This window comes from Schistocerca nitens, chromosome 12 (assembly GCF_023898315.1).
Source record: "Schistocerca nitens isolate TAMUIC-IGC-003100 chromosome 12, iqSchNite1.1, whole genome shotgun sequence".
NCBI classification, from domain to species: Eukaryota; Metazoa; Arthropoda; class Insecta; order Orthoptera; family Acrididae; genus Schistocerca; species Schistocerca nitens.
Window position 1 is genome coordinate 149,731,277 of NC_064625.1, and position 72,089 is coordinate 149,803,365.

The 72,089-nt window shown below is 43.3% G+C and overlaps 1 protein-coding gene and 1 non-coding gene across 2 annotated transcripts; both read left to right on the plus strand.

Moving 5' to 3' along the window:
- The first annotated feature begins 4,883 nt into the window (after nucleotides 1–4,883).
- Nucleotides 4,884–48,988, plus strand: LOC126214975 (protein phosphatase inhibitor 2-like). Its single transcript, XM_049941608.1, has 3 exons — nucleotides 4,884–5,037; nucleotides 18,431–18,615; nucleotides 48,686–48,988. The coding sequence occupies exons 1-3, from the start codon at nucleotides 4,884–4,886 to the stop codon at nucleotides 48,986–48,988; spliced, it is 642 nt and encodes a 213-aa protein (XP_049797565.1).
- Nucleotides 44,937–45,011, plus strand: Trnas-cga (transfer RNA serine (anticodon CGA)). Its single transcript has one exon. It is a non-coding gene; the product is annotated as a tRNA-Ser (tRNA).
- Nucleotides 48,989–72,089: the final 23,101 nt, after the last annotated feature.

A 72,089-nucleotide genomic window follows, 5' to 3' on the forward strand; every position in this document is an offset into this window, starting at 1 on the left:
CCACCTTCCTCCTGATGGATGATAACGCACGGCCCCACCGAGCTGCCATCGTGGAGGAGTACCTTGAAACAGAAGATATCAGGCGAATGGAGTGGTCTGCGTGTTCTCCGGACCTAAAACCCATCCAGCACGTCTTGGATGCTCTCGGTCGACGTATCGCTGCACGTCTTCAAACCCCTACGACACTTCAGGAGCTCCGACAGGCACTGGTGCAAGATTGGGATGCTATACCGCAGCAGCTGCTCGACCACCTGATCCAGAGTATGCCAACCCTTGGTGCGGCCTGTTAACATGTGCATGGTGATCATATCCCATACTGATGTCGGGGTACATGCGCAGGAAACAGTGGCGTTTTGTAGCACATGTGTTTCGGGACGGTTGTCTCAACTTATCACCATTACCGTGGACTCACAGATCTGCGTCGTGTGTGTTCCCTATGTGCCTATGCTATTAGGGCCAGTTTTGTGTAGTGCATCGTTGTGTGGCACGACATTCTGCAATTATACCTAATTTATGAGCAGGAGTGTATATTAATGGTCCTGCAGTAATCTCACGCTTTTTGCAAATGTTGCAGTTACGTATAATAAAATACTATGTGAAACAAATATCCAATCACATCAAGATAATATTTGAAAGTGCTTGACAGATAGTTCGAAATGTTTGGAAACGTAAAACTGTGCAGCTAACAAACCGCACAGAAGTGGTAGCCTATGGGAACAGCATCCGTGACTTACATCTTGAATCAGATGACTAATTGTTACAAATACCTGAGCATAACAGTCTGAAGGGATCTGAACTGGAATGATCTCAGGTAATCTCAGTCGTCTATAAGGCAAGTGGCAGACTTCGGTTCATTGGCACGTTACTCGCAAATTACATTAAGTCTACAAAAGGGATTGCTTACAAAACACTCGTGCATCTCATCTGAGAATACTGCTTAAGTTAGTTAGTTGCACGTACCATAAAGCATTTTAACGATTATTTTATGGAAATGAAGCGGAACTGGTGGTCACTTCACAAGACTGTAAGTACATTTGTTGGAAAAAACAGCAACCAGTTGCCTCAAACAAATTTTATTTCTTTTCTGGTTTCAGGCACCTAGTGCCCCTTTTCAGGGGATTAGAATTATCCCTTTTTAGTAAACATAAAAAATAAGCAGGTGTATGATCCACCTGACTACATACACCTGCTAATTTTTAGCGCTCGCTAATGATGTTAAGGTTCGAACCCTCTGAAGAAGCAACTGGTTGCTGATATTTTCAACACATATTTAGTATTAACAATGAGAGGGACATTTTTTTTTATTCCTGCTAACGCATCTACACTTAAAAACAGTTTCTTTTCAGGCTACAGGTTTGTAAATAGGAATTCATACCTGGAATGAGAAAACCCTTCCAGACATTTTATTTTAACCGACAAATGACGAAATATTTTTGTCGTTGCGTATTGAATTCCTTTCTGAGCCACTGACAGCTTTAATAATGAATAATAAAGGTCATTTTTTCTATAGTGTTGTAGATGTGGGCATTATTGTTAATCTCAAATTGCGATGGATTACTTACGAATTTCATTAAAGAATATATATATATATATATATATATATATATATATATATATAATATATATATATATATATTTTATGACGGTGCAGTTAAAAGGTTTGAACGCTTGCTGACGTACCTACATTACGACTGCGAGCGAAGACCACATATTATTCTTACTGCTCACTTCTCTGCAATCAGTTGTCAGAGAATTATTCCGCAGGACTTTACTGAGTGCAAATGTATTTAATACGTCAGGAGGTTGATTTCGTTTGTTTCCGAGAGTAGTTGTTATACGAAGAGAAAAAGTAGATGGGCCAAATATTTTGAGAAGCTCAGTTGTAAGTTTCTTTCAGTTCAAGTTTTCATCAATATAAACACTCGAAAATTACGGAGCATTCCATTCTATTTCATGACTCCTGTTGGTACGACTCTGTTTGTCGTACAGAACAAAATATAGTGTGCTTCCCCAAAACATAGGGCGAGTCCATTTTCAGAGATCCACTTAATAATTCTTCTGAAAACATTGATTATCTCTTCTGGGACTTTCTCTGTAATTGTTATTTATTATAACACTAGTATCGTCTACGAAAAATGTCAGTTCTACTTGTTAATTGTTACGCCGAACGTAATTCACATATGAGGCATAGGAGTGTAAATAAATTGAACCCTGCGGGACTCCCTCTGTGATTTCTTCCAAGTCACTAAGTTTTTCTAGTCTTCTAACACTGTTTCTATTATTCAGCACAACTTTTTGAATTCTACTTCATAAGTATGACTCCAGTGAACTTAAGTTTTATTAAGAGTCTAACATGATCTACACAGTCAAACGTCTTGCAATGATCGCCAAAAAATACCAAATGGCAACATTTTTTTTCTATTTAAGAAAGACGTTTAAGCAATCATACGTCCTGCATGCCATACGATGCTTGCACAGGGGGTGTTGGTGCGTCCTTGGCTTTTCTTACTTAAAACTGATGTAGATAATTCTGTTGTTTTGGCATTAAACCATCTTCTTGACGTTACATGTTACTGCGTAACAGTAACATTGGCCTTTATTTTTCTGTGGAGGTTCGAGTGAACACGCCGCTAAAAATACACAGTTTACAGTAAAAGGGATTCGTGCTTTGACTAAGTATCTTTTTATTAAAGGGAACACGGCCAAACAAATTTGTGTTGACATGTCTTGCACACTGGGTGGTAACTGCCCTTTCTACTACATGATCAGTAATTGGCTTACTGAAGATGAAGACAGTTCTGGAAGGCCAACTCAGGTCGCAACTCATGAAGCCGTGGATGCTGTTCATTCCAGGATCCTGGATGATTGGAGGATAACTTCTAAAAACACTGCAGAAACTCTGCGCATATCCCAAGGACATGTTGGTCATAATATTCATGAGATTTTGGACTTGAGAAAGCCCTCAGCTAAATGGGTTCCCAAATGTCTCATTGCAGATCAGAGCCGTGAATGAGTGGTTGCTTCACAGTCCATACAGTTTTTTTCCCTGTATTTAGATGGGTTCAGAAAGCTGGAATATGTTGAGCTCAATCGGGAATACGTTTAGTAAAGAACCTTTTTCATACCTATAACAGCATCTTTTCCTTATAAAGCCAAGGACTTATCAGCAAGCCCATATATGTGGCAGAAATCGCAAGTACCATCAGCTGTGTACTTCACAGTGGTTTGCGAAATATGTGTGTATCTGTATATGTTGGTGTGAAGATCATCCATTTAGCTGAAGATGAGATGAGTAACGACAGAAAATGGTTTTCCGATGACCGGCCTAAGTCTCAGTCTTCTCTACACTACTGGCCATTAAAATTGCTACACCACGAAGATGACGTGCTACAGACGCGAAATTTAACAGACAGGAAGAAGATGCTGAGATATGCAAATGATTAGCTTTTCAGAGCATTTACACAAGGTTGGCGCCGGTGGCGACACCTACAACCTGCTGACATGAGGAAAGCTTCCAACCGATTTCTCATACACAAACAGCAGTTGACCGGCGTTGCCTGGTGAAACGTTGTTGTGATGCCTCGTGTAAGGAGGAGAAATACGTACCATCGCGTTTCCGACTTTGATAAAGGTCGGATTGTAGCCTACGGCGATTGCGGTTTATGGTATCGCGACATTGCTGCCCGCGTTGGTCGAGATCCATGATTGTTACCAGAATATGGAATCGGCGGGTTCAGGAGGGTAATACGGAACGCCGTGCTGGATCCCAACGGCCTCGTATCACTAGCAGTCGAGATGACAGGCATCTTATCCGCATGGCTGTAACGGAACGTGCAGCCATGTCTCGATCCGTGAGTCAACAGATGGGGACGTTTGCAAGACAACAACCATCTGCACGAACAGTTCGACGACGTTTGCAGCAGCATGGAATATCAGCTCGGAGACGGTGGCTGCGGTTACCCTTGACGCTGCATCACAGACAGGAGCGCCCGCGATGGTGTACTCTACGACGAACCTGGGTGCACGAATGGCAAAACGTAATTTTTTCGGATGAATCCAGGTTCTGTTGACAACATCGTGATGGTCGCATCCGTGTTTGGCGACATCGCGGTGAACGCACATTGGAAGCGTGTATTCGTCAACGCCATACTGGCGTATCACCCGGCGTGATGGTATGGGGTGCCATTGATTACACGTCTCGGTCGCCTCTTGTTCGCATTGACGGCACTTTGAGCAGTGGACGTTACATTTCATGAGTGTCACGACCCGTGGCTCTAACCTTCATTCGATCCCTGTGAAACCCTAAATTTCAGCAGGATAATGCACGACCGCATGTTTCAGGTCCTGTGCGGGCTTTTCTGGATACAGAAAAAGTTCGATTGCTGCCTTGGCCAGCACATTCTCCGTATCTCTCACCAACTGAAAACGTCTGGTCAATGGTGGCCGAGCAACTGGCAGGTCACAGTACTCCAGTCACTACTCTTCATGAACTGTGGTATCGTGTTGAAGCTGCATCGGCAGCTGTACCTGTACACTCCATCCAAGCTCTGTTTGACTCAATGCCCAGGCGTATTAAGGCCAGAAGTGATTGTTCTGGGTACTGATTTCTCAGGATCTATGCACCCAAATTGCGTGAAAATATAATTACATTTCAGTTCTAGTATAATATATTTGTCCAATGAATACCCGTTTATAATCTGCATTTCTTCTTGGTGTAGCAATTTTAATGGCCAGTAGTGTATATTGCGGAATTAATTCCAGTGTTAACAAAACGCTTAACGCTTATATGTGCATTTCTCCTCAAATATTCTCGTAGTGGCTGCCGTTTTTCCAGTTGCCTGCCTCACTGTTGCCGTTCCCACAGGAGAGCGAGCGCGCCCGCCATGCAGGAGTCGACGTCCTCTGAGGAGGAGGAGGAGGGGGAGCACCACAGGCCGCAGGTCCAGCTGCCGCCGCCCCCCGCCAAGGGCATCCTCAAGAAGACCAGCTCCACCGAGGCCGGCGCGCCGTCGCAGCCCACGGCGCCGCCGGAGGCAGGTGCGACACGGTGGTCAGATCAGCCTGCACCGTCTGAAAACGCAGCCCCCGTCACCGGACTTGCGAATCTGTAACTCCCGTCCATGTATACTATCTGATCAAAAGTATCTGGACTCCTGTAAGTGGACATTAAAATGGAGTTTGTCTGCTCTTCGTCTTTATAGAGGCTTGGACTTTGCTGGAGACACTGTCAGTGAGGTGTCCGAATGTCTGTGCAGGAATGGTAGGAAGATAGCGGTGTTGGGCGTTGCGGTCTGGAGCAAAGCCGAGGTTCTAACTCATTCCAGAGGTCTTCCATTGGGTTCAGGTCGAGACTCTAGGCAGGCCAATCCATTTCGGAATTGTCCACAAACCACTGCCCCACAGATCTTCTTTATGACTTCTCCTCTACTACGATAATGATGTAGGATCATGGAACATACTTTGTGTTCAGCCATAATGACCTTTCTAGAGTCTGAGAAGCTCATCTGCAGAATCCAGCACGGCTTTGGGAAACAGCGGTCATGCGAGACCCACCTGGCCCTTGTAAGGTGACTCTTACGCGAGGAAGACATTTTTACCAGTTTTAATAAATTATTGTCTCTTATTGATGTATTCACGATAGTTAGGAAGTGCTGTAGTCCGTAGCCGGTTGTGAGTCGGAGAGCATTTCCCACGCTGGCTGGCTGGCTGGCTAGGTGACGAAGCGACCACATGTCGTGCGTAGTGGGGTGGGGCTCGGCGCTGGACCGTAGCAACAAGCGTCAGCCTCGGAAATATACATGACGGGAAGTACCGCCATCTTGGCGCCGAAGTCACCGAGTTTGTTTATTTATATTTGATAATCAAAGCCATTCATGACATCATCAATACTAGAAGGGGCCTCTGGATGTTTAAAACTGTTGTTGTTGTTGTGGTCCTCAGTCCCGAGACTGGCCTGATGCAGCTCTCCATGCCACTCTATCCTGTGCAAGCTTTTTCATCTCCCAGTACCTACTGCAACTTAAATCTTTCTGAATCTGCTTAGTATATTCATCTCTTGGTCTCCCTCTACGATTTTTACCCTCCACGCTGCCCTCCAATACTAAATTGGTGATCCCTTGATGCCTCAGAACATGTCCTACCAACCGATCCCTTCTTCTGGTCAAGTTGTGCCACAAACTTCTCTTCTCCCCAATCCTATTAAATACTTCCTCATTAGTTATGTGATCTACCCATCTAATCTTCAGCATTCTTCTGTAGCACCACATTTCGAAAGCTTCTATTCTCTTCTTGTCCAAACTAGTTATCGTCCATGTTTCACTTCCATACATGGCTACACTCCATATGAATACTTTCAGAAATGACTTCCTGACACTTAAATCAATACTGGATGTTAACAAATGTCTCTTCTTCAGAAACGATTTCCTTGCCATTGCCAGTCTACCTTTTATATCCTCTCTACTTCGACCATCATCAGTTATTTTGCTCCCCAAATAGCAAAACTCCTTTACTACTTTAAGTGCCTCATTTCCTAATCTAATTCCCTCAGCATCACCCGACTTAATTAGACTACATTCCATTATCCTTGTTTTGCTTTTGTTGATGTTCATCTTATATCCTCCTTTCAAGACACTGTCCATTCCATTCAACTGCTCTTCCAAGTCCTTTGCTCTCTCTGACAGAATTACAATGTCATCGGCGAACCTCAAAGTTTTTATTTCTTCTCCATGAATTTTAATACCCACTCCGAATTTTTCTTTTGTTTCCTTTACTGCTTGCTCAATATACAGATTGAACAACATCGGGGAGAGGCTACAACCCTGTCTCACTCCCATCCCAACCACTGCTTCCCTTTCATGCCCCTCGACTCTTATAACTGCCATCTGGTTTCTGTACAAATTGTAAATAGCCTTTCGCTCCCTGTATTTTACCCCTGCCAAATTTAGAATTTGAAAGAGAGTATTCCAGTTAACATTGTCAAAAGCTTTCTCTAAGTCTACAAATGCTAGAAACGTAGGTTTGCCTTTCCTTAATCTTTCTTCTAAGATAAGTCGTAAGGTCAGTATTGCCTCACGTGTTCCAGTATTTCTACGGAATCCAAACTGATCTTCCCCGAGGTTGGCTTCTACTAGTTTTTCCATTCGTCTGTAAAGAATTCGTGTTAGTATTTTGCAGCTTGACTTATTAAACTGATAGTTCGGTACTTTTCACATCTGTCAACACCTGCTTTCTTTGGGATTGGAATTATTATATTCTTCTTGAAGTCTGAGGGTATTTCGCCTGTTTCATACATCTTGCTCATCAGATGGTAGAGTTTTGTCAGGACTGGCTCTCCCAAGGCCGTCAGTAGTTCCAATGGAATGTTGTCTACTCCCGGGGCCTTGTTTTGACTCAGGTCTTTCAGTGCTCTGTCAAACTCATCACGCAGTATCATATCTCCCATTTCATCTTCATCTACATCCTCTTCCATTTCCATAATATTGTCCTCAAGTACATCGCCCTTGTATAGACCCTCTATATACTCCTTCCACCTTTCTGCTTTCCCTTCTTTGCTTAGAACTGGGTTTCCATCTGAGCTCTTGATATTCATACAAGTCGTTCTCTTATCTCCAAAGGTCTCTTTAATTTTCCTGTAGGCAGTATCTATCTTACCCCTAGTGAGATAGGCCTCTACATCCTTACATTTGTCCTCTAGCCATCCCTGCTTAGCCATTTTGCACTTCCTGTCGATCTCATTTTTGAGACGTTTGTATTCCTTTTTGCCTGCTTCATTTACTGCATTTTTGTATTTTCTCCTTTCATCAATTAAATTCAATATTTCTTCTGTTACCCAAGGATTTCTACTAGCCCTCGTCTTTTTACCTACTTGATCCTCTGCTGCCTTCGCTACTTTGTATTTCTTTCCCCTATTCCTGTCAATTGTTCCATTATGCTCTCCCTGAAACTCAGTACAACCTCTGGTTCTTTCAGTTTATCCAGGTGCCATCTCCTTAAATTCCCACCTTTTTGCAGTTTCTTCAGTTTTAATCTACAGGTCATAACCAATAGATTGTGGTCAGAGTCCACATCTGCCCCTGGAAATGTCTTACAATTTAAAACCTGGTTCCTAAATCTCTGTCTTACCATTATATAATCTATCTGATACCTTTTAGTATCTCCAGGGTTCTTCCATGTATACAACCTTCTTTCATGATTCTTAAACCAAGTGTTAGTTATGATTATGTTGTGCTCTGTGCAAAATTCTACCAGGCGGCTTCCTCTTTCATTTCTTAGCCCCAATCTATATTCACCTACTACGTTTCCTTCTCTCCCTTTTCCTACTACCGAATTCCAGTCACCCATGACTATTAAATTTTCGTCTCCCTTCACAATCTGAATAATTTCTTTTATTTCATCATACATTTCTTCAATTTCTTCGTCATCTGCAGAGCTAGTTGGCATATAACCTTGTACTACTGTAGTAGGTGTGGGCTTCGTATCTATCTTGGCCACAATAATGCGTTCACTATGCTGTTTGTAGTAGCTTACCCGCATTCCTATTTTCCTATTCATTATTAAACCTACTCCTGCATTACCACTATTTGATTTTGTGTTTATAACCCTGTAGTCACCTGACCAGAAGTCTTGTTCCTCCTGCCACCGAACTTCACTAATTCCCACTATATCTAACTTCAACCTATCCATTTCCCTTTTTAAATTTTCTAACCTACTTGCCCGATTAAGGGATCTGAAATTCCACGCTCCGATCCGTAGAACGCCAGTTTTCTTTCTCCTGATAACGACATCCTCTTGAGTAGTCCCCGCCCAGAGATCCGAATGGGGGACGATTTTACCTCTGGAATATTTTACCCAAGAGGACGCCATCATCATTTAATCATACAGTAAAGCTGTATGCCCTCGGGAAAAATTACGGTTGTAGTTTCCCCTTGCTTTCAGCCGTTCGCAGTATCAGCACAGCAAGGCCGTTTTGGTTATTGTTACAAGGCCAGATCAGTCAATCATCCAGACTGTTGCCCTTGCAACTACTGAAAAGGCTGCTGCCCCTCTTCAGGAACCACACGTTTGTCTGGCCTCTCAACAGATACCCCTCCGTTGTGGTTGTACCTACGGTACGGCTATCTGTATCGCTGAGGCACGCAAGTCTCCCCACCAACGGCAAGGTCCATCATAATTTTGCCTCGTTAAAATTCACATCCGTTCATTAACAAATGCATATCTTAGTAAATACGAACTTGATCGGAAATCCACGAACTATGACGAAACTAGTAAGAGATACGGACTGCGCGCAAAACTCCGTTACGAGTAGTTTGTGACATGAGTGTTTCATTATTGATATAATAGGGATAAAAGTGATATTACGGCATTCTGAACGTTAATTTCGAATAAATAGATACCACAAAGTTGACCGACAGCAATTTCAGATAATTAGGTTGCACCGACAGAGACATCCAATGCCCCAATGAAGAATCTGCACGGGACGACATTTACGAGAGCTGCACCGCGCACCGGTAGGAGGAAATCCGACGACACGACCCACCGAGGCGGATCAAGGAAGGTCCGACTTACACTCGCAAATTTCGGGTGGAAATGCTGACCAGTTATACTGTACGTCACATGTACCACCCTCTACCGACTCGCGGCTAAGCTGAGTAATAACAGTATCAGTTTAGAAGCGAGGGGATCTTGCATCCTCTTTGTGCATGATATACAACAGGTTCTAGATACCGGCTCCCAGGTTCATGCCATATTCCTCGCCTTTCGAAAGGCGTTCGATTAAGTTACGCACTGTCGCTTTCTCCAAAAAGTGCGCGATTACGGTCTATCCGGTGACATATGCAGTTAGATAGAAAGTTTTCTAACAGACAGAGAGCAGTATGTCGTCCTGAATGGGAACACTTCAACAGAAACGAGAGTAACTTCAAGTGTGCCCCAGGGCAGCGTACTAGGTCCGCTGCTTTTTACGATTTACATAAACGATCTGGTTGATGGTACTGACAGCGGCCTTCGACTGTTTGCCGATGATGCTGTAGTCTACAGGAAAGTAGTATCACACGAAAGTTGCGAACAAATCAATGAGGATGTCTCCGCAATATCATTTCTTTCAGGAGTGCTAGTTCTGCAAGTTCGCAGGAGAGCTTCTGTAAAGTTTGGAAGGTAGGAGACGAGGTGCTGGCGGATGTAAAGCTGTGAGGACGGGGCGTCAGTCGTGCTTGGGTAGTTCAGATGGTAGAGCACTTGACCGCGAAAGGCAAAGGTCCCGAGTTTGAGTCTCGGTCGGAACCACAGTTTTAAACTGCCAGGAAGTTTCATATCAGCGCACACTCCGCTGCAGAGTGAAAATCTCATTCTGGAAGTTTCATAAAGGTTTGAAATTACGTTTATTCTCAAATATTGGATGAACACACTCTGGGGTAATTTTCGCGCCATGAGTTTCTCTGCCTCGAGATATATACACAGTTTATGACATTCATACTTGACTTCTGCTGTTAAATATATAACGTGAGATTATACCTCTTAATGACTAGATTAAGGACAGCGTTCTAAATTTTTAAATTCTCAATAATTATATGAAATACTGAATTTTTTTTTTTTTTTTTTTTTTTTTTTTTTGCCCTTGAAATCTGTTAGATAGGCAACCTGAAACTGCGACTGGGTAACAAGACCGTTTTCGCCGTTTAGTAATGCAGATGTCTGCATTTGAGTTCCTAAATTATTTTGATAGGAGACGACAAAGGCTCAACATTACATCTACATCTACATCTACATCCAGACTCCGTAAGCCACCTGACGGTGTGTGGCGGAGGGTACCTTGAGTACCTCTATTGGTTCTCCCTTCCCTTCCATTCCAGTCTCTTATTGTTCGTGCAAAGAAAGATTGTCGGTATGCCCCTGTGTGGGCTCTAATCTCTCTGATTTTATCCTCATGGTCTCTTAGCGAGATATACGTAGGAGGGAGCAATATACTGCTTGACACATCGGTGAAGGTATGTTCTCGAAACTTCTACAAAATCCCGTACCGAGCTACTGAGTGTCCCTCCTGCAGAGTCTTCCACTGGAGTTCATCTATCATCTCCGTAAAGCTTTCTCGGTTACTAAATGATCCTGTAATGAAGCGCGCTGCTCTCCGTTGGCTCTTCTCTATCTCTTCTATCAACCCTATCTGGTACGGATCCCACACTGGTGAGCAATATTCAAGCAGTGGGCGAACAAGCGTACTGTAACCTACTTCCCTTGTTTTCGGATTGCATTTCCTTAGGATTCTTCCAATGAATCTGTCTGGCATCTGCTTTACCGACGATCAACTTTATATGATCATTCCATTTTAAATCACTCCTAATGCGTACTCCCAGATAATTTATGGAATTAACTGCTTCCAGTTTTTGACCTGCTATTTTGTAGTTAAATGATAAGGGAACTATCTTTCTACGTATTCGCAGCACATTACACTTGTCTACATTGAGATTCAATTGCCACTCCCTGCACCATGCGTCTATTCGCTGCAGATCCTACTGCATTTCAGTACAATTTTCCATTGTTACAACCTCTCGATACACCACAGGATCATCTGCAAAAAGCCTCAGTGAACTTCCGATGTCATCCACAAGATCGTTTATGTATATTGTGAATAGCAACGGTCCTGTGAGACTCCCCTGCGGCACACTTGAAATCACTCTTACTTCGGAAGACTTCTCTCCATTGAGAATGACATGCTGCGTTCTTTTATCTAGGAACTCCTCAATCCAATCACACAATTGGTCTGATAGTCCATATGCTCTTACTTTGTTCATTAAACGACTGTGGGGAACTCCGAAAGAAAAAAAAAAAAACTTTTGCGTGAAAAAGGCCGATTTCAGGCCGGTGCATTTTTTGGTTCAATCGCGAATAACAAACATTTCCGTTCCGTATTAATAAAAACCGTTACAGGGGTGGATTCTAAACACTTTTATGGATCAAAAAATGGAATTTTCTTAATAAATCGATTTTTTGAACCAAATGTTAGAACGTTGCACCTGAGTACTAGGCAGCTCGGCACTCTTCTAAGTGAGGTTGAGTTCCGTAAGAGTGGTGGTTAGCTACGTCAAGGGCAGTGCGAGATGTGGTGGGGAGTAAAGGACGTCCATCTTGAGTGTGACTCACAAGGACACCACGCGGCAATCCAATTTTTGTATTTTTTACTATCAAAAATTCTCTGGCAATTCGACTTGGAAGTTTCCTGAACGCCCTTAATTCCCTAACTCAAGGTCGACTGTTCGGTGGACTGTGTGGACCTGTAGCATAATGCTTGGATACACTGTCGACCGCATGCTTTCGATTTCTTTCCACTGAATATTTTTAAATAAGTCAATCTACAGCCATTTCTAGTAGTTGTAAAACACAAACAGGCGCAAAAAATTTAATTTGTAATGTTTTTTTTATTCGAACGGTATTTATTAAAAATCCAAGGTAAAATATCAGCAACTAAGAATTTATATTCCCAATTATTATTATTATTCTCGTGTCAGAAACATACAGGTACATGTAGATACATTTTACACAGTTATGATTAAATTACTTTTGACCAATACCTGGCCACTTCCAGTGCATTTTCTGTTGCTTGTTGAAGGTAGTCTTCTGTATAGGAGACTGGACACAATCGACACCAAAACATGTGCCGGACTGTCTGTTCTTCTCCACAGTCACGCCGAATATCATTTGTATCAGTGTAAGCCCATTATGCCAGGTTAACTTTTGATCTTTCAACTCCGGATCTCAATGTATTCAGGGACTTCAAAGTTGTCAATTGCCGGTCATAGCCTGGAGGTAAACCTCCAACAACTCTTTTCCAACCAGGGGGATGATATGTCTCAGCCCTCCATAGTTGTAAATTAGCTTTTCCAGCAGTGGTTCTAAGTTCCTTTGATGACCTAAGGAAACTCTTCCTTCAGTCGTTGCGGATGCACCTAGAACCGCTAGGCCACAGCGTGTTCGCAGCTCTCTCTCTTCGAACAGGTGGTGACGGTATTCCTGCGAGATGGTAAAGCCATTCGACTGCAATGGATTTCAAGCAACCTGTTACAATTCTGCAGGTTTCGTTGAGACCTACATCCACCTGTTCGGCGTGAGTTTAATTATACCAAACAGGACGGGCATACTCTGCCGCAGAATAGCATAGTGCCAGTGCAAATGTTCGGATTGTTTCAGGTTGACTACCCCACTGTCATCCGGCCAGTTTCCGTAGGAGTTCGTTCCTGGTGGAAACTTTCGACATGCATTTCATGCATTGGTTTTTGAAGTCTCTTAGTATTCCAGTTCGACCCCAGATCATACTATTTTCAGCTTACGAGTGGCTTCCTTGTTTCTCAAATAAAAAGCACACACTTGGGTCTTTTGAAGGGTTTGGTTTAATCTGGTTTCTGTTGTAGTATCTGGATAGATCTTCAAGGTCATTCGTGGGTTGTTCTCCACTGACTCAAAATCTGTGCTCTGGGTGCAGAGCGAGGTCGTCAGCATATAAGAAGCTCCTGATGTTCGGGGCTGTAGGTTGGTCGTTCATGTATATACAGGGTGTTTCAAAAATGACCGGTATATTTGAAACGGCAATAAAAACTAAACGAGCAGCGATAGAAATACACCGTTTTGTTGCAATATGCTTGGGACAACAGTACATTTTCAGGCGGACAAACTTTCGAAATTACAGTAGTTACAATTTTCAACAACAGATGGCGCTGCAAGTGATGTGAAAGATATAGAAGACAACGCAGTCTGTGGGTGCGCCATTCTGTACGTCGTCTTTCTGCTGTACGCGTGTGCTGTTCACAACGTGCAAGTGTGCTGTAGACAACATGGTTTATTCCTTAGAACAGAGGATTTTTCTGGTGTTGGAATTCCACCGCCTAGAACACAGTGTTGTTGCAACAAGACGAAGTTTTCAACGGAGGTTTAATGTAACCAAAGGACCAAAAAGCGATACAATAAAGGATCTGTTTGAAAAATTTCAACGGACTGGGAACGTGACGGATGAACGTGCTGGAAAGGTAGGGCGACCGCGTACGGCAACCACAGAGGGCAACGCGCAGCTAGTGCAGCAGGTGATCCAACAGCGGCCTCGGGTTTCCGTTCGCCGTGTTGCAGCTGCGGTCCAAATGACGCCAACGTCCACGTATCGTCTCATGCGCCAGAGTTTACACCTCTATCCATACAAAATTCAAACGCGGCAACCCCTCAGCGCCGCTACCATTGCTGCACGAGAGACATTCGCTAACGATATAGTGCACAGGATTGATGACGGCGATATGCATGTGGGCAGCATTTGGTTTACTGACGAAGCTTATTTTTACCTGGACGGCTTCGTCAATAAACAGAACTGGCGCATATGGGGAACCGAAAAGCCCCATGTTGCAGTCCCATCGTCCCTGCATCCTCAAAAAGTACTGGTCTGGGCCGCCATTTCTTCCAAAGGAATCATTGGCCCATTTTTCAGATCCGAAACGATTACTGCATCACGCTATCTGGACATTCTTCGTGAATTTGTGGCGGTACAAACTGCCTTAGACGACACTGTGAACACCTCGTGGTTTATGCAAGATGGTGCCCGGCCACATCGCACGGCCGACGTCTTTAATTTCCTGGATGAATATTTCGATGATCGTGTGATTGCTTTGGGCTATCCGAAACATACAGGAGGCGGCGTGGATTGGCCTCCCTATTCGCCAGACATGAACCCCTGTGACTTCTTTCTGTGGGGACACTTGAAAGACCAGGTGTACCGCCAGAATCCAGAAACAATTGAACAGCTGAAGCAGTACATCTCATCTGCATGTGAAGCCATTCCGCCAGACACGTTGTCAAAGGTTTCGGGTAATTTCATTCAGAGACTACGCCATATTATTGCTACGCATGGTGGATATGTGGAAAATATCGTACTATAGAGTTTCCCAGACCGCAGCGCCATCTGTTGTTGAAAATTGTAGCTACTGTATTTCGAAAGTTTGTCTGCCTGAAAATGTACTGTTGTCCCAAGCATATTGCAACAAACGGTGTATTTCTATCGCTGCTCGTTTAGTTTTTATTGCCGTTTCAAATATACCGGTCATTTTTGAAACACCCTGTATTAAACAGAATTGGAGCAAAAACACTTCCTTGCGGGGGGGGGGGGGGCATCCTTCTATAGCCTCCATCGACTGCGCTGTCCTTGAAAGTCGACGAAGAACCTGCGATTCTGCAGAAGAGGCGATGAGTCTGGTTAGGGCTGAATCTTTGGTCAGATTGTAGACCTTGACTGGTAGTAGCTGGTGACTGACTGTATCATACGCCGCTGACAAGTCGACAAATGCCACTCCTGTCGCCTACCGAGCTTTAAAGCCATCTTCTATATACTGTGCGAGCTTTAGCAGTTGTCCAGTACAGCTTTTACCTGGACGAAATCCAGATTGCTGAGGTATCAGTTTCCCAATGAAAACTGCATTTTTGTGTATGATACGTAATTACAAATAAGAAGACGTGCATACATTTGATGAATTTAACGTTTAAGCCGGCCGCGGTGGTCTCACGGTTCTAGGCGCTCAGTCCGTAACCGCGCGACTGCTACGGTCGCAGGTTCGAATCCTGCCTCGGGCATGGATGCGTGTGATGTCCTTAGGTTAGTTAGGTTTAAGTAGTTCTCAGTCCTAGGGGACTGATGACATAAGATGTTAAGTCCCATAGTGCTCAGAGCCATTTGACCCATTTTTTAACGTTTAAATGATTGGAAAAAGAATAAAAAAAGATATGGAACGAAAGGGGGCTCGAACCAGCGATTACTGATGTCGAGAGCTATCGATATCTGTATTTTTTCATCGATAAGTATTTTTCACTTGAAACATACTCGTAGAACATGTAACTTTGTTTAAAATGGTGCATCATCTGAGGATCGAACGTGGTCCACATACTAATAGGCGACATTCTGTCAAAAACCTAGGGGGCCCTTCCTAACAGTGACCTTGGGTTATGGAATTCAAGGAGCTCGAAAAACTTCGAGGTCGACTTTGTGACGTATTTCCAGGTGTTATATCGAACAGCTATGGAGTATTGATGGGATCTGAACTTCATGATCCAGAGTCCTCACGCTTACAAAACTAACGACTTATTCACTCAACTGCAGACTTCTTGGATGCTAGCGACGATACAAAGCATGCAAGGACGCCTCAAATTTTCAAACTCGGACTTTTCGGAAACGGTTGAGAGTTGAGTCATCCGATTTACGTATGTTGAAGTCCTAGTCGTGCCCTTCACATGCTGTCAGTATGAATCAGATTGGTAAGGGGCAGTTCGTACGGTACCATTGTGAGTGAGTGCTGCATGACTATACACTGGTTGTATCATTAGGCGAGGTAACATCTGTTATCATTGGACACCTATATGAAATTGAAACTTCGTGGCAGATTAAAACTGTGTGCCGGACCGAGACTCGAACTCGGGACCTTTGCCTTTCGCGGGCAAGTGCTCTACCATTTGAGCTACCCAAGCACGAGTCACGCCCCGTCCTCACAGCTTTACTTCCGCCAGTACCTCGTCTCCTACCATCGAAACTTTACAGAACTTTACAGTATCGGCCCGGCACACAGTTTTAATCTGCCAGGAAGTTTCATATCAGCGCACACTCCGCTGCAAAGTGAAAATCTCATTCTGTACAATAAATTGGTTTGCCCTATCGGTTTCGTACCAGGCCAATAAAGAGCAGGCGGCTGTGTCAGCACCTGCGGTCTTCTAGTACGCGTGTGGAATACACTACACTCTGTTGTCCGCATCATTAAGATACAGTGTCTAAACCAGCTTAGATATCGTACCGGGTGATCAAAAAGTCAGTATAAATTTGAAAACTGAATAAATCACGGAATAATGTAGATAGAGAGGTACAAATTGACACACATGCTTGCAATGACATGGGGTTTTATTAGAACCAAAAAAATACAAAAGTTCAAAAAATGTCAGACAGATGGCGCTTTATCTGATCAGAACAGCAACAATTAGCATAACAAAATAAGACAAAGCAAAGAAGATGTTCTTTACAGGAAATGCTCAATATGTCCACCATCATTCCTCAACAATAGCTGTAGTCGAGGACTAATGTTGTGAACAGCACTGTAAAGAATGTCCGGAGTTATGGTGAGGCATTGGCGTCGGATTTTGTCTTTCAGCATCCCTAGAGATGTCGGTCGATCACGATACACTTGCGACTTCAGGTAACCCCAAAGCCAATAATCGCACGGACTGAGGTCTGGGGACCTGGGAGGCCAAGCATGACGAAAGTGGCGGCTGAGCACACGATCATCAACAAACGACGCGCGCAAGAGATCTTTCACGCGTGTAGCAATATGGGGTCGAGCGCCATCCCGCATAAACATCGTGCGTTCCAGCAGGTGTTTATCAGCCAGGCTGGGGACGATGCGATTCTGTAACATATCGACATACCTCTCATAGCAGTTCCAAAACCAGAATCACGTATTTCCTCGAAGAAAAAAGGCCCGATAACGGTAGACGTGGCAAATCCAACCCATACCGTGACTTTCTCGTCGTGCAATGGAGTTTCCACGACAGTTCTAGGATTTTCGGTAGCCCAAATTCTGCAGTTGTGGGCCTTGACAGACCCCCGGAGCGTGAAATGAGCTTCGTCGGTCCACAACACGTTACTCAACCAATCGTCATCTTCCGCCATGTTTTGAAACGCCCACACCGCAAATGCCCTCCGCTTCACTAAATCGCCAGGTAACAGTTTGTGATGCCGATGGATTTTGTACGGATAGCATCGGAGGTTTACGCCTACCAACCAAGTGTATGGAATGCCGGTGCGACGTGCGACTGCACGAGCGCTGACTTCCCCGTACATAGACGAACCCGCTACAGTCTCCATTTCTTCCTGAACTGTCTCAGCAGCATTACGCCTTGTGCTCGGTAGGCCACTACGTGGTCTATCGTCTAAACAACCCGTGGCTTCGAACTCCGAAATCATTCTCGCCACAGCTGCATTTGTCAACGGACCTTTACCCGTTCGAATCCCCTTCCTATGGCGATAGGATCGTAACGTTGAACTAGCACATTCCCCATTCGGATAATACAGCTTCACTAAAAGCGCCTTTTCAGGTAACGTCAACATGCTGCGACTGCTGGCGCATCTGATTCTCTCTCTCATTACAGCTTCTTTTATACACGATTGTCATGCGCAGTCACTGACGTTATGCTGTCCAGCGCCATCTGTCGGACGTTTTGTGAACTTTTTTTTTGTTCTAATAAAACCACATGTCATTCCAAACATATGTGTCAATTCTGACCTCTCTATCTACATTATTCCGTGGTTTATTAAGTTTTCAAATATATACTGACTTTTTGATCACCTGGTATACTCATCGCCTTTCACCTGATTTGACTGCTTCCTCAGTTTCCTCGTGTAACTCTCCACTACTTCTTCATTTACCAGAAAAGGAAAAGAAAAAGAAGAAGAAAAAGAAGGAAAGGGAGCGCAAGAAAAGCGCCCGGTTCGACGAGATGAACATCATCGCGACGCTGCACCCGGCCGACAAGGAGTACGGCCACGACGCCATAGACGAGCCGAAGACGCCCTTCAACTGGGAGCTCGGCGAGGGGACCTCCGCCACCACCGAGGTTAGTCTCGAGATATCTTGTAAAGCCGCTTGAACAACATGTGGGGAGGTCCTCATAAAGTGACTCCGTCTAGTCTACACTCACAACTACATCCATACTCCACTTAACGATGTGTGGAGGAATAGGGTATTTCATGTAACACTGTCACTTACCCTCTGTGCTGCTCCTGTCAGCAGTTGTGTTAGATGGAAGACTGTTACTAGGCCTTCGTATGAGTTCAAATCCCTCTAATTTTATCTTAATTTCTTTGCGCGAGATATATAGAGGAGGAAGCAATGTGCTCTTTGACTCTTGTAGGCCTGTAGGAATGCACCTTCTCCAGACTGAAATAGTTAACTACACTGGCGGCAGTTATGTAATTTACATCTACATGTGCACTACTGACCTTTAATTTAGACTTTAATGCCTGGCAAACGGTTCATGGAACCACCTTCAAACTACTTATCTACCACTGAACTGTCGAAAAGCACGTGGGGAAAATGAACACTTAAAACTTTCTGTGCGAGCTCCCGACATCTCTTGTTTTATTGCGATGATCGTATCTCACTATGTAGATCGGCATCAATAAAATATTTTCACATTAAGAAGAGAAAGCTGGTGATTGAAATTTCGTGAAGACATCGCGCCACAATGAAAAACGCTAATGTTTTAATTATTGCCACCCGCAATTAGCATATCATATCTGTGAAACTCTCGCCCATATTTCACGAAAATACAAAACAAGCATTTGAACTTTTTAGACGTCCTCCGTCAATCCTATCTGGTATGGACTGCATACTGCGCAACAATACAGGGCTATTCAAAAAGAAGGAAGGGTCATTCCATCTGAAATCAAGTAACAGTCTGAAGCTTGATATCTCAGATTTGGATGAATTTTCTTTTCAGGTAATGTACCCACTAACACTAGTTTAGATTTGAAATTTCAAATTTTTCTGACATTTGGTTTTTGAGTTTTAAGGGTTTAAAAATCAAAAAAGCCTCTGTTTTTGATCAATCGATGATTGTTTTAAAATGCTGTAGCTCAAAAACTATACAACCTAGAGAGCTCACACTTGCACCATTGTTTTCCTCTAAAAATTCTCTTCAGTTTGATGTGTAACATGACTATGCTACCTAAATCTGAAAATTTTGAACTAATCAAAAAATAACATTTTTTGAAATTTCCAAAATACGTACCCTGAGATTTTTTATAAAAAATGCATGTGCTGTCCAGTCTAATTGACTACATGCATGCAAAATTTCAAGATGGGATCTCAATGGGTTCTTGTATAAAATAATGTTTTACTACCGCAATACACACTAGTGAGGTGAAAAGCAGACTGTTTCTAGGCTATGAATACTAAGGTAAGCCTATGTTATTCTAACAAATTATTATGTTAGCCTTTTTACGCAACATTACCGTCTTATTGTTTGTTAATTCATTAAATGATATTTTAATGCGAGAATAAAATATATAAAATATAATAACTTAAGAATCTTACGATTTTATATGACATTCACTTTTTATTATAAGAAAACTTGAGATTTTCATATAGGGTCAAGGCTCTAGTTTTGGCCACTACCGCACTTATGGCCACCTTGATGTAACAGGTGGAATTTTAAGCTCCTTTGGAATACCAGCCAGTTCTACCATAGATTATAATAAGCAATGTGAAGTGTGCTATTCAATGCTATTCAATTGTGTATAGAAACACTTCTTTGTTTTTTCTTGTTTGAAGTCACCATTAATGAAAAGATCTGTGTTGCAGAAGTTCTGTAGTGTTTTTCTTTAAGCAACACACTTTTTTTGTAGTCTACGTGTTGTACAAAGCATCAGAAGAAACTTAATTTATTGAGAGGTAAGATTAAGTATTATATTTTCTTTCCCTACAAGTTACATGATAAAACCTAATAACTTGTCATTAATGTGGCCATATGTGGGGCTTCAACCTTACATTAAAATGTGTATGAAATAATCATAGCAAAAAAACTTATGAGTGCTCTGTATTGTACTGTGTTTTAGTGTTAAGTTGTCCAAGTGATCTAGTATAGAGCGGTGTAGTCTTATTAGTGTATGCTGTGCCATGTATGTGTTAATATATCAAACATCATAAAATACGATTATTTACTATATTTATTTTTTCTAGAATGTACCAAATAATAGAAATGTTGATATTTAAGTTGTGTATATATATTTACTTTTTGATAGTAGAATTTGTTACCTTACAGAAATGGCATCTCAGAAGAATTGGGCGATTATTGCTGCTAAATGTTGTATCCCTTTTAAAGTAGAACAACATAAGAAAGTGCGTGTACAATCACCAAGAAATGTAACTGACAGGATGTGGTCTCTAGACTTAGGAATCATTAGTGGCATGAAAGTATGTGATGTATGTAGGAAAAAGGTTAGTGACAAACACAAAAAACCAAGTAGTTTTACCTTGCAGTAGCAAAAATGTAAACAATTCTTTTATTGATCCTCAGTCTTCCATAGACTATTTGAACAAGTAACTGGAATTCATTGGTGGTTCACCACTAAAGAAGAAAAAGTTTGCTGTGCCTACCTATACAAAGAAAAAACTTGATAAAATAAAAGTCTAGCTTAGAAAACAACTTACGACCAGAATCGAGCCCTGAAGAAGTTATTACTGAACATTCCGAAGATGAATCGGAGATTATTCAACAGTTAAAAGAAACCTGTGCTCAAACAACAAAAAGAAGTGAAAACATGATGACTTTGTCTGTCTAACCTATGAGTTGGAGCTGTCATAAAATAGAAGACGAATTTAGAGTGACAAACTACATGGCTCACGCAGTAAAACTGCCAGTAAAAGAAAAAGGAATTTTGTCAAATCCTAATCCTAAACCTGGAAGAACTCTAAATGAGAATATTGTTGACTGTGTAAAAGACTTCTACAATTCTGACGACGTTAGTAGAATGATGCCAGGGAAAAAGATTGTGTGACCATAAGAAATAAAGATGGAAAGATCCAGGTTCAGAAGAGGCTAGTGTTGGCAAATTTGCAAGAAATATACCAATTGTCTAAGGAAAAGATACCTGTAAACAAAATTGGGTTTTACAAGTTTTGCGAATTAAGACCAAGGAACTGTATCCTGGCTGGAAGAAGTGGCACACATGCTGTTTGTGTGTGTGTACCTTACACCAAAACATTAAGCTAATGATGAATGGTGCTAAGATGCAAAATTTTGTTTTGGATGGAGATAAAACTGCTTTGAAATATTATTATTCCTGCCTAGTGAAGATGATGTGCAATCCACCATCGCAACAATGTTTTATGGATATTTGTAAAGAATGTCCTGGCACCTCTAGACTTAAAGATCTATTGAATGCAAGTTAACTTCAAAAAGTGGGTAACTGTAGATAGGTGTTTGATGGAAACTGTAGTAAAAAGTACTGATGACTTTATGGATCAGTTTTTGGAGACTCTAATGAAGATAAAAACTCATTCATTTATAGCTAGTCAGCAGAAAGAATACTACAGCGAAATCAAGGACAATTTAACTGAAGACCATGTAGTAGTCGACTGTGATTTTGCAGAAAACTGCTCTTTCGTAGTATAAGATGAAATACAATCATTTCACTCGACTACCACCCAAGCTACACTTCATCTTTTCATCATATATTATAAATCGGAGGGAAAACTAAAACATCTGCAGTATGTCTTCATATCAGATTGCCTGAAACATACAGTCGTTTCTATGTATTACAGAAAAAACTGCTAGAAAACATAAAGCAAACCTTGCCTTTTGCACTTAAAAAGATTACTTACTTTTCTGATGGCAGCGTTGCACAATATAAAATAAGAAAAACTTCTTTAATTTGTGCATAAAAAGTTATCGGTTTACTTGCCGCATCAAATTTGGATAAAATTCCAAGCTTTCGATGACTACCTCCGTCATCTTCATCAGGGGTTTGACTTTTAATATTGCACAACAGAGGACTATGAACTGACCAAAGAATACTTACTTCCTCGGTTTAGCGAATCAAAAGCGATTGTGGGAACACAAAAGTTTCACTTATATGAACCCTGCACAGAGAGTCAAATTACTGTCAAGCCTTATCATTTTAGTCTGGATGGGTCTCTTGAATATGTGACAACACTGAACCAAATAACACCGTCACATATGGAAAATATTGCTGCTGGTTTTGTGAAAATAGCATATGATGACTCTTAGTGGCTAGGATGTATTGAAGAAAAATACAGTGACATGTACCGAATAAATTTTTTACACCCAAAGGGTCCAGCCCAGTCTTTTTACTATCCACAACCAAGAGATATAGTAGATGTCCCAGAAAATACTCTTTTACAAACATCGAATCCAGTGCTAAAGAAATGAAGTTGTCTTCTCTTGCTTTGGAAAAATATCTTAAAAGATCATAAAAGAAGCACGTTAAAATTATGTTACACCTACCATCACTAAAAACTAAGTTGTATAAATACCATGTGTATTAACTTTGTAAATAACAATTAGAATTAGAAATACAGTTCCATCCATGCAAATATCAACAAGTTAATGTTTTTCCCAAGTGAAATTACTTATATGCCAATTTCTAATATAAGGAACTTGTTGTAAATGATTAAAAATAACACTGGAAAACCAACTAAGGATGAAGGTGAATGGCTTTATTCAAAATTATAACTTGTAGCACGTATATTACCAATTAAAATGTGTTCACTTCCTTCTGATGCATAGTTAAAAGAATCATGAACATTAAATAAAACAACACTATATCATTTAATGGTTTAACAAACAATAAGAGGGTAATGTTGCATAAAAAGGCTAACATAATAATTTAAGTTTGTTAGAATAACATAGGCCTACCTTAGTATTCATAGCCTAGAAATAGTCTGCTTTTCACCTCACGAGTGTGTATTGCGGTAGTAAAATATTATTTTATACAAGAACCCATTGAGATCCCATCTTGAAATTTTGCATGCATGTAGTCAATCAGACTGGACAACACATACAATTTTTATAAAAAAATCCGAGGGTACGTAGTTAAAGAAATTTCAAAAAATGTTTTTTGGAATTGGTTAACATTTTCGGATTTAGGTAGCATAGTCATGTTACATATCAAATTGAAGGGAATTATTAGAGGAAAACAATGGCGCAAGTTTCAGCTCTCTAGGTTGTATAGTTTTTGAGCTACAACATTTCAAAACAATCATCAACTGATTTAAAAGAGACGTTATTTTTATTTTTAAACCCTTAAAACTCAAAAACCAAAGGTCAGAAATATTTGAAACTTCAAATCTTAACTAGTGTCAGAAGTACATTTCCTGAAAAAAACAAATTCATCCAAATCTGAGAGGTCATGGTTCAAATCGTGTAGTGCAATTGGTTGATTTGACATGGAATGACCCAGAACAGATTTCAAACACTTATTGATACCAAGCTATAAAACATAGAAAGATAATTCCAACGAAAGAGAAAGTTTGAAATTTTTATGAATTCAATGAGAGCACCATGTGTTACACGACAAATATTAAAACGATGGCTCATTTCCCGTCACACACGAAACAATTGGTCTCTCGTTATCAAATTCACAGCATCAGCAATGCAATGTCGCGGACTTCCAAGAGTGTCAGGGCGTAGAGGGGGATGGAAACACGCTCTTTTACGTAACCCCACAGACACAAGTTACAAGGTGTTAGGTCTGGAGACTTGAGAGGCCACTGGCGATGAAGTTCTTCTGCCCCTCCTCTTCCAATCCAACGTCTTGGAACAGTGTCATTCAGGTAACGTCGGACGTGCTTAGAGAATTACCTGAAAGACACCATTCCAGGACATTGGACTGCGTAGAGAATTTCTCTAAGCACGTTCGACATTACCTGATTGACACCATTCCATTGGTAGAGCAGGAGCAGAACATGAATTTCATCGCTGGTGGACTCCCAGGTCTCCAGACGTTGTTGTTGTTGTGGTCTTCAGTCCAGAGACTGGTTTGATGCAGCTCTCCATGCTACTGTATCCTGTTCAAGCTTCTTCATCTCCCAGTACCTACTTCAAGCTACATCCTTCTTAATCTGTTAAGTGTATTCATCTCTTGGTCTCCCTCTACGATTTTTACTCTCCACGTTGCCCTCCAGTACTAAATTGCTGATCCCTTGATGCCTCAGAATATGTCCCACCAAGCTATCCCTCCTTCTAGTCAAGTTGTGCCACAAATTTCTCTTCTCACCAAGTCTATTCAATACCTCCTCATTAGTTATGTGATCTACCCATCTAATCTTCAGCGTTATTCTGTAGCACCACATTCCGAAAGCATCTATACTCTTCTTTTCCAAACTATTTATCGTCCATGTTTTACTTCCATACATGGCTACACTCCATACAACTACTTTCAGAAACGACTTCCTGACACTTAAATCTATACTCGGTGTTAAGAAGTTTTTCTTCTTCAGAAACAGTTTCCTTGCCATTGCCAGTCTACATTTTATATCCTCTCTACTTCGACCATCATCAGTTATTTTGCTCCTCAAATAGCAAAACTCCTTTACTACTACAAGTGTCTCATTTCCTAATCTAATTCCCTCAGCATCACCCTATTCAACTCGACTACATTCCATTATCCTTGTTTTGCTTTTGTTGATGTTCATCTTATATCCTCCTTTCAAGACACTGTCCATTCCGTTCAGTTGCTCTTCCAGGTCCTTTGCTGTCTCTGACAAAATTACAATGTTATCGGCGAACCTCAAAGTTTTTATTTATTCTCATGGATTCTAATTCCTGCTCCGAATTTTTCTTTTGTTTTTCTTTACTCTTCCCCGGACCTAACATTTTGTAACTGGTATCTGTGGGGTTACTTAAAAGACCGTGTTTTTATCCCCCCTACGCCCTGACGCTCTTGAAAGTCCGCGATATCGCATTGTTGAAGATGGGAAGTCGATAACGAGAGACCAGCTGCTTTGTGTGTGGCAGGAAATGAGCCATCGTTTCAATATTTGTCGTGTAACACATGGTGCTCTCATTGAATGCATAAAAATTTGGACTTGGTTCTATCTTTTGTAGTTTCGAAGCAATAAATGTTAGAAACCGGTTCCTCCTTTTTGAATACCATGCACTGTAGCAGAGGACGAATAAGAATAGTGTAGGCAGGCCCTTTACTAGACCTGTTGCGTCTTCTGAGTGATCTGCCAATAAAACAGTATTTGCTTCGTCTTCCCCACAACATTTTTACCTGATCAATCAAATTTCAATTGGACGTAATTGTAATTCCTAGACATTTAGTTGAATTGACAGCATTTAGGTTTATGTGATTTATCGTGTAAGCGAAATTTAATGCATTTGTTTTAGTACTGATGCAGCTGACCTGATGGTTTCCCTAATAGTCAGTTGCCACATTTTGCAGTGTACTAATATGTTTTCTAAATCATTTTACCATTTATTTCGCTCTACTGTTGACTGTTGTAGTCTTCTGTCCGGAGACTGGTTTGATGCAGCTCTCCATGCTACTCTGTCCTGTGTAAGCCTCTTCACATTCGAGTAACTACAGCAACGTACACCCATATCAACATGCTTACTGCATTAGTTTCCCTCTACGATTTTTACCACCCACACTTCCCTCTAGTACTAAATTGGTGATCCCTTACTGTTTCAGAATGTGTCCTATCAAGCGGTATCTTCTTTTAGTTAAGCAGTGCCATGATTTTGTTGTCTTCCCAGTTCTACTCAGTACCTACTAGACAGTAAATGATAGCATCAGCTATAAGCAAAGATGGCTGCTCATATTGTCTCCTACATCGTTTATATAAGAACATCAGAGGGCCTGTAACATTTCCTTTGGAAACGCCAGATATCACTTCAGTTTTACTCGACGATTTTCCATCGACTGTAATGTGACTTGTCTGACAGGAAATCACGAATTCTTTCGCATAACTGAGGCAGTGTTTACAGAGCTCTACCCTTATTCGTTGATGCGCAGACTTAAACAGCGAGGAGGCGAGGGTAGGAGACAGTTTCGTACGGCCGAGTACTCCGATTTATGTCACTGGCGAAGCATCTGAAATGAATGTACGGGAGGGTGACAGTTACCTTTTAAGATAACTTCTCACTATTTGTCACTGGCACTATTTGTCGTTAAGCCAATTATAATCACATGAGAACAGAAAAAGGCAGAGGACTGAGTCTTCTATGTCGGAAGGAGACTGCAGGAAGTTGCTGTCCAGCCAGGCACCACCTCAGGCAGCCTGCAGTTTGACAACGACAGCATCTCATTCGGTGGAGCTTCCATGAAAACCCTGACATGATAGCAAAGCCGGCAACATGTCACATAGCTCCGAATAAATTCTGACATTAAATTAACCAAAGTAATATGATCAAGGAGTGAGCAATTGGAATACCACAGACTAACACAAGAACGACTAAATGCATGTCATACCTTCCAACCGTGAAACAGACGCAGTTCCGAGGGGAGAAACGAGAACAGAAGCCGAGAGCAGAGCCATGTAGGCTAGGAGGCCCTATGATAAGGGACACCCACACATCACCGGCCAACCGCCAGGAGGTCCACCCCCAGCACATGTTTAAAGATAGAGAGCCCTCCAGAAGAACAGCATAGATCTTACGATAACACTAAAAGGGCCACACCAGCTGCAAGTTTTAGCATGAGACTATACACGTCTCTGTTACGTAGCAAACATTAAAAACATTGCCTCACCATGAAAAGTATAACGTTTCTCATTGGATAGACAGAATTTTTGTAGGCGGAGGTTAAGATTAACATTGAGACCCTGATTGGTCAGTTGAAAACACAGCCAGATATCTTTTTCTTAAACCAACTTCCATAAACAGTAGTAAGGATAAGTTCGAGGGAGTTGCTACCGAGACAACGAGGTGTGTGGAGCTGCGCCGCCCACCATCCCTGACGCTGCCTAACCACCGACAAGGTAATGAACGCATGCGATGCCGCAAAAGAGCACCTAAGGCTTCACTCAGAACTGCAGAAGTCTCATCTGTTACATCCCCTTTTTACGTAATACTAGTGTCGATCGTCAATTAAAGCTCATGGTATTCACATTTGCTACTGGAAGTTAAAATCTGAAATGCGATGATTTTTCTGTTATATAATTATTGAGAAGCCACATCAGCCACTGTAATTTACGACAAGATAAATAAGTAATTAAAGACAATTGAGGGCCACTGTATACCATTTTTGATAGTTTTCTCTGTTATGAAACTTAATTTAAACCTAGATTATAGATGTCATATGGCATAGGTCATCCTTCGATCTACACTCCTGGAAATTGAAATAAGAACACCGTGAATTCATTGTCCCAGGAAGGGGAAACTTTATTGACACATTCCTGGGGTCAGATAAATCACATGATGACACTGACAGAACCACAGGCACATAGACACAGGCAACAGAGCATGCACAATGTCGGCACTAGTACAGTGTATATCCACCTTTCGCAGCAATGCAGGCTGCTATTCTCCCATGGAGACGATCGTAGAGATGCTGGATGTAGTCCTGTGGAACGGCTTGCTATGCCATTTCCACCTGGCGCCTCAGTTGGACCAGCGTTCGTGCTGGACGTGCAGACCGCGTGAGACGACGCTTCATCCAGTCCCAAACATGCTCAATGGAGGACAGATCCGGAGATCTTGCTGGCCAGGGTAGTTGACTTACACCTTCTAGAGCACGTTGGCTGGCACGGGATACATGCGGACGTGCGTTGTCCTGTTGGAACAGCAAGTTCCCTTGCCGGTCTAGGAATGGTAGAACGATGGGTTCGATGACGGTTTGGATGTACCGTGCACTATTCAGTGTCCCCTCGACGATCACCAGTGGTGTACGGCCAGTGTAGGAGATCGCTCCCCACACCATGATGCCGGGTGTTGGCCCTGTGTGCCTCGGTCGTATGCAGTCCTGATTGTGGCGCTCACCTGCACGGCGCCAAACACGCATACGACCATCATTGGCACCAAGGCAGAAGCGACTCTCATCGCTGAAGACGACACGTCTCCATTCGTCCCTCCATTCACGCCTGTCGCGACACCACTGGAGGCGGGCTGCACGATGTTGGGGCGTGAGCGGAAGACGGCCTAACGGTGTGCGGGACCGTAGCCCAGCTTCATGGAGACGGTTGCGAATGGTCCTCGCCGATACCCCAGGAGCAACAGTGTCCCTAATTTGCTGGGAAGTGGCGGTGCGGTCCCCTACGGCACTGCCTAGGATCCTACGGTCTTGGCGTGCATCCGTGAGTCGCTGCGGTCCGGTCCCAGGTCGACGGGCACGTGCACCTTCCGCCGACCACTGGCGACAACATCGATGTACTGTGGAGACCTCACGCCCCACGTGTTGAGCAATTCGGCGGTACGTCCACCCGGCCTCCCGCATGCCCACTATACGCCCTCGCTCAAAGTCCGTCAACTGCACATACGGTTCACGTCCACGCTGTCGCGGCATGCTACCAGTGTTAAAGACTGCGATGGAGCTCCGTATGCCACGGCAAACTGGCTGACACTGACGGCGGCGGTGCACAAATGCTGCGCAGCTAGCGCCATTCGACGGCCAACACCGCGGTTCCTGGTGTGTCCGCTGTGCCGTGCGTGTGATCATTGCTTGTACAGCCCTCTCGCAGTGTCCGGAGCAAGTATGGTGGGTCTGACACACCGGTGTCAATGTGTTCTTTTTTCCATTTCCAGGAGTGTATTATACAACTTCGAAACCCATTCAGGGAATATTCGTTCACATTTTTGTTGAACGCAGTTGGTTTTTACCATCCTGTTGTAAAACATTTCCTTTTATCAATAGTGCAATTTATAAACAATGTTTTGTGAGTAGAATAAAAATTCCAATGGTAAACTTAACTGCTTTTTCGACGTTATTTTACTAGCTAACTAAATAGCAAAGCCTTGAACGCCTTTCACTGAATTTAGTTAGTATTAAGATTCTTTTACAGGGAGTGCAGTGGAGCTGACGCTGAAATCATTAAGTATTTGATTATATCATCGCTAGTCTCACTGAACTCTTCTGAACTCTACATGTCATGTGTGGTCTGGCGTCTCCTTACCAGCAACAGGTCCCAAGTTCAAACTAGTCAATTCCCTAAAAAACACGCTCAGAGTGTCGTGGCGCGAAAGTGGTAGGGGGACATGACTTAGAACAAACAGACACCATGCAGAATGTTAGAGCTGAACGTAGATGGAAGCTGTTGCTACAGAGCCAAGGACTGGTTCTGGAGGTACTTCAGCTCCCCTCTGCAGACAACACATACGGTGAGGTCCAGCGGCCACTATGAAGCGAGCTGTAGGGAAGTGCGAGCGATTTTCAACGATTTTCAGTAATTTTAGTCTTAATGTGGATGACTTGCTTGCACTTAGTTTCAACAGCTCTCAACTCTGGTCATGGATGCAAACGCATAGGCCAGAGTACTACCATTTTTTAATTTTTTTAAAAAATTTGCAGACTATCCTTTGGCAGTCGTGATAAGACTTCCACGAATATACGAGGTGCGACAATAAAGTAATGAGACTGATTTTCCTAGCAAGATGTGGCAACCCTGCAGGTTTGCGTAGCCACAATATCTTTGACATTGGTCTATAAGCTGCTTCTAGTCCAAGCGGCACATCGATGCAACTGCTCAGCCGTGAGTTGTGCTGTAATAAGTTAACAAATGTTTGTGTCTCTCGTCACGGAAATGGAACCGCATAACACTGCGCAACGGTATGCCATTAATTTGCGTTAAATTGTGTGAAAACGCGACGGCAACTTACGATAAGCTTCAGAAGGCTTTTGGAGAGGAGGTTATGCCAAGAGCTCAATAAGTTTTTCGTTGGCATAAAATGTTTAGTGAAGGCAGAACGTATGTTGTAGATGAAGACCGCAGTAGACGACCATCAGCCTCATGGACGGATGTCAACATGGCCAGGGTGCGTGAACTCGTACGATCTGATCGAAGTTTATCCGTGAAATTGATTGCAGAAGAACTGAACATCAATCGAGAAACGGTTCGTCTAATAATAACTAAAGATCTTGGTGTGAGAAAGATTTGTGCAAAAATGGTCCCCAAAAATCTCACACCACAACAGTGAGAAACACGGGAAAATGTGGCAGCCGATCTGTTAGAGCAAACTGAAATCAATCCAGAATTGTTGAGCCGTGTTATCAATGGTGATGAAAGTTTTTTTTTTCTTTTTCAGTACGATCCAGAGACAAAACGCCAAAGTTCCCAATGGTGCTCAAAGGGATGACCCAGGCCAAAAAAAGCTCACATACCAAAGTCAAAAATTAAATGCATGGTTGTGTGCTTCTTTGGTTCCAAGGGAATTGTTCATAAATTGTAGTTGCCTCCTTGACAAACAGTTCACCAATATTACTACAAAGAAATTTTAGAAAGACTACGTTAAGGGGTTCTTCGTGTCTGTGCCAACATTGCTGATAATTGGATTCTGCATCACGATAATGCGCGATCCCATACTGCTCTCAGTACAGCATTTTTAACCTCAAAACAAATTTCACTACTGCCACAGCCACCTAATTCACCAGATACCGCGCCGTGCGACTTTTTTCTATTTCTAAGAGTCAAAACGGCGGTCAATGGACACTATTTTCAAACCACACAAGATGTCCAAAAAGCTGTACGAGGGTCTTGTAGGATATTACAGAAGATGAGTTCCAGAAATGTTACCGTCAATGGCAGAAGCGATGGAGAAAGTGTGTCTAATCAGAAGGGAACTACTTTGAAGGAGACAACACTAAACTTGACTAAAACGGTAAGCAACATTTATTCACATCAGTCTCATTACCTTATTGTCGCACCTCGTAGATGTCTTACCCAGTACCCACTCATCTGAATCACATTCCAAATTCCACGACCATGTTTGTCAAGGCAGTATCTATTATTGTCAGTATTGTTAACAATACCCTTTGCATTTTCATGTAATAAATTGAACAAACTGAGATCGTTGTTAATTTCTTAGTTAACACCTTTATCATTGTTTTGGTGGACAACAATTTTACTGTGTCAGAAATATAGGCACATTTGAATGTATCCAATTAAAGATTGACATTTTTAAACCACCATCACCTACAAATCTTAAAAGTGACAACTTACACTGCTCCTCTCTGGAAGTGTCTTTCTGAGCAGCTTCTCACAGTATATTCTTCAATCTGATTTTTTGCTTTTATCTCCTTTGTTTTTCGTTATTTAATGTTAATTCTGGAACTTAAATTTCTTCATGTTGAACATGCTATTCTGATATTTGTTCTGGCCGTGTAAACACCATTGGCATTCCAAGAGCGTCCGCTGTTATCATTGAATTCCATCTTGTGTTCTTCGTGAATGCAAATGTGGAGGGATGATTAAGGACTTTTGGAACCGCCCGACGTATTTTCTGCCGCACCTTTGTATAGTGATTCAATATTGTAGAAAGTATTGGTCATCTAATATGTTCACTGTCGCTGCGATGGTGTTTTTTCCTTGTAAGGCTGGCCGCAGTGGCCGAGCGGTTCTAGGCGCTTCAGTCTGGAAACGCTGCTGCTACGGTCGCAGGTTCGAATGCTGCCTCGGACATGGATGTGTGTGATGTCCTTAAGTTAGTTAGGTTTAAGTAGTTCTAAGTCTAGGGGACTGATGACCTCAGATATTAAGTCCCATAGTGCTTAGAGCCATTTGAACCATTTTTGTCCCTGTAAGCTATTGCAGGTGAGTAGAATTACAGTAGTATTCGAATGCAGTATTGGTGCTGTGCTGCTTGAGACAGTAATATCTATTAAATATCCAGGTCTAACGCAGCAAAACAATATGAAATGGAAGCAGCGCGTAAGGTCGGACATAGGGATGGCGTGTGACCGACAGCGGGTTATTCGTAGAATTCTTAGAAAGTGTAGTTCATCTATAAAGGTGCATAACAGTAGTGAACCCATTCTCGAGGACTGCTCGAGTGTTCGCGAGACCAGTCGAGTCGAATTAAAGCAAGACCCTGAAGCAAGTCAGAGGCATGCTGCTAGATTTTTTGCTGGTAGGTTTGATCAACACGAGATTGTTACAGAAACACTCCGTGAACTCAAATGGGCAGCTCTGAAGAGAAGACCACGGTCGTTTCGCAAAATTTTGTTGAGAAAGTTTAGAGAACCGAAATTTCCAACCGACTGCAAAATATTTCTACTTCCACCAACGTGCATCTCACGTATGAACCACAAAGACAAGTGAAATCTGGTCTCGTACAGAAGAGACAGTCGAGAATGATTTAGAAGTAGGTATTACATAGGTTTTTTACAAGGTCGGAACTGGAACTTTTGGCTACTTACAAGTCGTCATTCGTGTTCCTAAATATGAAAAATACACCACAACCCAGGTCTACACCCCCTACCAACTATCGTATGGGCGCCTTCGATACAAGGTACCCTCAGCCATGCACTATATAGTGGCTTACGGAGTACTTATGTAGATGCAGATACAATGGTCGTAAGTGTACAGGAGATGAGTTTCCCAAGAAAATCTTCGGTAAGACTAGAGTCTCAAAGATACCAGCCGTTTTGCTCGTCCACTGTAGAGGACGCTAGTAACATTCCTGGAGGATTTCGTATTCCTCATGAGTCACAGCCAACTTCTTATGCATATGTGTGAGTGGCTTCCGTTTCCCATCACTCCCTTTTCTCATGTCTCGGCTTCACTCAACAGGCAGTTCCCTCACTTACTAGTGACCCAAGAGGTAGCGAGCTTTACCGTGCATATAAGGAAACATTGCGGCTAGCTGTGTTACAAGACTACGTGAGGTGCCCTGGTGAGTAATTGGAATGCATTGTCTCTCTGCATTCTATTACTTTGCAGTCTATGCGTAAGTGGCCACAGCCACGCGGAATCCATCTGGCTATACATGCTGTGCATGCAGACTTGTCATCAGAAAACGTAGTATCAGTCGTCATTAGCAACGTCGGCCAAGCCATCTGAGATTCGTTCACTGTCTCTCTCCTGTACAACACTCAAGTGATAGGCCTTAAATCGGCCACGAGTCTGTGGTGCTCCCAATGAAACCCTATTACAACTTGTATAATACGAGAGTGAGTCAAATGAAACCCTTAAATTTGCAATAAGAAATCGAAATTTCGCGCCGTTATTCTGTAAGTTGGTAAGTGTGTTACAAACAGCGTGCAGAATGGCCTGTAGGTGGCAGCGTAGTGCAGATGCACACATACGTCGAAGTATCAGTATAAAGATGGCCGCCCCACTTGTGACATGCACCACGCAAGAACAGCGTTCTGTTATTCGGTTTTTGCGTAGTGAAGGTGTGAAACCTATTGAAATACACTCCTGGAAATTGAAATAAGAACACAGTGAATTCATTGTCCCAGGAAGGGGAAACTTTATTGACACATTCCTGGGGTCAGATACATCACATGATCACACTGACAGAACCACAGGCACATAGACACAGGCAACAGAGCTTGCACAATGTCGGCACTAGTACAGTGTATATCCACCTTCCGCAGCAATGCAGGCTGCTATTCTCCCATGGAGACGATCGTAGAGATGCTGGATGTAGTCCTGTGGGACGGCTTGCCATGCCATTTCCACCTGGCGCCTCAGTTGGACCAGCATTCGTGCTGGACGTGCAGACCGCGTGAGACGACGCTTCATCCAGTCCCAAACATGCTCAATGGGGGACAGATCCGGAGATCTTGCTGGCCAGGGTAGTTGACTTACACCTTCTAGAGCACGTTGGGTGGCACGGGATACATGCGGACGTGCATTGTCCTGTTGGAACAGCAAGTTCCCTTGCCGGTCTAGGAATGGTAGAACGATGGGTTCGATGACGGTTTGGATGTACCGTGCACTATTCAGTGTCCCCTCGACGATCACCAGTGGTGTACGGCCAGTGTAGGAGATCGCTCCCCACACCATGATGCCGGGTGTTGGCCCTGTGTGCCTCGGTCGTATGCAGTCCTGATTGTGGCGCTCACCTGCACGGCGCCAAACACGCATACGACCATCATTGGCACCAAGGCAGAAGCGACTCTCATCGCTGAAGACGACACGTCTCCATTCGTCCCTCCATTCACGCCTGTCGCGACACCACTGGAGGCGGGCTGCACGATGTTGGGGCGTGAGCGGAAGACGGCCTAACGGTGTGCGGGACCGTAGCCCAGCTTCATGGAGACGGTTGCGAATGGTCCTCGCCGATACCCCAGGAGCAACAGTGTCCCTAATTTGCTGGGAAGTGGCGGTGCGGTCCCCTACGGCACTGCGTAGGATCCTACGGTCTTGGCGTGCATCCGTGCGTCGCTGCGGTCCGGTCCCAGGTCGACGGGCACGTGCACCTTCCGCCGACCACTGGCGACAACATCGATGTACTGTGGAGACCTCACGCCCCACGTGTTGAGCAATTCGGCGGTACGTCCACCCGGCCTCCCGCATGCTCACTATACGCCCTCGCTCAAAGTCCGTCAACTGCACATACGGTTCACGTCCACGCTGTCGCGGCATGCTACCAGTGTTAAAGACTGCGATGGAGCTCCGTATGCCACGGCAAACTGGCTGACACTGACGGCGGCGGTGCACAAATGCTGCGCAGCTAGCGCCATTCGACGGCCAACACCGCGGTTCCTGGTGTGTCCGCTGTGCCGTGCGTGTGATCATTGCTTGTACAGCCCTCTCGCCGTGTCCGGCGCAAGTATGGTGGGTCTGACACACCGGTGTCAATGTGTTCTTTTTTCCATTTCCAGGAGTGTACATCGACGAATGAAGGTTCAGTACGGTGACGCATGTTTGTCACGGTAGAAAGTCTACGAATGGAGTACGAAGTTCGACAATGGTGTGACTCCAGTGGAAGATGCTCCTCGTCCAGGTCAGGCACAACGAGTTGTGACTCCACAGAACATTGCAGCAGTTGAAGCCATAGTGAAGGAAAACCGCCGAGTGACACTGTATGACATTGCAGCATGTTAACAGATTAGTCATGGGTCAGCACACCACATTGTGCATGGTGTGCTCCAGTTTCTCAAGTGTCTGCAAGATGGGTCCCACGGCAGCTGGCTCCTGAAATGAGACACGTGTTGATGCTTGTGAAGAACTTCTTCCCCGCTCTGAACGAGAAGGTGATGGCTTCCTTGCAAGAATCGTTACTGGGGACGAAACCTGGGTTCACTTCCACCAACCGGAAACGAAGAGAGCGAGCAAGGAATGGCGCCATTCCTCATCACCAAAACCAAAGAAGTTTGGAACACAACCATCAGCAGGGAATGTTATGCTGACTCACTTTTGGGCCGAAAAAGGCGTCATTTTGGAGCATTACATGCCTAGAGGGACCACTGTCACCAGTGCATCATACACAGATATGCTAAAAAATCATCTGCGGCCTGCAATCAAATCAAAGCGACGTGGATTGCTGTCAGCAGGTGTCCTTTTGCAACATGACAATGCAAGGCCCACACTGCCCGTACAACAGTTGCAACAATCACAGACCTGCATTTTGAGGGTCTTCCTCATCCACCATACTCACCAGACCTTGCCCCAAGTGACTGTTTGGAGCACTGAAAGACGCAATGGGAGGAGAGAAGTTCCGTTCTGATGAAGAGGTAGGCCACGCGGAGCGTGAGTGTTTGCGCGGACTACCAAAAGAATTTTTTTCTAAAGGAATTTATGCACTTTGTAAGCGCTGGAGGACTTGCATTGAGCGTGGGGGAGATTATGTTGAATAGTGATACAGCTTTGTACCACTTCTGCACAATAATATTTAAAAAGAATATTTAAGGTTTTCATTTGACTCACCCTCGTGTAACTTGGCACCAACAGAGAAAAGCTTTCTCGTCCTTAGCGCGTAGCGAATCCATTCTTCTGTTTTGAAGAGGTGGCCACCTTAGCTTGCTGAGCTGTGCAGTTCTTTAGAGATGACCATCTCGCACGGAGATGTTTGCAGGCGTGGGATCGATTTTTTGAAGCAGTGGTGTAAGCTACTTGTATAGCCTCACGTAGCACACAGAGCAGCCATTCGGTATGGTGGGCTTTCGTTTGTGGATAACTGACAAAAAGTTTTCAGATTTCTTGTGAACCACTAGAGTAGGCAGTTCCAGTGCTGCCCATGAGGCGCAGGTGTTGGGAGTGCCCGTCAGCTCGCTCGTGGGTAGGCTATCTGCCGGGTAGCCTACAGCTATGGACGAACCAGCTGCCCACCCCAGCCAGTGGGAGGGAACCAGTGAAAGTAGGGTGAAGTACGCTGCGTGACTTACCGCGCGCCAGATGTCTGCCCACGCCTGCCCACTGCTACCTGCGGCGTCCCAGCTGCCTCCAGGTGGAACAGTCAGTACTAGACCCTTAAAATAGTGTCAAGTTACACAATGAACCCATAGTATAGCGTCGAGTTATTTGGGTAGTATTCTGAAGGTTGAGGGCTCACATCTGCTTGTTTTTTACATCTTTATCGAAATGACTGAGCCCATTATTTTTATTCAGTTAATAGTGTAAAAATAATTTTTATTTTTCATTTGTTTCCACATCATTTACATCACCGTATGAACTTTTTCATTTACTCTCATTTTTGTATTTTTTATTCTGCTTTCATTTGGCCTCCATCTCTATGTGATTTTAATTATTTTCGTTCACCTATTGTAATATTTAAACGTTTAAAACTGTTGATCTACTTTGTAAAAAACAAAAGACGAAATAATCTATATGTATTGCCTGTGCAATGCGATCAAATACACTACTGCCCATTAAAATTGCTACACCGAGAAGAAATGCATATGATAAACGGGTATTCATTGGACAAATATATTATACTAGAACTGATATGTGATTACATTTTCACGCAATTTGGGTGCATAGATCCTGAGAAATCAGTACCCAGAACGACCACCTCTGGCCGCAATAACGGCCTTGATGCGCCTGGGCATTGAGTCAAACAGAGCTTGGATGGCGTGTACAGGTACAGCTGCCCATGCAGCTTCAACACGACACCACAGTTCATCAAGAATAGTGACTGGTATATTGTGACGAGCCAGTTGTTCGGACACCATTGACCATCTTCAGAATGTGCAGGATCTTGTTCAGAAACTAAATGCTGCTTTATTTACCATTAGAACAGTATCTGAAATAAGTGACAGTTCAGAAGTAGTCTACTTCGCATATTTTCATACGCTTATGTCATATGGTATTATTTTTTGGGGTAATTCGTCTGATTCAAAAAGGGTAATTTTGGCTCAAAAACGGGCTGCTCGAGCTATATGTGGTGTAAGCTCGAGAACCTCTTGTAGACCCCTATTCAATAGTCTGAGAATTCTGACATTGCCCTCACAGTATATTTTTTCTTTAATGTCGTTTGTTGTTAGCAATATTAGCTTATTCCCAAGAGTTAGCAGCTTTCACTCAGATAATGTTAGGCAGAAATCAAATCTGCATGTAAAAATGCACTTTCCTGACTCTTGTGCAGGAGCACACTATTCTGCTGCATCCATTTTCAATAATCTACCACAGGAACTCAAAAATCTTAGCAGTAGCCCAAACGCTTTTAAGTCCAAACTGAAGAGTTTCCTCATGGCTCACTCCTTCTATTCTGTCGAGGAGCTCCTGGAAGAGCTGAAAAATTAAGCCAATTCCAGAGTTACGTTGTTGATTTTCTTTATTTAAACTTACGAATTGTCGCCTGAATACGTTTCTTGTATTTCATTTTATCTGTTTCTAATATCGTGTTATAATTTCATGTATTAACTCGTTCCATGGCCATGAAGACTTCTCCTTCAAATGGTTCAAATGGCTCTGAGCACTATGGGACTCAACATCTTAGGTCATAAGTCCCCTAGAACTTAGAACTACTTAAACCTAACTAACCTAAGGACATCACACACACCCATCCCCGAGGCAGGATTCGAACCTGCGACCGTAGCAGTCCCGCGGTAGACTTCTCCTTAATTTGGTCCCACGGAACAATAAATAAATAAATAAAAAGATAGAGCCACGGGTCGTGACACATCTGAAATGTAACGTCCACTGTTCAAAGTGCCGTCAATGGGAACAAGAGGTGGCCGAGACGTGTAACCAATGGCACCCCATACCATCACGCCGGGTGATACGGCAGTGTCGCCAAACACGGATGCGACCATCACGATGCTGTTATCAGAACCTGGATTCATCCGAGAAAAATGACGTTTTGCCATTCCTGCATCCAGTTTCGTCGTTGAGTACACCATGCAGGCGTTCCTGTCTGTGATGCAGCGTCAAGGGTAACCGCAGCCACGGTCTCCGAGCTGATAGTCCATGCTGCTGCAAACGTCGTCGAACTGTTCGTGCAGATGGTTGTTGTGTTGCAAACGTCCCCGTCTGTTGACTCAGGGTTCGAGACGTGGCTGCACGATCCGTTACAGCCATGCGGATAAGATGCTTGTCATCTCGACTGCTGGTGATACGAGGCCTTTGGGATCCAGCACGGCGTTCCGTATTACACTCCTGAACCCACCGATTCCATATTTTGCTAACAGTCATTGGATCTCGACCAACGCGAGCAGCAATGTCGCGATACGATAAACCGCAATCGCGATAGGCTACAATCCGACCTTTATCAAAGTCGGAAACGTGATGGTACGCATCTCTCCTCCTTACACGAGGCATCACAACAACGTTTCACCAGGCAACGCCGGTCAACTACTGTTTGTGTATGAGAAATCGATTGGAAACTTTCCTCATGTCAGTACGTTGTAGGTGTCGCCACCGGCGTCAACCTTGTGTGAATGCTCTGAAAAGCTAATCATTTGCATATCACAGCATCTTCTTCCTGTCGGTTAAATTTCGCGTCTGTAGCACGTCTTCTTCGTTTGCGGATAGGTGGCGACAACGGTAAGTAGCGGTCGAAAGAAACAGATCGCAGACGTCAGGCAGTTAGCACTGACCTAGGTCAACATAACCTCATTCAAACATTAGTCGACTTGTGTCTGCACTATAAAGTTGTCCTTGATTGAAAATGTCTGTTTACGAGCCTAATTATCGTCATTTGCGGGAAGTGTTACTGTTTTGTTTTAATATGAAGAAAGCAGCGGCTGAGTCTCACCGAATGCTCTCAAGTACATACGGTAAGGACGGTATTAATGAAAGAACGTGTCGTGAGTGGTTTCAACGCTTCAAGAACTGCTATTTTGACGTCGTAGACCGGCATAGTGGTGGAACAGAGAATGTTTTCCAAGATGCAGAATTGGAGACATTGCTGAGAGGAGACTCGCTTCAAACTCCAGAAAAATTGGCACGATTAGTGTGAGTGACACAGCAAGCCATTTCGAAACGTCTCAAGGCTATGGGCATGATTCAGAAACAAGAAACTTGTGTCCCGTGTGAGCTGAAACCAAGAGACGTTGAATGGCGTTTGTGTGTTTGTTGACAGTTGCTTCAGAGGCAAAAACGGAAGGGATTTCTGCATGGAATTGTGACCAGGGACGAAAAATGAGTTCATTACGATAACCCTAAACGCAAAAAATCATGGAGATATCCCGGCCATGCTTCCATGTCGACGGCCAAACCGAATATTCACAGCTCCAAGATCATGTACTGCATTTGGTGGGACCAGCTCGGCGTGGTGGACTACGAGGTGTTAAAACCAAGTGAAACAATCATAGGTGCTCGTTATCGAACGGAATTAATGCGTTTGAGCAGAGCATTAAAAGACAAACGGCCGCAATACAGCGAGAGGCACGATAAAGTGATTTTGCAGCACGACAGCGCTCGACCCCACGTTGCAAAACACGACTAAACGCACTTGGAAACGTTAAAATGGAAGTCTATCCTACGCACCGTACTCTCCAGACATTGCTCCCTCCGACTATCACCTGTTTAGATTAATGGCGCATGGCCTGGCTGACCAAAACTTCCGATCTCATGAAGGAGTTACAAATTGGATCGATTCGTGGATCGCTTCAATAGATGAACAGTTTTTTCGACGCGGGATTCATACACTGCCTGAAAGATGGGAGAAAGTAGTGGGCAGCGATGGAACATACTTTGAATGGTACATGTGTAACCAATTTGTTTAATTAAAGCCTGTTGGGGGGGAAAAAACCGCGAAAGCAAAGTTGTACACCTTGTAATTAAAGGAAATTAGAGCAAAATATGTAACAGAGGTAACAAGTGTTAAATTATGGTAACGAAGAAACTCATTTAAAGTAAATACATAAAAACATTTAAAATCAGATGACCAAAGATACTAAATGAAAAAAGAATAAAAGAAAGAGAAAATGAGAGCAAATGAAAAGTAAATCCCTTAATTAAAATGCTGCGGTAAAGTAAAAAAATGAAAAAAATGTATTTAAACAATTAAGTTAAATAAAAATCTTTATCACAGGCGTTTCGGTAAAGTGTAAAAGATAGACAGCACCTGACAGGACATCAACCCCCAACCTTGCGTATATAAGCTAAATAATGTAACTGGTATATTACGTACAAGTCTAAAATTTAATGATAGTTTAAAAGCTTTAGAAGCTCGCAAGATGGTAAAGTCGTTTTTTGTCTATCACAGAAACAAGTGTCTACAAGGGTGAATAGTTGAATAGTTTAAGTGTGTGATAGCTCAACCCCAACCACATAGTCCTACAGGTGGAGTCAAAAAGTCGATGCCACGCAGGGGACGTCTCTTTGCGAGTTGTTTATACACTGATTACCCTAATTGGTACATCTGTCAGAGGCTGTTGCTTTGTGGAATTATTGGTCATATCGGCATATGTGGACATACTTTCGTTTGTAGGCTCCCTACCTGTAGCTTAGAGATTGGAAGAAACACGTCGATGATCTGCTGAAACAGTTGGATTCAGCTACTTATGCTATTAGGGTGATAAACATATCAGTGAATAAGCCTACTATACATGTTTTTATTCACTGCTCTCATATGGCATATTTTGAGGTAATTCGTCATTAAGAGAAAAAGTATTCATTGTACAAAAGGGCGTAATCAGAATAATAGCTGGGGTCCACCCAATATCACATTGCAGACATTTATTTAAGGAACTCGGGATATTCACGGAACCTTCGCAATACATATATTCACTTATGAAATTTGTTATTGATAACCCACCACAATTCGAAAAAACGGCGAAGTGCATAGCTACAACACATGAAAGGATGATATTCACTATTCTGGGTTAAATCGGACTTTGGCATACAAAGGGGTGAATTACGCTGCCACAAAAATCTTTGGTCATTTGCCAAAGAGCATTAAAAGTCTGACAGTTAGCCAGCCAACATTTAAATAAAAATTAAAAGAATTTACGAATGACCACTCCTCCTACTCAGTAGATGAATTTTTAGATATTCTGGAAAAATTGACAGGCAGTAAAAAAAAATTGAGTAATTATTTTGTGTAAGGAAAACTTATGTAAAGTCACACGTTTCACATCATTACGAAATGCCTTATTGTAGCGTCACAGGTTTTTCTAGTTGGTAGTTGATAGATTAGTACTGATTGGCCCTGGCTAAAACTCGGCGATAGTCGGTAGAGCGATGATACTGTTATTAGGTAAAGACGACGTTACAAAACTGAACGGAATTCTCGACGTGTGCGATGTTTACTTCACCAATTGTGACCAATATTACGCTACTCGTCGTAATTAGCTCGTCTATATTCGATGGTTTAACAGTCACTATTAAAATATTAACCATAAATTCAATTCAGTTCCACCGACACCAACCTCCCCATAGTTTGGTTGTAATTTCAAATCGCTAATACGTCGTAACATTGAGATTGCTTCCTAACGTCAAAGAGTTTCTATATATGCTCCGAGCGCTTCAGTCAAACATTATCGCAGCACCCAAAAGGTCACAGTTATGTCTCTAAACAATTTTGTAAATTGGAATCACAAATGCGTAAATTGGCACGAAAGGGTGGTTTATTTCAGAATAACAATCACTTCCTAACAAGGCTGTGAGGAAGCAGCTTTCCCAGGTGGTGGTGGTGGTGGTGGTGGTGGTGGTGGTGGTGGTGGTGGGGGGGGGGGATTTATAAATTATCTGCTTTAAAACTATTGCCAAGTTCCACAGTCCATTTGCAATTGTGAATGAAGTTAATTGTCTATCACTGTTCAATGCGTAACTAGAGTTGAGTACGAGTCACCTAATTTAAAAGTTCACTTCGTTCTAATAAAGGTAGCCCTCTATCTGAATTCTAAACTATGTTACAGTTGAAGTCAATGTTTCGTTTCACTGCGTCATAGTAGATCGCAATTATCAATCCTCGAAAAACAATCTAACCGCGCCTACAAATACGAGTATTCAAACAAGTCTCACCAGCTTCGACTAACTCTCGTAGTGACATTAGATCAAATTTTCCTTAGCCAGTACTCACGATTCAAATGGCTCTGAGCACTATGAGACTCAACTGCTGAGGTCATTAGTCCCCTAGAACTTAGAACTAGTTAAACCTAACTAACCTAAGGACACCACACACATCCATGCCCGAGGCAGGATTCGAACCTGCGACCGTAGCGGTCTCGCGGTTCCAGACTGCAGCGCCAGAACCGCGCGGCCTACTCACGATTCTCAAAGAGTACTCACACGACGTATTCTTTGAGATCGTTGGTTCTTCTTAGCTAATTTTAATTATGATGATTTTGCGATTTACTATGGTTTTGAGTTTGAGTTCACTGAGATTCTATCTTTCTTTTGTAAGTTGATAAATTACCAAGTATATGCCAGAATGAGATTTTCACTCTGCAGCGGAGTGTGCGCTGATATGAAACTTCCTGGCAGATTAAAACTGTGTGCCCGACCGAGACTCGAACTCGGGACCTTTGCCTTTCGCGGGCAAGTGCTCTACCAACTGAGCTACCGAAGCACGACTCACGCCCGGTACTCACAGCTTTACTTCTGCCAGTACCTCGTCTCCTACCTTCCAAACTTTACAGAAGCTCTCCTGCGAACCTTGCAGAACTAGCACTCCTGAAAGAAAGGATATAGCGGAGACATGGCTTAGCCACAGCCTGGGGGATGTTTCCAGAATGAGATTTTCACTCTGCAGCGGAGTGTGCGCTGATATGAAACTTCCTGGCAGATTAAAACTGTGTGCCCGACCGAGACTCCGCTATATCCTTTCTTTCAGGAGTGCTAGTTCTGCAAGGTTCGCAGGAGAGCTTCTGTAAAGTTTGGAAGGTAGGAGACGAGGTACTGGCAGAAGTAAAGCTGTGAGTACCGGGCGTGAGTCGTGCTTCGGTAGCTCAGTTGGTAGAGCACTTGCCCGCGAAAGGCAAAGGTCCCGAGTTCGAGTCTCGGTCGGGCACACAGTTTTAATCTGCCAGGAAGTTTCATATCAGCGCACACTCCGCTGCAGAGTGAAAATCTCATTCTGGAAACATCCCCCAGGCTGTGGCTAAGCCATGTCTCCGCTATATCCTTTCTTTCAGGAGTGCTAGTTCTGCAAGGTTCGCAGGAGAGCTTCTGTAAAGTTTGGAAGGTAGGAGACGAGGTACTGGCAGAAGTAAAGCTGTGAGTACCGGGCGTGAGTCGTGCTTCGGTAGCTCAGTTGGTAGAGCACTTGCCCGCGAAAGGCAAAGGTCCCGAGTTCGAGTCTCGGTCGGGCACACAGTTTTAATCTGCCAGGAAGTTTCATATCAGCGCACACTCCGCTGCAGAGTGAAAATCTCATTCTGGAAACATCCCCCAGGCTGTGGCTAAGCCATGTCTCCGCTATATCCTTTCTTTCAGGAGTGCTAGTTCTGCAAGGTTCGCAGGAGAGCTTCTGTAAAGTTTGGAAGGTAGGAGACGAGGTACTGGCAGAAGTAAAGCTGTGAGTACCGGGCGTGAGTCGTGCTTCGGTAGCTCAGTTGGTAGAGCACTTGCCCGCGAAAGGCAAAGGTCCCGAGTTCGAGTCTCGGTCGGGCACACAGTTTTAATCTGCCAGGAAGTTTCATATCAGCGCACACTCCGCTGCAGAGTGAAAATCTCATTCTGGAAACATCCCCCAGGCTGTGGCTAAGCCATGTCTCCGCTATATCCTTTCTTTCAGGAGTGCTAGTTCTGCAAGGTTCGCAGGAGAGCTTCTGTAAAGTTTGGAAGGTAGGAGACGAGGTACTGGCAGAAGTAAAGCTGTGAGTACCGGGCGTGAGTCGTGCTTCGGTAGCTCAGTTGGTAGAGCACTTGCCCGCGAAAGGCAAAGGTCCCGAGTTCGAGTCTCGGTCGGGCACACAGTTTTAATCTGCCAGGAAGTTTCATATCAGCGCACACTCCGCTGCAGAGTGAAAATCTCATTCTGGAAACATCCCCCAGGCTGTGGCTAAGCCATGTCTCCGCTATATCCTTTCTTTCAGGAGTGCTAGTTCTGCAAGGTTCGCAGGAGAGCTTCTGTAAAGTTTGGAAGGTAGGAGACGAGGTACTGGCAGAAGTAAAGCTGTGAGTACCGGGCGTGAGTCGTGCTTCGGTAGCTCAGTTGGTAGAGCACTTGCCCGCGAAAGGCAAAGGTCCCGAGTTCGAGTCTCGGTCGGGCAAACAGTTTTAATCTGCCAGGAAGTTTCATACCAAGTATATGGTTCTTGTTTCAATTACTAGTTATCCAAATAATAGTGATAAATGTAGGGTGACCAGATGCAACTGTTTGAAAAGGAAGGCAAAGGAAGAAAAAAGAGGACACACCAAACGGGTCAACTGCAGATGAGCATATTACCCGTCAGCTTTGGACAAGTCTCGTGACTGCCGGGAATTACCGGTAAAACTGGTAGTTAATTGTTACTGGTGGTCAGGTGGTGATTCCCAGAGCAATATTTTTTTTATTGTAAATTAAAAACATTGATTGTGGTGACAGTGTGGGATCAATTGTTTTTATATTTACAAGTAGTTTTAAGTTTTCACAGAGACAGCTGCCTAAACGCCACTCCTGAATGGCGACTTGTCCAAACTGACAGGTGGTAACCAGATCTGCAGTGTTCCCCATCAAACATACGTTCAATTTTAATACATGAGTTTATTATTTATAGACATAACATACATACGTTCCTTAACAATTATTGATACTTCTTGGAGGAACCAATTTTTTTGCAGAAGTTTAGGCTTACTTAACAGATAATTGTAAAATGACACACATGAAAATTCTTTTGAATTATATTGGACCATCAACAGACCTTTCACTGATTCAAGGTTTAATCTATTCCTCTCATCAGTCCACTGTGTGGTAATTAGAGAAAATATTCTTTCCGCATTAGCATTATGCCGTGAAATACTGAAAAAGTATTCAGCAAGCTTCAGTAACTCTGAGTGACAGCCAACTGACTCAGTCACAAAAAAACTTTGCCCATTTCTTACTACAAGAGCAAGTCCTAAATTCTGGATCATCATTATTCCTTTTTAGAAATTGCCTGAAATTGCAGTACTGATCAAAACATTTTGCATCTTCAATTTAAATGCTTTACATTTCTACTGCTTTTGTCCTGTTATGTCAACAACTTGGAATTGTTTACGAAGCGAAAAACGTAAGAGCATTCACGTCCCTTCATTCGACGAGCCGCTACCAACATCTACAATTCAAGCAGCAGCTGACGACATGTAAACTGCACTTCAACCTTCCGAATACAAATAAATTGAATGACTATGAAACAATGCAATACAACCATGACAATTTGTCGAGTTATTTCTTACCTTTATTGGCCACTGAAACGTACGTTCAGCTCTACATATCTCATATTCCGCTTCAAATTCATCCCTCCCTTTCTTGAAAGCCGGATATTTGCAGGAAAGGACATCAGGAAACGTACACTTTCGTTTAGGCGTAGCCAAATATTTTACGTAACTCACTCGGTTAAAAATTACACTCACAAATCACACGTGCACTACAGGAAGCCTAGCCAATGCAAAACGAAGATACGAAACCAAAATTTTAAATAATCGATATTTGCATTCGCTTATAGTCGATCAACGGTAACATCGACGATCCTGGTGCCACCTACTAATACCGCCTTCGTCTGTGTTCATCACGAAGGCTGAGCCAATAGTTAAAGTATTTAAGAAAAGAGCAATAGGACGGGACGAACTATAAATTTAACTGTATTACGCTCAACTTTGCGAAAAAGCCGGACACTATAAAAATCCGCCCAGACCCCGGACAAAGAGCTAAAAAGGAGGACATATCCGGATTAATCCGGACGTCTGGTCTCCCTAGATAAATGGAACTTCGGTTACTTGTTCATTTGAGCCCCCTCTCATATTTCTATCTTACTCTGAGTAATTCGATTTTCCTCTCTAATTGCATGCGGTGAAAAGTGGCTATTCCTTCATACGCGGACTTCCCACGCAGTCTCTCTCGTCACCTGGATGGTCCGGTGACAGGCAGGCTCTGCTGAGCTTGAAAGAGTTAAGCCAACGGGTGTGAGGGAGTCGAGTGGATGCTTTCCAGACGCCAACATTGTCAGAAGAGCGGTGGCGACACGCCCGCAGGGGCCTGGAAGAGCGGCTGGGCTAGAGATTCGTTACTTCGCAGAAACTTAGTGAAAACACTTTCTGGCGGGCTACCAGCGAGGCATAGGAATGACTTGTGTTCCCAGGCAGTCTTGGCGGGCAAATTCCCGCGTTTTCTGCAAAATCATAACTGTGATTGACTTGCTCAGGGAATAGCTCCGTGACGTTGCAAAATCAGCGCAGAAATTGGCGCCAAGTATCTCCATTGTTGGAATAGTAGTGAGTTGGCAATAGAGTGGAATTTTCCGCCGGTTTTCGGTTTGTACGGGTGCTCTCGAGAGGGTCGGCTCTCGCCTTTCGGTCGGACTAGGTTACAAGACTGAGCTCTCGCTGCTCTGGACAGCCTGCCTTCCGTTAGCTGTCTAAGGTACTTTCATTAAATTGTAACTGTTTGACGAAGTTGATGAAGTTTCGACTTCAACGTAACTTTATGAGTACAGTTGGCAATTGAGCGTTCTGCGTACAAGCGGCCTATGTTGTCCTTCTTGAGCAGTTTTGGCTAAAGTTGACTGTATCGGAGTTACTGTGTGACTTCGCTTGTTAAAATCAATCACTGTACCATCAGTGATTGTGTGGCGAGCCTTCTTCGTCTCCCTCAGAGGCGCATTTGTATTGATAGGAAGTCTTTCGTCTGGAACAACCAGACCAGGATAATTTGTTTCGGGATATACTCGCGACATTACCATCACCACGACGGGACGTCGAAGCTACCAGCCATCGCTTCCGGTACGCCAGATCGTGTCCTTGCAGTTAAGAAGACAGCTTTGTAACGTATGTCCGCAGCACCGGCAGGTTAGAGAATTTGCTCTGTGATAATCAGAGCTCAGCAGAGCACACCTGTTCCCGTCTTTTCTTACGTGGTTCTGTGTTAGATGTTCAGTGCCTGAGTTCTCACTACTGTAGCAGCAATTAATGTTGGGTTGGCTGGGTGTTTGTCTTAAAATTTGAGTTGCAAGGAATTTGCTCCACATACCACTTGGTCATAAACGTCACAAGCTAGTTTATGGACAACTTCACCTTCACAGCATTTATTTGAGTATCCAGTTTGACGTACTGTAAATGATTCATGTGTTTTGTTTATTATTTTAGGTTAGTCATAATAAATCATATTGTTATTTTGGACAGAACTTTGATTCTGTGGATCAGGAAAGCAACCCTTTCATTTCTCACTACGTTAATGAAACTTTCCTTTATCAAATTAAATTATTGCAGGTGCCAAACTCTTTTCTACTCCACTTGCAGGGTCGATTACAGTCAGTTCGCGTTTCTTCTTAATCCATGTGCAACAGCAAAAGTAGGAGTTAGAAAAGGGGGAGCTCAGAGCATCACTTACATATGAAGATTCGAGAAGAATTCAGTGTTAAATACACTGCTAGCCCCGGTACCTCGCACACTTTTCATGGAATTTGGAACTTTTTTTGGGGAAATTTTGGGGTATTGGTTGCTATTGTTTCTTTTTTTATTTTATGTCCAAGGAAGTGGCATTACATTTTTTATTATCTATGGAACAAGTATTAACGTATGTACGTATGTATGTATGTATGTATGTGCTTGCGAGGTGGTTTCAGCTGTTCAGATCGATTTGTCCCCCCATGTGGCAGTTGGCAGCCCCATGCAGTGAACCTCTACATTGTCCCTCTCTTTCTCTGCTATCTGCACAGGTAAGGGTAAAGCTATTTGTGTGAAGTCTAGCTCCAGCTTGCCCTCTGTTGCAGTCGGTGAGTGCCTGCGACCTAACGTCGAAGCTGCTGTCGCTGAGCTCGACGATGCCGACGGTGGTGGAGAACCCGGCAGTGACGAACCACAACACCTCCAACACGTCGCTGTCCGAGGACCTCTCGGACGTGGACGAAGAGCGGCTGACGGAAGATGAAAAGAAGAAGAAGCTGGAGTTCGAGCTGCGCAGGAAGGCGCACTACGACGAGTTCAAGGTCGTCAAGAAGATGCCACCTTCCGAAGAGAGCGATGTGGAGGGCGACAACGACGATTCCAAGAAGAAGCGGAAGAAGGGCAAGTAGGGGGACAGCGGGGAGACTGTTCACTTGTGTGCGACTCGGCCCGAGGGGCAGTGTGAGCCAGACCCTGGATGTGGGCGTGTTCCATCTCCTGTTGTCACTGCTAGAAGCTGCGTTTATTGTGAGTGCTTTATGAGGGCGTGGTTTCATTTATTGTGAGAGACAGAGAAAGCTGTCTGGAGGAACTATCTGTCCACTGCACGTTTTACATACTAACTGCTATACAATGTTTGCAGCAGTGGAACGATTTTTTTATAAACTTTCATTACTTGTGCCATGCTTCGGCAGAGTTTCTTTACTTCTCATTCTGACTGTGCTCCTTACAGTGGTGGGAGACATATTGCTTTCCCACTATCCCTTTTCTGAATTAAGCTTGATACAACTTTACTGAACTGCAACTTAGCTATTTTTTCCTTTTAAAAAATCACATTCAATAAAAATGTATACTTCCAAATACCTGTTTCTGCAGTTAACCGAATGACAACTTGATATGACGTGGAATATGTCAAATAAGATATTTCTCTATACAAAAAAAAGCGGCTCTGTGTTGCTCAATTATGCAACTATTTTTCTTTGATTTCAAAAAAATTTGATTAATACATCTATGGACTAGAAGGAACTTTCAAGCAGAAATAAATTTAATTTGTTTACAAAATTTCATTTATCTACCAGCACCTTTAATACGGAAGGGAATTAGTTGAATATTTTTATACCTGTATATTTCGTTCCTTTCTTTCCAAAAGTAATGTCAAGTTGCGAATAGTTCTTGACCTACTGTTGTATTTACAAATGCTTCCATTATTTTTAAATTGTGTCTGAAGCTGTACATCAAATTTCGTAAGATTTATTTTTAAATAGTTGCCTACTTGAAGTTCAAAGATGGAGACAAATACTATTCTTACAGAACATTTCTCTACTTTGAATACTGTCTGCCTCTATGTGAAATTGACCCACTAAATTATTTTGTATGATACCAGAAAATGGAAACATGCAAAGTAAGCTAGTTTTCTAATGCTTTCATCATGAAAAGCAAGTGTCTGAGAATATATGTTGCATGCGACTTCTAATTCACGATCTGACCATATGCACATCGAAGGAGCTCTGTCAGTTTTGTATGTTTCCCCTTGCTGCTCTGCTACTGCGTCACCTTGAGCAATTGAAATCAACTCGTACACATTTTACCAAGAAACAGTCAATACTACTTTTAATACTCTTGAATGAATGATGGGTAAAGCCATACTCATCACTCCATTCAACAGTGGTGGTAACACAGAAATTCAGCTTGGGGATCCAGGGACAAGTTTTCACTGAGGTTTTCATGCCTCACCTATACTCTACCTTCCACAAAAGTTAGTTGTTTGTAAATGTCAGAGTGTCCTGTTCCATTCACGTTTTTATGCGCAAAAGTGGAATAAGCTAATGTGGATGAAGAACTTCAGTCAGTACACAGACTACTACTCTCGATTACTTCTGTGAGTATAAAATCAACAAAAAACATCCTCCTTCAGTCAAAACTGTTGCTGTAGAAAAAATTGTCTGGTATAGTAGTAAAGTAAGCTGTCTCAGTATATATGAGTAGAATAGCTGAGACGGGCCGAGACCACTTTGCATTGTTGTCAGCTTTACTCCTACCTGCCTACAGCATCATCGATGATGTCATTAACTGTTACCGGATTACCCCTCCCACACATCTGACATTTGCCCTATGTAAGGGCCATAAATTCAGCAACTGGTGGGAAATTTAAAACAACCCCATTGTGCCACACGGTTTTCCCACACCCCTCTGACATCATTGCTCAGAGTCCTATTGTCCTAAGTCTAAATTAGTGGGAAACTGAAAATATGCAATTATTCTATTGGTTGAAAATCCAGAATGTTGAAAGTTGCCCCCTTGTGCTAAGTATAGGATTCAAGATGGTAATTCAAGATAGCCTCTGTGTTTTCCCCAAGCTGTATAATTTCAGAATCCCAGATGGGGGACCTGCAAATATGAGTACAGTCCAAAGGCCCACAAACTCAAGACTGTGACGTGGATAAATAATCCGTTACCACTACCAGGGAAACCAAAACGTAAGAATATAATCAAAGTCCTACCTAGCCCGAAACGCAATGGTAGAGAAGCTAAAACTGAAATTGAAAGTTTTCTCAAATTGTTTGATCCTGAGATAATTGATTATGTCGTTGCAAACACAAACAAGTACATAAATAACAAGAGATCATCTGTGAATTACTTAAGGGCTAGAGATTGCAAAACTACTACTGCTTCTAAAATAACGGCTCTTTTAGGTGCACTGTTTCTCATTGATGTGCAAAAAGGACGACGCACAAATGTATTAGAACCGTGGACGTCAAATGGAACAGGAATGATTATTCTAAAGGCAGTATTTAGCAACAAGCGCTTTCTGTTCATGCTCGGGTCACTCAGGTTTGACGATACGTCTACAAGAAAAGAACGACCAGCAACTGATGAACTTGCTGCCATCCGCAATCTCCAGTCAGCATTTCTAAACAACTGCAGAAATAAATACAGTCCAGGGGAGTTCACAACCATAGACGAAATGCTTGTCCCATTTCGCGGACGTTGTGCTTTTGTTCAGTACGTGCCCTATAAGCCCGCTAAGTATGGATTGAAGTTGTATGCATTGTGCGATAGCAAGACATTTTATACTTTTAATTTTGAAGTACACTGCGGCAGACAGAATCCTGGACCATATCTTACATCTAACCAGCCAATGGATATTGTGAAGAGATTGGTTGAGCCAATCAAGGGAACTCACAGGAATGTAACTACAGACAACTACTACAGTAGTTACCCTGTAGCCCAGCATCTTCTAGAAAATGTGCTACCGTTCATTGGAACATTAAAAAAGAACAAGAAGGAAATTCCTCTGGAATTTTTGCCCAACAGATCACGAGAAATTGGAAATTGTCTTTTCCGATTTCAAGATGACTTCTGTCTTGTTTCGTGCCAAACAAAAAGGAACAAGGCATTGCTTTTCCTGTCGTCCATGCATGAAATGCTGAAATCGACACCGTTAGAGGCAAGACTGCATTAAATTTGGACTACAATGCAACAAAAGGTGGAGTCGATACTGTGGATTATATGTGTGCATCCTACTCTACACAAAGGACCACAAGAAGATGGCCCTAAGCATTGTTTTTTCGTTATGTGGATATTGCTGGGATAAATTCACAGGTCTTGTTTTTTGCAAACAATCCAGAGAAAACATTCAGAAGAAGATCCTACCTAAAAAACCTCGCCTTGGCACTGATGGACTGCCATTTGAAAGAAAGGGCTCAGCTCTCTACTCTACCTCGAGATATTCAAGAATTTCTGTCACCTCATCAATCAATTCCCGCCAATCACGATGAGACTAAGAAGGTGTGGGAGGTGCCATCTTTGTGGTGGAAAAAAAATAATAAAGCTACTGTCACATGCAATAGCTGAAAAAGATTCGTTTGCAAGCAACATTGCCACAATGTTGTCACATGTAATGATTGCAGAGCTTCTCCGTAGGAAGAAAGTGTGTGATTCTTGACTGCCTTATTCTTTATTATTGCTACAAAGTTTTTATACACATTACACGTTTTTGTAAAACTTTAACAATGGTAAACAATCGAATCATATCTGTGGTTATAATTTATTTAGAATTTGGTATTGAAGCAGCGCTTAGGGAATATCCTGGAAACGGGTGTCAGATATTCTGTAACAATGTTAATTTTCCCATGCACCTTGGATATATGTACACAGATCATATTAAAAGTTGCTGTTAAGAATGATGTTATAAACAGTAAATAATTCCACAAAAAAAATTAAAAAACTGCTTTTCATTTATTTAAATGTAGGCGCCACTGAGTGCCGCACGCGCCCGCTGACGCAACAATCTTAAGCCCGCCTGCCGGAGGGTAGAACGAGGGTAATGTAATGTTGGCTAATTAAATCAGTTGATGCTGAGGGAATCAGATTGGGAAATGAGCCACTAAAAGTAAATCGAAGAGTTTTGCTGCTCGGGCAGCAAAATAACGGGCGATAGTCGATGAATAGAACATAAAAAATGCTGACTGGGAGTAACACGAAAAGCATGCATAAGAAGAGGTATTCGTTAACATCTCACAGCATTTTAAGAGCGAGTCTCTTTTGAAGGCATTTGTCTTGAGCGTAGCCTTGTACAGAACTGAAACGTGCGCAATAAACAGCTGACACAAGAGGAGACTAGAAGCTTGTAAAAAGTGGTGATGTAGAAAAATGCTGGTGGTCAAATGGGTACATCTTATAACAAATGGTGAGTTACTGAAACGAATTTGGGGAGAAAAATTATGGCAGCACTTGGCTAAAAGATGAGATCTTACCGTGATGCTTCAAGGAATTGTCAGTTTGGTAAAGGAAGGAAGGAAGGAAGTGTGGATTATGAAGATTGCAGAGGGAGCCAAAGTCCAGAATACGGCAGGCACATAGGCAGCAGTAGCTATGCAGAGATGAAGAGGCTTAAACAGGGTAGAGTAGTTTGGAGAGCTGCATAAACCAGTCTTCAGATTCAAGACTACAACAAAAGAAGAAAATAATCAGTAGCACAACAACAACAACAACTACTACTACTACTACTACTACTACTACCTCGTCCGAACATGGCTTGCAACGCCCAGCGGTATCGACCGACCGTCGTGTCGTCCTCACCCGATAGACGTCACTAGATGCAGATATGGAGGGCACGTGGTCCGCACACCACTCTCCCGGCCATTGTCAGTTTTCGGATCCGCAGGCGCTACTTCCCAATCAAGTAGCTCCTCAATTGCCCTCACGAGGCCTGTGTGCATCCCGCTTGCAAACAGCGCTCAGCCGACCCAGACAGTCATCCATCCAGGTGCTAGCCAAGACCATAAGTTGATATGACAACAACCAGTGTTAATAGTCCGTCCAAGAGACGGTGGCTGGTAGACGTCCAAACGGCAGAGCATGTGTGGTAAGAGCGGTAGTGGTGGGGGCTGCTGCAAGGCGCTTTAGGGGAAATGCCGAGTGGTGGAGGAGAAGTGCCATCCTAAACTGAGGCCTAGACTCACATTTTTTGTAAATATTAAGTGGAGTCCCCTCCATGCCAACACTTGCATGTAGACCATTCAAAGCTATGTACTGTCACCTCTTCTTAGATTAGTACGTAAAAGGAATTCCGCCAAAAACGGAGCGCTTTATTTTCGCTTGGCGTCTTAACCATCAATAACTTTTAGAGAAGCATCGTGAGTGGCAAGTTTTGAATAAAACCTACACAATTCTCTTGGTGCCATGTTAAAATTTGCCTACAGACAGCGCTCTGTTTACACAGTTCATATCAGTAACACGTTGTGCAGACACAACTGCGAGAGAATTCTGAAACAGTGGTTTATTAAGTGACGAACTGAGGAAAAGTAAGGTCAGCATTTTATGAACAAGCACATCCTCGGTAGAAAAATAAACGTGTAGTGTCTTCACGTACGCTGTTCCAAAACCCATAGCAATTCTTCTTTCGTCCGATATCGATGGCTCTTAAAAATCACATTCTTTCACCGAAAAAGTCTGTAGTTATTGGAAGGCACGGTAGACAATGAAGTTTTGCATAATAACCATAGACAAGAATAGTCTCCTCTTTGCATGCTATCATTTGTCAAAAATCTCATTTCGATGTCTAAAACCGTTTGTGAAATGTGAGCAATGTTTTGTCTGTTTCACTCTGACTTTAAAGCGGGCGCGGCGCGATAGCAAGTGTTGGATATATGTCGGATCAATTTTCTCGAGATCTTTGACAAACTGAGATCTCCAGCCAAGCCCAAAGAAAAATTCAATATGTCAACTATATTCCCTACGCAGCAACATATTATGTAATATACACCAAATACAAAATTATAGTGACCCCTATTTTTCACTGATCGATTTTTCAAATTTCGCACAGTGTACCACTTCCACGTAAATACACAATAACTATGACCTTAAAGAAATGATGGAGAAATCATAATAAACCTGATACATAACTTTACAACTAAAGCAGAGATTAATTTCTTTTACTGAATAGTTTCCGCAAAATCGTTTCAGTAAGACTGCAGGGCGTGCGGCTCGATTCCGTTACTGCCGACCGGCCGAAAGGTTGGACACACTGTCGGCCTCCCCTTCCGAACAAACGAATGAATTCACCCAGCGCTTTTGAGGAGACGGAAGGCAATTTTCATCCCTATTCTGCCAATGCTATTTTACCCTTTGAGTAGGTACACTTTTCATAAGATCTATAAGTAATAAAACAAAGAAATTTTTACTGCAGATATATAACATATTTGTCTCAATTTACAAGTAAAATGAACATAACACCTCTCATGGATTTGAAGGAAAAAAATTTTATTCTTTCGCTTTTATTCTTTCGCTTTTATTCTTTCACTTTTGTACATTAATTGTTATAAAAGAGTTTCTGATTGTTTGATGTTTCTCAATTTACATGTAATAACTTATTACCATATGCAGTACAAATTGACTAAATTTCATGTTTCTAACACCATTAGTTTATCAAATAATGGTACCTGAAAGTGAAAAAATGTTGTTTTGGGAAAAATCCTTTTAAAGTTTAGTATTGCAATTCTAATATAGTTATTGATGAGAATTACTTAACACTAATATTTTCCTGCACCATAGTGAGTTTCATCTGAATCATACTGATCTTCTTTTCTTCTCTTGTTCCCTCTTCTTTTCTGTTTGGCTTCTTTTGTGCTTTTTAAATTAACAATATCTGCTTTGCGGATTCTCTCTTTATCTATTTGCACCAAGGATTTTGCAGTATTTTCACTATATTTTATGCCCAATAGTTCTAAAACATCCAGTTTTCTAATTAAATCATCATAGAAGCATAAAATAGCATCATAAACACCAAATTTTAGGGTTGTACGCTCAACAAATTCAGTTTTCAGTAACCGGTTCCAAATGACAGAATTCACACATTCATTTAAATTTTGGGTTTTCCCACGAAGACATGCCTTCAACAAGGTATCTTTACAATGGTATCTAAATGTGGGTTTAATTTCATTCATTACTGATGCAGGTAAAGAATGTTTGTGGTCATATCTGGCACTTCTCCTGTATTTGCACCAAGTGTCAGGATCATTCCGGCACTGAATTTTCATTTGTGGAAAGCTTATGGAAAAAAATAGCCCATACAGCTTTTTTCGTGTTTTCTAAATTACCTAAATTTGTTCTTATGGCCAAGCCATAATAATTCGGTAATCTACGTATTTCAACATTTGTCAGAGGATCTTTACCACCTATCTTCTTCCCATCTTCCAATACTATTTTTGACTTTTCTTTCAATAATCTTCTCAGCTTGGATCCCATTCTCTTCTGGACATGCCCGATGCACTCTAAGTTAGAAATTGTGACATTAAGACCATAGGGTTGTTCTGCACATACCCGGTTATAAGCCTTGCTGTCACCGCCCCCTAAATACTGTATGTATCTGACACCTCTGTTTGCCAGTGAACGATTAAAAATCCTGAAAACTTCTGCTACTTCCACCCCACCACTTAGACCAGTATAATCCATCTGACAGTTGTGTTCATGCTCTTTCTCAGTTCCACTGCCGCAAGTTTTACAGTACTTGCTTAGAATTTCTGCATCAATTACCTGGCCGGTATAAAATGATGTAGCTGTCACGACACCATTTAGTGAAGTGTGTCCACGTTTCTACCAGCTGCCACCCAAACATGCACAAATATCACCACTTCCACTGCCATCACTTTCCTTCAGTGCTTCTTCAGCTGCTTCCTTCATTGAGATGTTTCAGTCTTCAGCAACAGCAGTACCAATAATATTATTGTAAGTCATAAATTTTAAAGGAGGATTTGAAATGTCAAGTAATGCACGTAAGAATTTGCCTGCCTCCATCTCTTTACCAGTAGATCTGAGACCATAAACTAGCCTCATGTTGTTCTTATATAAATTATTATTTGCCATTTTTGATGTCATTGTTGTAGCAACTGCACCACATTTTGTAGAGCTCAGTGTCAGGTTTGACATCCCATTACGAAGACGCTGATTCTCACCCAAAGATACGTCACCACCACATATTCTGCACATAGTATTTTTGGAAATGAAATCACAGAGCATGCTAAGGTTCACCACAATATTTCCAAACGAATGCACGTCTTTACAATCTGACTGGGAGGAAATGCCTTGAAGACAACGCAGTTTCTTTCTCGATGTGCTGATTTTCTTTACGTCTATCATTCTTGGGTCCTTTGACCCACTAACCTCATTTACCTTTACGTATTTATTTCCTCTGAATTTTAATTTAGGCGAAAATTACTTAATTCCCGGCATTTTTATGAAAACACCCGGAACCAAAGAAAATACGAATCAACACGTACTTCACTCACAACAAACTTCACTGAGTACAACCATTAACACTCGAAAAGAATAACTAACACGATCGGAAAAACTAGTGTCGGTAGTATATAGTGGGTAGGAAACATTGAAGTGATGAAACAATAGAAGCGTGAAATGATATACAAGAAGTAAAAGAATGCTGTACATTATCTCTGCATGGCGCAAAAAGGAAGGCGTGGCATCTACATGCCAGGTTGCACAGAGCGTCAGGGAAACCATCATATCTCACGAAAAAATTGTCGTATTTATATAAAACAAAAACTGTTTCACGCAGGAAAGACCAGACATTTCAAATATGCTAAATTTTTGAAGCCCACTTGCCTTCCGTCGCCCCTTTACACGAAAGCTGGGAACTGTGCATCGGCCACCGTATCCTGGCCGGACGCACGTTGGCTTCCAACAATACAGGCTGATCATAATTAAACTCTCGCTAGATGAGAGAACGACTCCGAAAAGCGAGTGATCGTAGGATAAGAAAACTTTATGGAAACATTTGTAAGGACACGCGGAAGAAAAAAATGTTCAAATGTGTGTGAAATCTTATTGGACTTAACTGCTAAGGTCATCAGTCCCTAAGCTTACACACTACTTAACCTAAATTATCCTAAGGACAAACACACACACCCATGCCCGAGGGAGGAATCGAACCTCCGCCGGGACCAGTCGCACAGTCCATGACTGCAGCGCCCCAGACCGCTCAGCTAATCCCGCGGGGCACGCGAAAGAGAAACAAGGAATAACCGATTGGAAGAAACACAATTTCCACATGAGAGGGTAACACTTGTTATATTGTGTACCATGTTTATTGTCAGGGTTACAAACATTACTCAATGTGACGACCTTTTGCACCCACGGCAGCCTGGAACCGCAGTAGACATACAATTTCACAGTTGTTTGCAGCACTTTTCGAACGGTGGACCATGGGACGTTCAACTGTCGTGACACAATTCATGCACTTCTTCAGCACTCCACATTATCTGCAGCACTTTTAGTCATGGTAACAGTAACTTTGTAGCCTCTCCCTTACTAATCGGCCTATCCTGCTTGCGATATAAAATATGACCCTGGATCGCATGTATGCCTAATGGATTTTACTAATTGGATGAGGCTATCTTTCCCGAAGAAATAATTCCGATAACTAGGAGGAAAGTGTACAACAGACCCTTCTGATGGAAAAGTCTACTAAAAATAAAGAGTAATTAAATCGAACAGAGTTATAATTCGGAAAAATGAGAATTCACTCACGATCAACACTGGACAGTGAACGAAAAGGAAATAATTGACGGTCGCCCGCCCACTAGGGTAATTTAAATCCAAAATCCTGTACAAGATGATGGGGAAGAAAAGATGTATTATTAAACACTGACGTGGTAACTTAAGGTTGTCACGTTTTTTGACACTAATTTAAGTGATTATGTAAAGATAAAGAAAACTGAGAAGTCACTCTTACGTAATGTTTGTCATTAAATTTTGAAAAAAAACATTCGAATAATGATTTGAAAATATGTACGTTAGTATTGAACTTCGTTAGGTGAACAATGACTTTCAGAGACCTCAACGTAAATTTAGAAAAAAATCAAGCACTTTTACTTTGCACTTACTTATTTTGCAAATTTTTCAAATTGTCTGAACAACTGAGCCTTTTTTACTGGCTTGAACATAAATAAATAGTAGAATACGTACCAAATCAAACAGCCATGGGCTCAAGCAATATGTAAAAAAAATAAAACTTCCACACTATTAATTTGTGTATTTCTTTACATTTGGATTTTTTCCAGTGATTGATTCTCAAACTTGTAAAATTAAATTGCTTTACTTTAGTCATATACTGAAGCCTGTGTTGTACAACAGTTAACTGAAAGTAGACTGAGCCTAAAATTCTTAAAAGTGAAATTATTCATTAATAAACTGGCTGTAACTATTGAATTTGTTTCTTATGACACTCACTTAGCATACATGGAAGAAAAGGACCTAGGATCCTGTTTGGTAACAATGTCTGGGGGCAATGAAGACACAATCGCCTTGAGTTCAACTGATTATTATTTAAATAAAGTTAATTAATCAAATCACATTCAGTTGTGCTGCTGGGTTGGCCATTAATACTTTCTACCAATGAACAGTCTTACTTCAGTGATGTGCATACGGCGAAACTCAGAGCCTAAGATGAAACAGTGTTGCTGGAATTGCTGCTGTTGTTGAAGATGGTAGCATATTCTAGAGCGCGGCTAATTACAGGAATCGTATAATTAATACACCGTCTTCCGCCCGTCCACTGTCCTTCCTGCTGCTACTAGACATCTGGCCGGCGCGCGTACATGATGCCGCCGAAAATGGTGCTCTCTACTGCGAGAGCGTTAACACCACACTTCCTCACACTACAAGCGCTGGAACCTGTCTCTTCTCTCTCTCTCTCTCTCTCTCTCTCTCTCTATCCGCGTGCTCCTCGCAACAACTCCCTACCCACAGATTTTACAACGCACAAGCACTGCTACTATCATTGCTAGTCGATCCAAATAACAATTATTTTGGCTTTTCCCCACAGCAGCTTATAAGTTTCACAGAAAGACACAGATAAATACAATGAAATGACAACAGACTTCTACCTAAATTCACACATATAGTAAAGCAATGTTTCTAGCATTTGTAGACTTAGAGAAAGCTTTTGACAATGTTAACTGGAATACTCTCTTTCAAATTCTGAAGGTGGCAGGGGTAAAATACAGGGAGCGAAAGGCTATTTACAATTTGTACAGAAACCAGATGGCAGTTATAAGAGTCGAGGGGCATGAAAGGGAAGCAGTGGTTGGGAAAGGAGTGAGACATGGTTGTAGCCTCTCCCCGATGTTATTCAATCTGTATATTGAGCAAGCAGTAAAGGAAACAAAAGAAAAATTCGGAGTAGGTATTGAAATTCATGGAGAAGAAGTAAAAACTTTGAGGTTCGCCGATGACATTGTAATTCTGTCAGAGACAGCAATGGACTTGGAAGAGCAGTTGAATGGAATGGACAGTGTCTTGAAAGGAGGATATAAGATGAACATCAACAAAAGCGAAACGAGGATAATGGAATGTAGTCAAATTAAATCGGGTGATGCTGAGGGGATTAGATTAGGAAATGAGACACTTAAAGTAGTAAAGGAGTTTTGCTATTTAGGGAGTAAAATAACTGATGATGGTCGAAGTAGAGAGGATATAAAATGTAGACTGGCAATGGCAAGCAAATCGTTTCTGAAGAAGAGAAATTTGTTAACATCGAGTATAGATTTAAGTGTCAGGAAGTCGTTTCTGAAAGTATTTGTATGGAGTGTAGCCATGTATGGAAGTGAAACATGGACGATAACTAGTTTGGACAAGAAGAGAATAGAAGCTTTCGAAATGTGGTGCTACAGAAGAATGCTGAAGATAAGGTGGGTAGATCACGTAACTAATGATGAGGTACTGGATAGGATTGGGGAGGAGTTTGTGGCACAACTTGACAAGAAGAAGGGACCAGTTGGTAGGACATGTTCTGAGGCATCAAGGGATCACCAATTTAGTATTGGAGGGCAGCGTGGAGGGTAAAAATCGTAGAGGGAGACAAAGAGATGAATACACTAAGCAGATTCAGAAGGATGTAGGTTGCAGTAGGTACTGGGAGATGAAGAAGCTTGCACAGGATAGATTAGCATGGAGAGCTGCATCAAACCAGTCTCAGGACTGAAGTCCACAACAACAACAACAAGTAAAGCAATGTTACTACTTATCAAAAGAAAGCATTTAAGTTCCAAATATTTACATACAATTCAGCAAAAAAAAATTATATATCGGCAGCAAGTGCCATGCATCCTGCATTTTCGGTGTTACGACTTCTTCAACAACTGGCCGTCGGGCTCTGCCAGGAGCAATTCCCAAACAGTCAGTTAATTCGAACTTCCGAATAATGCTCTTCAACACCGTGTGGCAAGAGGACCTCTCCGTATTCGTTTAATGTGTCCATACTCGCGAAGGGCAGGTTTACGAGTAAAGCCCTGCTCACGTTGTCGAGCCCCTTGCTGACTGTCAGCAACTGTCTTTCAACTCTACATCGCCGTACCGACACTCGCGCCTAACGGCAAGTTATAGCACTTAACACTACTACCAACGCAAGGCCTGCAACACACAGTCTGAAAATCATTTCCTTGAAATCTGGTACCCATACGGTAACTACACTGAAGCGGCAAAGAAACCAGTATACGCATGCGTATTCAGATACAGAGGTTGTAAGTAGGCTGTTTAGGTTTTTATGTTGGTAACGCCACGTAGCGCTCTGTATGAAAATCACTGGCTGTGCTGTGTGCAGTCTGTGGCTGGTTGGCATTGTTGGAATATTCGCTATTGTAGTGTTGGGCAGTTGGATGTGAACAGCGCGTAGCGTTGCGCAGTTGGAGGTGAGCCGCCAGCAGTGGTGGATGTGGGGAGAGAGATGGCGGAGTTTTGAGAGCGGACGATCTGGACGTGTGTCCATTAGAGAGAGTAAATTTGTAAGACTGGATGTCATGAACTGATATATACGAGGGCCGTTCAGAAAGTAACCTCCGGTTGATTTAAAAAAATACACCAAGTTAAATAAAAATATTTTAATATATACATCTTACAACTACACCTTTGCACTATTTTTCTACATAGTCTCCATAGCGATTGAGGCACTTATCGTATCTCTTCACAAGCTTTGAAATTGGCTAAAATGGCTCTGAGCACTATGGGACTTAACAGCTGTGGTCATCAGTCCCCTAGAACTTAGAACTACTTAAACCTAAGGACATCACACACATCCATGCCCGAGGCAGGATTCGAACCTGCGACCGTAGCAGTCGCGCGGTTCCGGACTGCGCGCCTAGAACCGCGAGACCACCGCGGCCGGCAGCGTTGAAATTCCTTCTGCATAAAAATCACCCGCTTGTGCCTGGAGCCAGCCAATCTTGCTGTCACTATCTCGTACAAGAGAGTCTTAGAAATCTGTGGAAAACCAGTAGACAACTCCGACACTGAGAAATGTCGATTTTCACGAACTTTTGCATCAACTGTCTGAACGAGTTCGTCAGTCACCAATGATGGTCTACCACTCCTCTCTTCATCATGAACGTTTTCTCGTCCACTTTTAAATAAACGTACCCATTCACGGACAACTCCTTCACTCATAACTCTCGGTCCGTACACGGCACAAAGCTCACGATGAATAGCTGCTGCAGAATATCCTTTGGCTGTAAAAAACCTTATGACAGCACGCACTTCACATTTGGCGGGGTTTTCTATTGCAGCACACATTTCAAACTGCCACAAAAACTAAACTAGCGCAGGTACGACGTTCACTAGACCACGGCTTGATGCCGACTGACCTGTTGAGTGCGCGAACGCACAGATGGCGTCGCTACTCCCCCCACAACCCGCACTGTGACCAATCGGAGGTTACTTTCTGAACCGCCCTCGTATATATATCATGACTTTTGAACACAATTAAGGTAAATACATTGTTTTTTCTCTACCAAAATCTTTCATTTGCTAACTATGCCTATCAGTAGTTAGTGCCTTCATTAGTTAGTCTTTTATTTGGCTGGCAGCCTTGGCGCTCAATATATTGCAGTAGTTCGAATAACGAAGATTTTTGTGAGGTAAGTGATTCATGAAAGGTATAGGTTATTGTTAGTCAGGGCCATTCTTTTGTAGGGATTATGAAGAGTCAGATAGCGTTGCTCTAAAAAAATATTGTTTGTCAGTTTATTGCTGATCAGAATAAGTAAAGAGAGAAATGTCTGAGTACTTTAACTCTCGCTCAGCCGTTTGAAAATCAAATAACGTAAGAGGTTTACCAGCACAGTCTTTCTTAATTTTTCCAAGGGGATGTTTCAAGATATGTAAGCAGACAGAATATGGCGCTGCAGTCGGCAACGGCTGTAGTATAAGACAAGTGTCTGGTGCAGTTGTGAGATCGGTTACGGCTGCTGTAATGGCAGGTTATCAAGATTTATGTGAGTTTGAACATGGTGTTATAGTCGGCGATTGATCGATGGGTCACAGCATCTCCCAGGTAGCGATGAAGTTGGGATTTTTCCGTACGACGAGTGTATCGTGAATATCAGGAATCCGGAAAAACATCACATTGCTGCAGATTTCAATGCTGGACCATCAACAAGTTCAACCTGCAAACGATTCAAAGAAACATAATCGATATGGGCTTTCGGAGCGAAGGCCCACTCGTGTACCCTTGATGACTGCACGACAAAAATCTTTGCTCCTCGACTTGGCCCTCAGTATCGACATTGGACTGTTGATGACTCAAAACATGTTTCGTGGTCGGACGAGTCTGGTTTCAGATTGTATGAAGTTGAAGTTGATTTCGGGGGAAGAGACCTAACTGCGAGGTCATCGGTCTCATCGGATTAGGGAAGGATGGGGAAGGAAATCGGCCGTGCCCTTTCAAAGGAACCATCTTGGCATTTGCCTGAAACGATTTAGGAAAATCACGCAAAACCTAAATCAGGATGGCCGAACGCGGGATTGAACCGTCGTCCTCCCGAATGCGAGTCCAGTGTGCTAACCACTGCGCCACCTCGCTCGGTTTGTATGAAGCAGATGGACGTGTACAGGTATGGAGACAACGTCATGAATCCATGGACCCTGGATGTCATCAGGGGACTGTTCAAGCTTGTGGAGGCTCTGTATTGGTGCGCGGCGTGTGCCGTTGGAGTGATGTGGCACCCCTGATACGTCTAGATACGACTCTAACAGGTGACGCGTACGTCAACATCCTGTCTGATGACCTGCATCCATTCATGTCCATTCTGCATTCCGTCGGAGTTGGAGTCCAGCAAGACAATGCGACACCCCACACGTCCAGGAATGCTACAGAGTGGGTTCAGGAACACTACTCTGAGTTTAGACACTTCCGCTGACCACCAAACTCCCCAGACATGAACACTATTGAGCATATCTGGGATGCCTTGAAAAGTGCTGTTCAGAAGAGACTTCCACCCTCTCGTACTCTAACGGTTTTGTGGACAGCCCTGCAGGATTCATGGCGTGAATTCACTCCAGCGCTAGTTCAGACATTAGTGGAGTCCATGCCACGTCGTGTTGCGGCACTTCTCCGTTCTCGCAGGGGTCCTACACGATACTAGGCAGGTGTACCGGTTTCTTTGGCTCTTTAGTGTAGTGTTCTGCGTACACCGGTTCAACCAGCGAAAGTTTAATTACAACCACAACCCATAAGGTGGCTTTCAGAGTACAGATGTATTGTCCATAAGAGGCGCACACAAGGCGAAAGTGTGTGTGTGTGTGTGTGTGTGAGAGAGAGAGAGAGAGAGGCATGAACCACGTGTCCCAAGTTTCTGTCGGGAGCTGCGGAAACTTATTACGTCAAGTTTTTACGGCAGTTTTGCACGCTCTGTTTCTCTTTATTGCGTGCTCTTGCTTACGTACGACCTTCCTGCCCTGACTCTAGCCGCCTGCTGCATAGGACGTTCCGATGCTTCTGACGCCGTCGTGCAAACTTCTGCTACACGCGTATGTGCCGCGCCCTGGTGGCACGCAGTGACAGCACGAGCTACGGTTGTGCCTCTACTGTGTCTCCCCCTTGCCTGCAGAGTTAGTGTCCGTAAATTTCCCGAAAAATGCTCTCTCTGTACTCGCCGCAGGTTACTACCAGACGTGGCTGCAGAAAACTACGGCAGTTTTGTAGACTCTTAGTCACGGCTAATACATCAGAGACACGGAATGTGCTCTTTGGGCCTCAAGTTTTGCGAGACACTTCCTGCCAACGCTCCTCGCTTGTCGCAATAGAACATTCATTTCGCCAACGCGTTAAGAGTGCAAATGTCAAAAATCCATGTTTTTGTTTTGCTCGTTGTTGATCGTTGTGTTTGGTCGTTGCGGACGTCACATGACATCCGTTAAAGTTCGTTTGTTGATCGCTCCACAAAGTTTATTTTTATTTTTATTTTTTTATTGCAGAGGCCAACCAGCTCTCTGACCGAACATGGTAAACTACCGTGCCGGCATCAGTCTAGGCGCTAAATCTGACATTTATCAGGAGAATCGCAAAACATTGTATCTCTTTGTGCCCATAGCTTATTTTTTCAAAAAAAGATTAGGTATTCTCATACCATAGAATTATGCTGCTCGTCTCATCTCGGCAAAAAGTAATGAAACAAATTAGAAAATAAATGAAACTTCCTGGCAGATTAAAACTATGTGCCGGACCGAGACTCGAACTCGGGACCTTTGCCTTTCGCGGGCAAGTTCTGCAAGTTTCGCAGAAGAGCTTCTGTGAAGTTTGGAAGGTAGGAGACGAGATACTGGCAGAATTGAAGCTGTGAGAGCGGGGCGTGAGTCGTGCTTGGGTAGCTGAGTGGTAGAGCACTTGCCCGCGAAAGGCAAAGGTCCCGAGTTCGAGTCTCGGGCCGGTTCAAATGGCTCTGAGCACTATGGGACTTACCTTCTGAGGCCACCAGTCCCCTAGAACTTAGAAATACTTAAACCTAACTAATCTAAGGACATCACACACAGCCATGCCCGAGGCAGGAATCGAACCTGCGATCGTAGCGGTCGCGCGGTTCCAGACTGTAGCGCCTAGAACCGCTCGGCCACCCCGGCCGGCTCTCGGTCTGGCACACAGTTTTAATCTGCCAGGAAGTTTCATATCAGCGCACACTCCGCTGCGAAAATTTCATTCCAGAAACACCCTCCAGGCTGTGGCTAACCCATGTGTCTGCAATGTCCTTTCTTCCAGGAGTGCTAGTTCTGCAAGGTTCGCAGGAGAGCCTCTGTGAAGTTTGGAAGGTAGGAGATGGGGTACTGGCGGAGTTAAAGCTGTGAGGACGGGGCGTGAGTCGTGCTTGGGTAGCTCAGTTGGTAGAGCACTTGCCCGGAGTCTCGGTCCGGCACACAGTTTTAATCCGCCAGGAAGTTTCATATCAGCGCTCACTCCGCTGTAGAGTGAAAATTTCATTCTAGAAAATAACTGCTTTATCAAGATGTCTAGGTGACGCATCAGGGACCCGACAGGTTCCAAGTGCCAATACGGAAGTTTTTGTTTCAATTGCCATTAGTACAGAGGCACTGCACTTTATTTACGAGTACAGAAACACAACAGTAATATTTTAGCTGGTAGACGTGTAGGCAACAAAAACAATTTCTCATTTCTTTTAATTTTTTTGTAAGAGAATAAAGAAACTAGACTTAGGGAAAAAAATTCTCTCAGTACTCTTTTTTGATTCTTACGCAACTCAAATACCGGGATCAGACTTTGCCAAGTTTACTTTAAAACTCTCTGTGCCGTTGAAGAGGAAATGGCAACAGTATGAACATGTCTTTCTGTATTGCAGCTGATAAGCATGGCTGGTGTTTCAGACGAACTACGGCATGGCATGCGTCAGCCTTGACCTTACCTCTTTTGAACAGACTGATATTTTTCGATTGTTCTGTGTCGTAGCAAAAACTTTTATGTAGCTAATAGCTGACAAATCTGGCTCTGCCCGTCTGTTCATTCTGTCAATTTCCTATTAGCAACGAAAACAAAAAATGAAATGTGCTTCGAGTGTAATAGTAAAGAAATTTCGTATACATTTATTCGTGAAAACACGACTGAAACTATGAAACAGTAATATAAAGAAATATGCATAATGTACAAAATGTAAAAGTATAGCTGCTTCGCGTGTCTCAACGCAATTTTGTAAACGTCTCTATATCAACAGGTCTTCGTAGCTCTATATACAGTTACACTCCTGGAAATGGAAAAAAGAACACATTGACACCGGTGTGTCAGACCCACCATACTTGCTCCTGACACTGCGAGAGGGCTGTACAAGCAATGATCACACGCACGGCACAGCGGACACACCAGGAACCGCGGTGTTGGCCTTCGAATGGCTCTAGCTGCGCAGCATTTGTGCACCGCCGCCGTCAGTGTCAGCCAGTTTGCCGTGGCATACGGAGCTCCATCGCAGTCTTTAACACTGGTAGCATGCCGCGACAGCGTGGACGTGAACCGTATGTGCAGTTGACGGACTTTGAGCGAGGGCGTATAGTGGGCATGCGGGAGGCCGGGTGGACGTACCGCCGAATTGCTCAACACGTGGGGCATGAGGTCTCCACAGTACATCGATGTTGTCGCCAGTGGTCGGCGGGAGGTGCACGTGCCCGTCGACCTGGGACCGGACCGCAGCGACGCACGGATGCACGCCAAGACCGTAGGATCCTACGCAGTGCCTTAGGGGACCGCACCGCCACGTCCCAGCAAATTAGGGACACTGTTGCTCCTGGGGTATCGGCGAGGACCATTCGCAACCGTCTCCATGAAGCTGGACTACGGTCCCGCACACCGTTAGGCCGTCTTCCGCTCACGCCCCAACATCGTGCAGCCCGCCTCCAGTGGTGTCGCGACAGGCGTGAATGGAGGGACGAATGGAGACGTGTCGTCTTCAGCGATGAGAGTCGCTTCTGCCTTGGTGCCAATGATGGTCGTATGCGTGTTTGGCGCCGTGCAGGTGAGCGCCACAATCAGGACTGCATACGACCGAGGCACACAGGGCCAACACCCGGCATCATGGTGTGGGGAGCGATCTCCTACACTGGCCGTACACCACTGGTGATCGTCGAGGGGACACTGAATAGTGCACGGTACATCCAAACCGTCATCGAACCCATCGTTCTACCATTCCTAGACCGGCAAGGGAACTTGCTGTTCCAACAGGACAATGCACGTCCGCATGTATCCCGTGCCACCCAACGTGCTCTAGAAGGTGTAAGTCAACTATCCTGGCCAGCAAGATCTCCGGATCTGTCCCCCATTGAGCATGTTTGGGACTGGATGAAGCGTCGTCTCACGCGGTCTGCACGCCCAGCACGAACGCTGGTCCAACTGAGGCGCCAGGTGGAAATGGCATGGCAAGCCGTTCCACAGGACTACATCCAGCATCTCTACGATCGTCTCCATGGGAGAATAGCAGCCTGCATTGCTGCGAAAGGTGGATATACACTGTACTAGTGCCGACATTGTGCATGCTCTGTTGCCTGTGTCTATGTGCCTGTGGTTCTGTCAGTGTGATCATGTGATGTATCTGACCCCAGGAATGTGTCAATAAAGTTTCCCCTTCCTGGGACAATGAATTCACGGTGTTCTTATTTCAATTTCCAGGAGTGTATTTTCGCCTACAGCCGTTTTAGGTTCGCCTTGAAAGCTGTCAAATGCACTCCCATGTGGCAGGGGATTTCCTTAAACTGACTCAACTATAGCAGTACCTAAGTAGTAAACAATAAATCTATTAAAGCCCGCCCGGTTAGCCGAGCGGTCTAACGCACGGCTTTCCGGACTGGGAAGGAGAGCCTGGTCCCCGGCACGAATCCGCCAGGCGGACTTGAGTCGAGGTCCGGTGAGCCGGCCAGTCTGTGGATGGTTTTTAGGCGGTTTTCCATCTGCCTCGGCGAATGCGGGCTGGTTCCACTTATTCCGCCTCAGCTACACTATGTCGGCGATTGCTGCGCAGACAGGTTCTCCACGTACGCGTACACCACCATCACTCTACCACGCAAACATAGGGGTTACACTCGTCTTGTGTGAAACGTTGCCTGGGGAGTCCATCGGGGGTCGAACCGCGCAATAACCCTGGGTTCGGTGTGGGGCGGCGGAGCGGTGAAGTGGACTGCGGTAGTCGTCGTGGGGTTGTGGACCACTGCGGCTGCAGCGGGGACGGAGCCTCTCCGTCGCTTGTAGGCCCCTGGTTAACATACAATACAGTACAGTACAATACAATACAATACAATCTGTAATAACTTGATGCATGATGCGGCATATTTTCACACATCTCAATGTTTATGGAGTCATACGTCTTGAACTATGTGCCCTACAATGATAAATTTCTGTAGCTACACTTACACGCATAGGTGGGTACTGTCTGCGAAATATGTTGCGAATCGAGTTAGTAACAAAGAAGTAACAAATTTAAACGTCACGCACAATGCGACAGTTTTTCACACACATCTCCTGAACTATGTGTAGTACCAGGATACGATTTTGCACCTGTATTTAGTGGCATATATGGATATGTTGTTGTAGTTGCGGTCATCATTTCAGAGACTGGTTTGATGCAGCTCTCCATGTTACTCTATCCTGTGTAAGTTTCTTCATCTCCCAGTAACTACTGCAACCTACATCCTTCTGAATCTGCATAGTGTATTCATCTCTTGGTCTCTCTCTACGATTTTTATCCTCCACGGTGCCCTCCAATACTAAATTGGTGACCCCTTGGTGCCTCAGAACACGTCCTACCAACCGATCCCTTCTTCTAGTCAAAATGTGCCACAAATTTCTCTTCTGTCCGATTCTATTCAATACCTCCTCATTAGTTATGTGATCTACCCATCTAATCTTCAGCATTCTTCTATAGCACCACATTTCGAAAGTTTCTATTCTCTTCTTGTATAAACTATTTATCGTCCATCTTTCACTTCCATAAATAGCTACACTCCAAGTAAATACTTTCAGGAACTACTTCCTGGCATTAAAATCTATACTCGATGTTAACAAATTTCTCTTCTTCAGAAACGCTTTTCTTGCCATTGCCAATCTACATTTGATATCCTCTCTACTTCGACCATCAATAGTTATTTCGATCCCCAAATAGCAATATGGATACTGAAAGTTCCTGGCAGATTAAAACTGTGTGCCCGACCGAGACTCGAACTCGGGACCTTTGCCTTTCGCGGGCAAGTGCTCTACCAACTGAGCTACCGAAGCACGACTCATGCCCGGTATTCACAGCTTTACTTATGGCAATACCTCGTCTCCTATCTTCCTAACTTTACAGAAGCTCTCCTGCGAACCTTGCAGAACTAGCACTCCTTAAAGAAAGGAGATTGCGGAGACATGGCTCATTCTGGAAACATCGCCCAGGCTGTGGCTAAGCCATGCCTCCGCAATATCCTTTCTTTAAGGAGTGCTAGTTCTGCAAGGTTCACAGTAGAGCTTCTGTAAAGTTTGGAAGGTAGGAGACGAGGTACTGGCAGAAGTAAAGCTGTGAGTACCGGGCGTGAGTCGTGCTTCGGTAGCTCAGTTGGCAGAGCACTTGCCCGCGAAAGGCAAAGGTCCCGAGTTCGAGTCTCGGTCGGGCACACAGTTTTAATCTGCCAGGAAGTTTCATATCAGCGCACACTCCGCTGCAGAGTGAAAATCTCATTCTGGAATATGGATACTGTCTGCGAAACGTATTGAGAAGAGAGTCAGTAGCACAGAAGTAATGAATTTAAAAGTCATGCATGATGCGGCAGTTTTTGACCCATCTCACTGTTCATGACGTCGTATGCTATGACAGGCAGATGGCCCTTACCCTGACAGCACAGTAGGGGATGTGCGAACAAAATTTGGTTGAAGGCAGTCCAGTAGTTTACGAGATGTAGAACATACACACGCCCATATGTAGAACCAGTTATGTAATACGTATGGATCTGATGTGGATGAACCTCTTGACCATACTTTGATCACACTTTTTGGAGGATTTGTGGTAAGTTCCTATGGGACCAAACTGCTGAGGTCATCGGTCCCTAGGCTTACATACTGCTTATCTAACTTCGACGTCAATGATATAGGTCTGTAGTTAGATGGATTGCTCCTACTACCCTTCTTAAACACTGGTGCGACCTGCGCAATTTTCCAATCTGTAGGTACAGATCTATCGGTGAGCGAGCGGTTGTATATGAGTGCTAAGTATTGTCAAAATTTTTCGAACGTTGTGAAGAATTCAGGATTTTTCTTATGGATGGTGCCGGCAAACTTGCAAATTCCTTCTCAGACTTCGTGGCGGATGAAAAATGGTTGCACGGTTGGCATACCTGGCGGATATTAACTGTGCAGGGCAAGAACATTCGTAACATTTTTGCGCAAGACTAATTTACAGGCACTGATAATGAAACTTCAACGATGGGCTCAAAACGTCGAACAGTAAATTTGTGTGCGTTTGTATTCTTTACTTGTATATTTAATTACTTGAGATCTAAGCTGTTTTTTACAAAATAGTTGGGCCGCTCGATTAAAAAGGCATGTGAGGAGCTAGCGTGTTCAGTGTGGGTACTTAGGTTTCTTTCTTCAGAGAGAGTTATATTTAGCACTGACAACACACAATTGCTTCATTATTCTATAATGAAATGTTCTTAGAAATGAACAGTATCAAATTGTCTAATTGACTCATTAGTTAGTGGTTTAACGTTCAAATGGCTCTGAGCACTGTGGGACTTAACATCTGAGGTCATCAGTCCCCTGGACTTAGAACTACTTACACCTAACTAACCTAAGGGCATCACACACATACATGCCCGAGGCACGATTCGAACCTGCGACCGTAGCAGCAGCGCGGTTCCGGACTGAAGCGTCTAGAACCGCTCGGTCGCAGAGGCCAGCAGTGGTTTAAGAAAAGGCGCACAGTAACTAAACATCAGCTTCCTATTGTCATTTCGGAATAAAAGTGTTCAAAGACAATATCTTTCTATTTAAATGTTCAGTTATCCGCTAATCTTGATGATTAAAGGGAGTGGAGGTACAAGCTAACATCTGATTACACTAATTCAGGGGTAATGGTTTCAAAAAGGTTGGCAACCGCTGCTTTACAGCATAAAAGGGCGGTTCGTACTGCGTGGCCAAGAGCCGGATCGAAGTTATTTACTCACCGCGGAGTGAGCGTAGACGCACCGAAGCGTAAGATGACAGGA

Excerpts from the sequence above, each read along its gene's own strand:
- LOC126214975 (XM_049941608.1), top strand. The coding sequence starts at position 4,884 with ATGCAGGAGTCGACGTCCTCTGAGGAGGAGGAGGAGGGGGAGCACCAC. Across the intron at positions 5,038-18,430 it reads CACGGCGCCGCCGGAGGCAG|AAAAGGAAAAGAAAAAGAAG; the intron begins GTGCGACACGGT and ends TTCATTTACCAG. Across the intron at positions 18,616-48,685 it reads GGACCTCCGCCACCACCGAG|TCGGTGAGTGCCTGCGACCT; the intron begins GTTAGTCTCGAG and ends CCTCTGTTGCAG.